The sequence below is a fragment of the Pogoniulus pusillus genome, chromosome 7 (assembly GCF_015220805.1).
Source record: "Pogoniulus pusillus isolate bPogPus1 chromosome 7, bPogPus1.pri, whole genome shotgun sequence".
Taxonomy (NCBI): Eukaryota; Metazoa; Chordata; class Aves; order Piciformes; family Lybiidae; genus Pogoniulus; species Pogoniulus pusillus.
In genome coordinates this window covers 25,529,498-25,588,351 of record NC_087270.1, presented here as the reverse complement: position 1 = coordinate 25,588,351, position 58,854 = coordinate 25,529,498, and the positions used below count along the sequence as shown (strand labels likewise).

The window sequence follows — 58,854 nt, the reverse complement described above, 5'->3', positions numbered from 1 at the left end:
CCGTGCCCCGTCCGGAGCCTTGGCGCTGCCCGCTCCGTGCCGCCTCCCCAGGGGCGCACAGTCGTCCGTGTGGCCTCTGCAGGGTTCTGCGCTTTGGCCACAACAACCCCAAGCAGTGCTACAGGCTGGGGACAGAGTGGCTGAGAGCAGCCAGGAAGAAAGGGACCTGTGGGTGCTGGTAGAGAGTAGCTGAAGATGAGCCAGCAGTGTGCCCAGGTGGCCAAGAGAGCCAATGGCATCCTGGCCTGGATCAGGAACAGTGTGGCCAGTAGGACAAGGGAGGTTATTCTGCCCCTGTACTCAGCACTGGTCAGGCCACACCTTGAGTACTGTGTCCAGTTCTGGGCTCCTCAATTCAAGAGAGATGTTGAGGTGCTGGAAGGTGTCCAGAGAAGGGCAACAAAGCTGGAGAGAGGCCTGGAGCACAGCCCTGTGAGGAGAGGCTGAGGGAGCTGGGGGTGTGCAGCCTGAAGAAGAGGAGGCTCAGGGCAGACCTCATTGCTGTCTGCAACTACCTGAAGGGAGGTTGTAGCAAGGTGGGGTTGGTCTCCTCTGCCAGGCAACCAGCAGCAGAACAAGGGGACACAGCCTCAAGTTGTGTCAGGGGAGGTCTAGGCTGGATGTTAGGAGGAAGTTCTTCACAGAGAGAGTGATTGGCATTGGAATGGGCTGCCCAGGGAGGTGGTGGAGTCCCCATCCCTGGAGGTGTTCAAGAAAAGCCTGGATGAGGCATTTAGTGCCATGGTCTAGTTGACTGGCTAGGGCTGGGTGCTAGGTTGGCCTGGATGATCTTGGAGGTCTCTTCCAACCTGCTTGGTTCTATGCTATGATTCTATGACCTCAAGGAGATCATCCAGCCCCAACCTCCCTGCCATGGGCAAGGACACCTCACACTACATCAGGCTGCCCAGAGCCTCATCCAGCCTGGCCTTAAACACCTCCAGAGATGAGGCTTCCACCACCTCCCTGGGCAACCTGTGCCAGTCTCTCACCACCCTCATGGTGATGAACTTCCTCCTAACAGTTTGAATCTACCCATTTCCAGCTTGGATCCATTCCCCCCAGTCCTGTCACTACCTGAGAGCCTAAAAAGTCCCTTCCCAGCTTTTTTGTAGCCTCCTTCAGACCCTGGCAGGGCCACAATGAGATCATCTTGGAGCTTTCTCCTCTCCAGACTGAACAGCCCCAATTCCCTCAGTCTCTCCTCACAGCAGAGCAGCTCCAGCCCTCTGCTTATCCTTGTGGCCCTTCTCTGTACACCTTCCAGCACCTCCATATCCCTCCTGTACCAGGGCCTCCAGAGTTGGATGCAGTATTCCAGGTGAGGTCCCAGCAGTGCAGAGTAGAGGCTTTCATTCCTCCCTTTGCCTTCCAGGATCCCTCCCACACTCCCAGGCACTCACACACAGTCTCACCCAGCCAGGCCTGCAATTCCATTTTCTTCTCCCCATCTTCCTCTTCCTTAGCTCCTGTCACTCTTCAGGCCCTGCCCCGGGGTGGAATCGTGCCAGCTCCCCAGGACACCTGCCAGGGCATCAGCCGCAAGCCCTGGGTTTGGCCCCGCTGCCCCCTGCACCCTCTGCGGCAGCTGCTGGGTGCAGGCACCCACCTGGCACATTGGGTGTCCAGCTTGCAGGGTGCCCTGCTGCCAGCGAGGAAGTCGCTGCCCTGCACCACCTGGCTGCTGCCGGCTTCCCGGGGCCCAGCCTGATTTCCCCCCAGGCTCCACAGCTCCCCTGGGACCTCTTCCCCTCCTCGGAGGCCACAGCACAGCCAGCGGCAGGCAGAGCTCGCTGCGGGCAGCACGGGGCCAGCGGCGCCAGCCGGGAGCAGGACGTGGCCCCTGGCCCATCAGATCTGCGATCTGCCAAAGGAGGGGATCAGGAAGCTTTCATCTTGTTATTGCAGGGTCCGCAGAGAGCTTCAGGACTGAAAGGAGCAGGGCAAAGGGAAATGAAATAATCCACAACATCTCCTTTGAAGATGCAGCCTGGTGCCTGCAGGCTACGCAAACAGCAGCTGCGGGGAAGTGCCTCCTGCACTGGGGACCTGATTGTCCTCTGCTCAGCACTGCTGGGGCCACAGCTCCAGTGCTGCCTTCAGCTCTGGGCCACTCACTCCAGGAAGTCCACAGAAGAGCAGCTAAGCTGGCGAAGGAGACTGAACACAGGTCCTGCAAGAGGCAGCTGAGGCACGTGGGGAGAAAGGGAGGCTGTGAGAAAACCTCATTGCTCTCTACAGCTCCCTGCAGCCAGGTGGGGGTTGGTCCCCCACACAACAATGACAGGAGCAGAGGAAACAGCCTCAGGTTGGCCCAAGAGAGGCTCAGGTTGGGTATCAGGAACAATCTCTTCCCAGCAAGGGTTCTCAGGCACTGGCCCAGGCTGCCCAGGGAGGTGGTGGAGTGTCCATCCCTGGAGGGGTTGCAAAGCCACATGGCTGTGGTGCTGAGGGACTTGGTCCAGTGGTGGGATTGTGAGCTCTGAGTGAGCTGCTGGACCTGGTGATCTCAAAGGTCTCTTCCAGCCTCCACAGCTCTGCGGCTCTGCTCTCAGACAAGCAGCACAGGTAGGGTGAATAAGAAGTTCTCTCCATGCTGCTCCACAGCTCCTCCCCAGCCCTCTTCTCCAGACCCTTCCCCACCTTCCTTGCCCTTCTCTGCACCCTCGCCAGACCCTCAATGTCCTTCTCACAGTGAGAGCCCAGAACTGAACCCACCACTCCAGCTGTGGCCTCCCCAGTGCTGGCTGCAGGAGGACAATCTCTGCCCTGCTCCTGCTGCCCACACCATTGCTGATCCAGGCTGCTAGTGCCTTCCTTGGCCAGCTGGGCACAGCCTGGCTCACCTTCACCCAGCTGTCCACCAGCACCCCCAGCTCTGTCTCTGCTGGGCATTTTCCAGCCACTCTGCCCCAGCGTTTCCAGAGTCCCTTTAGTGCTTCCCAGCTGCTTGCAAGCCTCTGCTTTTAAACTGCACTGCAGATGCAGCAAGGCCAAAAGATCTCTCCAGGGCCTGGCTGATGGAGTGCAAACATCCCTGGGCTGTGGGAGCCCAGCAGAAGCTGTAGCTGAAATGTATAAACTTACAAAACATTATTTATAGAAAGGAGCCCAATTGTCAAAGGCCCTGAGAGAGCTGGGACCTGGGAATGTTTGTTCTCCCTGCAAAGAAGAATTAATTATGCAAGTTTCTAAATTCCAGTTGATTTGCTTTGCTGGGCTCCCCACGTGCCTCAGGACTGCTTGCAAGGTATTTCTGGCTCCCACCTGCTGCTTCAACCTGGGCTTCTTTAACCTTCTGTTTCTGAAAGCCTTTGCCTCACAGGGTGCTGGAGCAGGGGACTGGACATGAGAGGAACCTTCTTGGCTGGAGGGGTTCTCAAAGCCTGGCAGAGGCTGCACAGGAAGGTGGTTGAATGCCCATGGCTGGAGGTGTTTGAAAGAGGCAGAGCTGTGGTGCTGAGGGCCATGGCTCAGCCCCAGCCCTGGCAGAATTAGAGTAGGGTTGGGCTGATGAGCTTGACAGGCTTTGCCAACCCAAGCCATTCTGTGACTCTCTGAGCTTTATGCGCTCTGCTCCTCAGCAGCTTTGTTCTGAGATCGTGTTGTCAGGGGGTGCCTGGAGGAAGCCAGGGCTCCCCAAGCCCCCAGATACTGAGTGGAAGCTAGCAGGGTGGCTGCCATGCTTGGGAGCCAGGGCAGAGCCCTGAGTCACTTGCTGGGACCAAAGGGATGCCAGTCCCTGCTCAAGCCTGCCATGTTCTCCTGAGGAGGCTCTTTGCTGACCTTCTTCTTGCCCTGCCAAGGAACAGAGATGCTGTGCAGCCCAAGGCTGTGCATGGCAGAGTGCTACCCAGTGCCCAGCGCTCTGCAGCCTGTAACCCCCCAGCAGTGCATTCAGCCTGCACCACCACACAGCCAGAAAGCTCAGGAGATGTGGCACAGAAACTGCCTTCCACCAAACCCAGCTGGGGCCTGCTTCTGCCTAGGCTACACTCAGACCCAGGATGGCTTTGGGTTGCTGCACTGGGCTTGATGGTTTGCCGCTAGCCAGCCCTGGAAGGCATCATCAAGATGCTCAGAGGGCTGGAGGACCTCCCCTGTTGGGACAGCTGGGAGAGTTGGGGCTGCTTAGCCTGGAAAGGAGAAGGCTTCAGGGGGACCTCAGAGCAGCTTTCCAGTACCTGAAGGGTGCTGCAGGAGAACTGGGGAGGGACTTTGGACAAGGGCTGGGAGTGACAGGAGGAGGGACAATGGCTTTGAGCTGGGAGAGGGGAGATGAGGAAGAAACTGTTGAGACTGAGGGTGGGGAGACACTGGCACAGGTTACCCAGGGAGGTTGTGGCTGCCCCTCCCTAGATGAGGCCTTGAGCAGTCTGAGCTGGTGGGAGGTGTCCCTGCCCATGGCAGGGGGTTGGAGCTGGATGGTCTTTGAGGTCCCCTCTAACCCAGCCCACTCTGTGAACCTATGAATCACTCGTGCAGAGCCAGAGCCAGCTGCCAGCATCCCGAGTGCTGTTTGTGACCCAAGTGTTTTGGGTGCTCTCCAGCTGTGCCTCATGATGAAGGCTGAGGGCTGAGTGCCAGGCTTGCAGCATGGCTGCCACTGGCTGATGGGAAATACAAGCTCCAAGCTCTGCTGTCAGAGAATGACAGAATCATTTGGCTTGGCAAAGCCTTTCAAGCTCACCCAGCCCAACCAGTCTCTACGTCTGTCAGGGCTGGGGCTAAGCCATGGCCCTCAGCACCACAGCTCTGCCTCTTTCAAACACCTCCAGCCATGGGCATTCACCCACCTCCCTGGGCAGCCTGTGCAAGGCTTTGAGAACCACTCCAGCCAAGAGGTTTCTTATGATATCCAAACTAATCCCCACCTTCTGGGGTGGGGATCCAATCACCTCCCTGAGCAGCCTGTTCCAGGTGACCTCTATATGTAGAAATGCCTTGAGTTTGCTGCACTGAGGGGAGAAAACATCACTGGCCTCCCAACAAGGCAAGGGAGGTCCAGGAGGACAGTTCTGGCCTCCATGGTGGAACAAATGGTGCCCCCCCCCAGCCCCACTTCTTTGGGACTGGGGAGCAGGAGGTGGATTTCATCAGGCCTGGCTCCAAGGTGAGGAGTCAGCATCTCCTTGTCGGGCTGCAAGCCACAGGAGAGGTCAAGCCTGAAGAAGCCCTCAGTGGCTGCTGTGCAGGACCACCCTGTTCCCCCTGCCTCCCTAGAAAGGCTCCCTGCCCCCTCAGCACTGACTGAGCTCCTCTTGATAAATGTTTGAAATGAAGGAATAAACTGTTGGAATGCCAGAAAGGGCAGGAAACAGCTCTGTGAGGGATGGGAGTCAGCAGGTGAAAACTCAGAGCAAAGAGGCCAGCAAAGAGCTGCAGCAGGAGAATCACAGGATCAGAGTGTCAGGGGCTGGAAAGGACTCATCCAAAGCTCATCCTGCCAGAGCAGGGTCACCCACAGCAGATGACACAGAAACACGTCCAGGTGGGGTTTGAGTATCTCCAGACAAAGAGACACCACAAACACCCCAGGCAGCCTGCTCCAGAGTTCTGTCACCCTCACAGGATAAAAAATTCCTCCTCATGTTTCCATGGAACTTCCTATGCCTCAGCTTGCAGCAGTGCCCCTTGTCCTGGCACTGGGCATCACCTAGCAGAGCCTGGCTCCAGCCTCCTGCCACTCACCCTTACAAGCACTGATGAGGTCACCTTTTGGTCTCCTCTCCTCGAAGCAGCAGAGCCCCAGTTCCTCAGGCTCTCTTCATACAGAGAGAAGAGTTCCTTGGAAAGAAAGGGCAAGCAGCTGGTGTTAGCCACAGGTAACAAAGAGCTGGTCCCCAGGAAAGGAGGGGGAAAGGAAAGTCCCTCAAAATATCAACCAGGTGGCAAGAACCGAAAGCAGAATGAAATGTAGAGGTCATGGACTGGGACAAAGACCCCACCCTGGGAACAGGGTGACAGCACAAAGGTTAACTCTGCTGTTTGCACTGGCAAAGAGGAACCCCGGAGAGGGAAAAGAAAGCACAGCAGCGGGAGAGAAAAGCAATGCCAGGGAGAAAGCCAGTCTGGGGGTGCTTAGCCTGGAGAGGAGGAGGCTGAGGGCAGAGCTCATTGCTCTCTACAGCTCCCTGAGGAGGCTGGAGCCAGGTGGGGGCTGGGCTCTGCTCCCTAGGGACAAGTGGCAGGAGCAAAGAGATGCATAGTTCCGTAGAATGGGTTGGGCTAGAAGCGACCTTAAAGTTCATGCAGCTCCAACCCCCTGCCATGGGCAGGGACACCTCCCACCAGCACAGCTTGCTCAAGGCCTCGTCCAGCCTGGCCTCAAACACCTTCAGGGAGGGGGCAGCCACAGCCTCCCTGGGCAACCTGTGCCAGTAGCTCCTCACTCTCAACAATTTCTTTCTCATCTCCAGTCCGAATCTGCCGTCCTCAAGCATCATTCCCTTGTCCCTCATCCTGTCACTCCCAGCCCTTGTCAAAAGTCCTTCCCCAGTTTATTGTAGGCCCCCTTCAAACGCTGGAAGGCCTCAAGTTGCCCCAGGGCAGGTTTAGGTTGGACAGCAGAAAAACCTTCTTGGCTGAAAGGGTTCTCAAAGGCTGGCAGAGGCTGCCCAAGGAGGTGGCTGAATGCCCATGGCTGGAGGTGTTTGAGAGAGGCAGAGCTGTGGTGCTGAGGGCCATGGCTTAGCCCCAGCCCTGGCAGAGTCAGAGACTGGTTGCAGTTGTTCATGTTCAGTCCTTTCCATCTGAGCCAGCTCTCCGATTCTCAGTCTGCCTCATCACCTCCTGCTGCTTCCCATGGCCCAAAGCTTTATGCAAAGCAGCTCCTGGATCTGGGAAGCCATGGCCTGGCTACACAAGGCCATTTGGTTCATTTTATTTCCAAATGCAGATATGCCCAGGATAAAAACAAAACAGCACTCAAAGGAACTGAGCAGTTCTGGGAACACCGGGGCAAGAAGGAGGAAAACTGCAGGAGGAGGAATCTTCTTGCCAGTTGTGTAAGGCGTGATGGAAGGTGACAGCACTTGCAGATATTTCAAGGAGCAGCAGATCTGAGAGGAGTGGCAGCTTGGAGGAATTCCCAGAAAAGCAGCAGCAGTTGCATGAGTAAATTGCAGGGCACCTATAGCAATGCAGGTGGTGACGTCTGAGCAGGCACCCACTGAAGCTGGCTACAGCACACAGCTGCTGCCTGGAGGCCTTTGGCAGGAAGGGCTTTAGAAGAAACCAGGGCTGGGGCTAAGCCATGGCCCTCAGCACCACAGCTCTGCCTCTTTCAGACAGCTCCAGCCATGGGCATTCAACCACCTCCCTGGGCAGCCTCTGCCAGGCTTTGAGAACCCTTTCAGACAAGAAGTTTCTTCTGATGTCCAACATAAACTTCTCTTGGAGCCACTTGAGGCCATTTCCTCTCCTCCTAGCACTTTTTCCATGTAGAGAGAACATCTCACTAGGAAGGAATGGTCCTGCTTGTGGGGCAAATCCGTTCTCAGTGCTCCCAGATAGGCTGGGGTTGGCAGAGGTCTGGGGCAGCACAGCATCCTCCTGCCTGCCCAGCCGAAGCTCCTGAAGCAGAAGTGATCCTGCTGAGCAGCCACACTCCTGCGCCTGCAGCAAGCACTGCACAGGAGTGCCCCAGGACTCTGCCTGGCTTTGGCCCTGTTTGGCACTGCACTTCACAAAGATGATCATAGAGTCACAGAACTGTCTGTGCTGTGAGGCACCTCCAAAGCTCATCCAGTCCAACCTCTGCACTCAGCAGGGACATCCTCCACTAGAGCAGCCTGCCCACAGCCCTCTCCAGCCCTACCTTGAATGTCTCCAGGGATGGTCCCCAACCACCTCCCTGGGCAACGTGTTCAGGGAGCTGGAGCAGCTCTGCTATGGGCACAGGCTGAGGGAGCTGGAGGTGTTCAGCCTGGCGAAGAGAAGGCTCCAGGCAGACCTAAGAGCAGCCTGCCAGGATCTGCAGGGGCGACAAGAAGGCTGCAGAGGGACTGCTGCCAAAGGCCTGCAGGGACAGGATGAGGGCAATGGCTGCAAACTAGAGCAGAGCAGATTGAGACTGGCTGTGAGGAACAAGTTCTGCAGCAGGAGGCTGCTGCAACACTGCAACAGGCTGCCCAGAGAGCTCGTTGGGGCCCATGGCTGGAGATACTGAAGGTGAGGATGGAGAGGGCTGTGGGCAGGCTGCTCTAGTGGAGGATGTCCCTGCTGAGTGCAGGGGGTTGGACTGGATGAGCTCCGGAGGTGCCTTCCAACCCAGACCAATCTGTGATTCTAACCCTCCCCAGGAAGGAGCTCAGACTCATTAGACATTGAGGGGAGGTGGCTTAGGAAGACGCAGAAGCAGCCACCCACCAACCTGTGCCCCTTCTTCCCTTGGCACCTCTCCCAGGACAGCCTCCAGTTGCTCCGGAGCTGCCCCCGGGCGTCCTGCCTGCAGAGCCAGCCCCGTGTTTGTTATCCTTTGAATGAAATAACAGTTCCTGACATCTGTTCCCACTTTGCTTCTCTCCTCATTTCCATTTATAGCACATTTCCCTATCCCCTGACCATGTGCCAACCAAACAATGAGCATGTTTGACACGCTGCAAGTCACTGGAGAGTGGGAGCCTGCCCTGACCTTCAGGGGGTTTAGAGATTCTTTGTTGTTGTTGTTAAATTTGCTCTAAACACAGGAGAAAAAAACAAACCAAACCAAAACCAATCCAAATTTTATGAACTTCACAGAAAAAGCAAGAGGGAAGCTCAGGAAGAAGGGGCAAGCGTGCAGCATGGCACAGCTGTCCTGGCAGCCACTTACCTGCTGTGAGGATCAGCTCCTGGGCACAGCCCAGTTCCAGTCTGGACAAGAACCAGCTGGAGGCAGCTGGGGCAGGTGAGGAGCTGTGGGCTCTGCAGTCCCTCCTCCAGGTCAGGGCATAACCAGGTGGCCATAGTAGCAATGTGCCAGAGCCAGCAATGTGCCCTTGAGGGCAAGGCCAGTGGTGTTCTGGGCTGCACTAACAAGAGTGTGGCCAGCAGGTCAAGGGAGCTTCTCTCCCTCTGCTCTGCACTGCCCAGGCCTCATCTGAAGCACTGTGTCAAATTCTGGGGTTCAAGGACAGGGAAATACTGGAGAGGGTCCAGCAGAGAGCTGCTGAGGACACTGAACATCACCTTGTGAGGAGAGGCTGAGAGCCCTGGGGCTGTTCAGCCTGGGGAAGAGCAGCCTGAGGGGCATCTCAGCAATAGCTGAAGGCTGAGGGTCAGGAGGATGCAGCCAGACTCTGATCAGTGGTGCCCAGGGACAGGACAAGAGGTAATAGGCACAAACTGGAACCCAGGAGACGCCACAAGAACAGAAGGGACAAATTCTTCCCTGTGAGGGTGGCAGAGCAGTGGGACAGGCTGCCCAGAGAGGCTGTGGAGTCTCCATCTCTGGAGGCCTTCCAGACCCACCTGGACATGTCCTTGTGGGATTGACTCTGGGTAAGCCTGCTCTGGCAAGGGGCAAGGATTAGTTCTCCAGAGGCCCCTTCCAGCCCCTGCCAGTCTGTGACTCTGTAAGAGCTGAGGTGGCAGTGGGACAGGCAGGGAAAGGAAGTGTTAATCCCTGCTGCAGTGACACAAAGGGGCCTGGGTGGTGCTTTCTCTTCTGCCCAGGCAGATGGGAAAGGTGCCCTTGCCTTGCTCTGCAGAGAGCTGGCACCTCCAGCAGCAATAAATTCACAAGGAGAGGCAACGAGGAATATTTTAGTTATGGCACAAGAACATCTGATGTTGTCATCTCTATCTTGGTATGAGCCCTGGGTGTAATTTTAGCTCAGGAGGAGGCTGCTTATGAAGCTAAAATAGCACAGAAAGAATCAATGCAGCCTCCAGCCCGACCTGTGGCCACCTTCCTGCTCAGTAACACAGCAAAGCAGGGAGCCCCTGGCACCTGCAGCTGGGCTGTCACCATCTCATGGACCAGCTGGCAGTTCTCCAGGTGGGACCTCAGGTTGTGCCAGGGGATGTTTGGGCTGGATATCAGGAACAATCTCTTCCCAGCAAGGGTTCACAGGCACTGGCCCAGGCTGCCCAGGGAGGTGGTGGAGTGCCCATCCCTGGAGGGGCTAGAGGCTGTGTGGATGTGGTGCTGAGGGACGTGGTGCAGTGGCAGTGGCTCAGCAGCAGTTGTGGGACCGTGAGATGAGCTGGGAGGCTTCTTCCACCCTCAGCAGTCCCATGGCTTTGTGATTCTGTGCCCATCATGTAGCAACTTGCTCAGAACCGTCCCTCCAGGACCTGCTGCCCTGGTAAGCTGGCGAGTGTGGCTCCACAGCCTGCTGTGACATGGGCACACCCTGAAGGGGAACAGCTGAAACCAGAGACATCTCTGCTGAGTCGGCCAGCAGGGCACCGGCTGCCCTGCACTTTGGCCTTCTGGCAGAGATGTGGGTGCCAAGGGGCACCACAGCAGCCTAGGCAGCTGAGATCATGCTGCCCTGTAGGCATCCCATCTGCCTCTGTATTCTTCATACAAGTGTTCAGCATCTGGCACGCTGCCAGGGGCACCTTCCTCCTCCCTGGGTGTACCACAGACCCTGGCTCTCACCTGGGGCTCTCCAGCCCTTGTGACAAACAGGCCCAGGAGTGTGCTGTGACAAAGCTCTGGCCTCCCACAGGCACCCTGTGGCTCCGTGCCAGGGCTGCCCCACTGCAGCCAGCAAGCTGGGAGGCTGGTGAAGGTGGGCAGTGCCTCAGGGCAGCAGGCCAGAGGTGGCCTTGCCAGCAGGTCAGCTGGATTGGGTGCTCAGCACATGCAGCATCTGCACCTTTCAGGAAGCCAGCAGCAACCACTGCCTGAGATCTGCTCCCCTGATGCTCCCCGGGCTCCCCACGGTGGCAGGTAGGGATGGCTGAAGGTGCCAGCAGGGGTGCAACCTCACAGCCCCGGGGCCCATTCCACCTCCAGCAGCACAGGGATCCCGGCTGCAGAAGCACCTTGGTGTGCCTGCTCCTTGGGCTGCCTCACTCCATCTGCTCTCTCGGGTGTGCAGCAGGCAGTGCCTGGGGGGTGGATGTGTCCCACACAGCCTGGGAAGGATCAGCTCCCCCTTGCCCTGCCTGCTGCTGCTCCATTCTGCCCTTCACTCTTCATCAAGCCTAGGACTTGTTCTGCAGAAGAGGAGGCTGAGGGCAGAGCTCATTGCTCTCTGCAGCTCCCTGCAGGGAGGTTGGAGCAAGGAGGGGGCAGCCTCTGCTCCTTGGTGCCAAGGGACAGGAGCAGAGGAAATGGTTCCAAGCTGCTCCAGGGGAGGCTCAGGATGGATGCTAGGAAATATTTCTGTCCTGGAAGGGTTCTCAGACCTTGGAATGGTCTGTTCAGGGCAGTGCTGGAGTCCCCATCCCTGGGGCTGTTCCAGCAGCCTGTGGAGCTGGTGCTGAGGGAGATGGTTTAGTGCTGAGCCTGCAGTGCTGGGTGGAGGGTTGGGCTGGAGCTTGGAGGGCTCTGCCAAGAGGATGTATTCTGTGATCCTGTGATTCACAGCATCTGGAAGACTCTGACAGTGACTGAGGGGAAAAGGAGAAAGGCTTCACCAGCCTCAAAGGTCTGGGCCTATAAAGCCTTCTGCTGATGCCCTGCAGAACAGACCTGGAAGGTGGTGAGACTCTGGAACACACTGTCTGAAGACTCTCAGGCTGGCAGAGTTGGGTCTGCCCAGCCAGGAGAGGAGAAGACTCCAGGGAGAAACTTAGAGCAGCCTTCCAGTACCTGAAGGGTCTCCAGGAGAGCTGGGGAGGGACATTTGACAAGGACTGAGAGTGACAGAATGAAGGACAACGTCTTTGAGATGGGAGAGGGGAGACTGAGAGTAAAGATGTGGAAAAAATTGTTGGGAATGAAGCTGGGGAGACACTGGCACAGGTTGCCCAGGGAAATTGTGGCTGCCCCCTCCCTGAAGGTGTTCAAGGCCAGGGTAGATGAGGCCTTGAGCAACTTGTGCTGGTGGGAGGTGTCCCTGCCCATGGCAGGGGGTCGGAACTGGATGGTCTTGAAGGTCCCTCCCAAGCCAACCCATTCCATGAGTCTGTGAAAGCTGCAGAGTGGCACAGAGCCCACCTGTGGCAGTGCTCCGGTCACCTCTGGTCGCCCTTTGTGCGGCCAAGCAGCGGGCACCCTGCTGGCACCTGGCAATCGCTTTATTGGGTGCTCTGCGTCAGCGCTGCCATGCTCTGCTCTGCCTCTGACAGCTTCTGCAGCAGCTGGCTCAGCTTGGCCTCGTCAAACTCCAGGCACAGGAGCTCCGATTCCTGCAAGACAAAACCACAGGAGCAAGAGCTGAGAGAGAGGAGGGATTGGGCAGCAGGCAAAGGGGGCAGGACGGCACCTCCGGGTTCCTGCTAATTTGTGCCCCTGCTCCTCTTCTGGAACCACTCCAATTAACCTTCCATCAGCCTCACCCACTGGCACACACAATCACTGACTCATTTAAGCCCTCAAAGCTCATCCAGCCCAACCAGCCTACAATTCTACCAAGGCTGGGGCTAAGCCATGGCCCTCAGCACCACAGCTCTGCCTCCTTCAAACACTTCCAGACATGGGCATTCAACGACCTCCCTGGGCAGCCTCTGCCAGCCTTTGAGAGCTCTTTTAGGCAAGAAGTTTCTTCTCATCTCCAACCTAAACCTCCCCTGGGGGAACTTGAGGCCATTTCCTCTCCTCCTATCACTTGTTCCCAGAGAGAAAGACCAACTCCCAACTGGCTCCTTCGAGGCAGTAGTAGAGAGCAACGAGGTTTCCTCTGCCCTCAGCCTCCTCTTCTCCAGCCCAAACGACCCCACCAAACAATTTCTGCCCTCCTTTGTCATGAGTGTGAAAGGGTCAGTCAAAAAAAACTTCTCACATCACATTTCCTAGATGGAGACAAATTTTGCTGCTTTCTAACCACTTCTGAGTTCCTGATGGAGTTCCTACTCCATGTCACTCTCCCTTCCAGGCCATTCAGTGCTCTGCAGCCAAGCAGATCTGCCTGCTGTGGCAGCCTGGGAAGGCACTCAGGATGTATGCCAGCAGAAGTGGGACACAGAGGCACTACAGTCACCACTGCCACACCACTCAGCACCTGGTGTTTGGATGGTGTCCCCATCAGGGAACACCTCCAGACCAATCCAGTCCTCCACTGTCACAGGCTGGGAGACAATCATCTACAACTGCCCACCTGCACAGCTGCCATGGCCTCCAGCAACAGAACAAGGGGACACAGTCTCAAGTTGTGCCAGGGGAGGTCTAGGCTGGATGTTAGGAGGAAGTTGTTGTCAGAGAGAGTGATTGGCATTGGAATGGGCTGCCCAGGGAGGTGGTGGAGTCACCATCCCTGGAGGTGTTCAAGAAAAGCCTGGCTGAGGCACTTAGTGCCATGGTCTGGTTGACTGGCTAGGGCTGGGTGCTAGGTTGGACTGAATGAGCTTGGAGGTCTCTTCCAACTTGCTTGATTCTATGATTCCTCTGCAGAAGAGAGGGGCCAGGAGTCACCTGGGGCAAGGGCACACAGCTGGCACAGCCCAAGGAGGGGGGTGGCAAGATGAGATGTGCATGGACTCCTATCACATCGCATCAGTCACGGCCCCACTGCAAGCTGCAGAAGCTCTTTTTAGCTTCATTAATATTCCACAAGCTAAACAGGGCAGAAGATCAGGACAGCAAGGTCTGGGCCACTTCAGGAACATGGGGTGGGTGGCAGCACGTCCATGATACCCCTCTGACAGTGCCAAACTGACTGCTTGGGGTTCAGCTCAGAGAATCACAGAATGGCTCAGGCTGCAGGGGACCTCAGAGCTCATCTACCCCAGCCCCTGCCATTCCCAGGGACACCTCTCAGCTAGGCTCAGCTGTTCAAGGCCTCATCCAGCCTAGCCTGCAACACCCCCAGGGAGGAGGTACCCACAGCCTCCCTGGGCAGCCTGTACCAAAGTCTCAGCACCCTCCCTCAGCTCCACTCTAACTCTGCTCTGCCTCAGCTTCAAACCATTTCCCCTTGGCCTGCCTCAGACACCCTCAGCAAAAGGCCCTCTGCAGCCTTCAGGTGTTAGAAGGGAGCTTTAAGGTCCCCCTGGAGTCTCCAGGTCACTCAGCCTGTGCTCACAGCAGAGCTGCTCCAGCCTTGGAGCATCTTTGTGGCCTCACTCCAGCAGCTCTGTGTCCTTCTGCTGCTGGGCACAGCAGAGCTGGAGCCAGGATTGGAGGTGAGGTCTGAGCAGAGCAGAGCCAAGGAGCACAATCCCCTCTCTTGGCCTGCTGCCCACACTCCTCTGGCTGCAGCCAGCACACAGCTGCCTGCTGGGCTGTGTGAGGGCACTGATGGCTCCTGAGGAGCTGCTCAGCAACCAACACCTCCATTCTAGCAGCAAACCTCAAATGCCAAGTGAAGTTGCAAGCCTTCAAACTGCCAAAGTGAGCTGTAACTCATTTCACCTGGCTGCACACAACAAAGCACAAATATCTGTCCCTGAAGCTGCTGCTCCTGCGCCTGTGTCACACTGGTGTTACATAAAGCAGGGCTCTCTCCTGGGCAGGATGGCATTCACAGCCAGAGAGAACCCACTGGCAGATGTTTTAATACCTTTAATGGACCCCTGAGCTTGCCATGCCACAGATTAACCAGCTAAAAGACTGCTTCAGCTGGAGCAAGTCCAGAAACAGGGGGCAGGTCTGCAGTGCTGCACAGCAAAGGTAACATCAGTGCTGGGACGGCAGCAGCCTGCTGCAAGCAGCCTGCCTGGGGCTCCGTGGCCGGGATGAGACATCCGGATGCAAGGATGCAGAGATGCATCTGCCCCCAGCCCTGCGCTCAGAACTGGGGAGGCCACACCCAGATTCAGTCCTGGGCCCTCACTCCCAGAACTCTGAGGGGCTGGAGAGGGTCCAGAGAAGGGCAAGGAAGGTGGGGAAGGGTCTGGAGAAGAGTGCTGGGGAGGAGCAGCTGAGGGAGCTGGGGGTGTTCAGTGTGGAGAAGAGGAGGCTGAGAGGGGATTTAATCAATGCTTATAGATATCTGAGGGCTGGGGGTCAGAAGGGGGACAGGCTCTGCTCACTGCTCCCTGGCATAGGACAAGAGCAATGGATGGAAGCTGCAGCACAGGAGGTTCCACCTCAACACAAGGGAAAACTGCTTTACTGTAAGGGTCCCAGAGCACTGAACAGGCTCCCCAGAGAGGCTGTGGAGCCTCCTTCTCTGGAGACTTTCAAGGGCTGTCTGGATGTGTTCCTGTGTGACCTGAGCTACATTGCATGGTCCTGCTCTGGCAGGGGGGTTGGACTCGATGAGCTCCTAGGGTCTCTTCCAACCCTGACATCCTGTGGCTCTCTACAGCTCCCTGAGAGGAGGCTGGAGCCAGGTGGGGGTTGGGCTCTGTTCCCTGGGAACAAGTGACAGGAGCAGAGGAAATGGCCTCAAGTTGCACCTGGGGAGGATTAGCTTGGAGATAATAAGAAGCTTCTTGGCTGAAAGGGTTCTCAAAGACTGGCAGAGGCTGCTCGGGGAGGTGGTTGAATGCCCATGGCTGGAGGTGATTGAAAGAGGCAGAGCTGTGGTGCCGAGGGCCATGGCTCAGCCCCAGCGGAGCACCAGACTGGATGATTTCCCCTGCCCCAGGTCTGTACCACAGGGGTCACTTCTCCATACCTGCACAAGATTCTCTGGCAGCCAGAGGGATGCTGAGGAGGCACAAGGGGGAATGCCTGCCACGGGTAATTACCCTGCGGCTGTCGGCAGTGAGCTCCTCTTACTGTTCATTGCTTGCAGCCTGCTCAGCCACAACTGCTGCCTTCCAGATGCTGCTAGGACACTGCTCATCCATTATGGATGCTGATGAGCCCAAGCCCTCAGCTCTTCTGCAGAAAACACCACCACTGCCTCTCCTACTACCCGAGCAGATAAGCTGAGTGCTGAGCAGCTTGCTGCGTGCAGGAAGCAGAGGTTCCCACAGCCACAGAATGACTCAATCCAGGACAGGAGCCCTGCCTCTGTTGGCAGAATGCAAATGCCACTCTCACTGGGAGATGACTCCTCCTGGCTCTGGGGGTGCTGGAGGACAGCTGGGTGAAGGTGAGCCAGGCTGTGCCCAGATGGCCAAGGAGGGCACCAGCAGTCTGGATCAGCAATGGTGTGGGCAGCAGGAGCAGGGCAGGGATTGTCCTGCAGCCAGCACTGGGGAGGCCACACCAGCAGTGCTGGGTTCAGTTCTGGCCCCTCACTCCCAAAAGGACATTGAGGGGCTGGAGAGGGCACAGAGAGGGGCAAGGAAGGTGGGGAAGGGTCTGGAGAAGAGGGCTGGGAAGGAGCAGCTGAGGGAGCTGGAGGTGTTTAGTGTGGAGAAGAGGAGGCTGAGGGCAGAGCTCATTGCTCTCTACAGCTTCCTGAGAGGAGGCTGGAGCCAGGTGGGGGTTGGGCTCTGCTCCCTGGGAACAAGTGACAGGAGCAGAAGGAAATGGCCTCAAGCTGCCCCAAAGGAGGTTCAGGTTGGATATCAGGGACAATGTCTTCGCAGCAAGGGTTCTCAGGCACTGTCCCAGGCTGCCCAGGGAGGTGGTAGAGTCCCCATCAATGGAGGTGTCCCAGAACCGTGTGGCCATGGCAGCTGGGGACAGGGTTTGGTGGCTATGGTGGTGTTGGGCTGGTGCATGGACTGGGTGATCTGGGAGGGCTTTTCCAACCCAAACCATTCTCTGATTCTCCAAGTTCATCCCTGCAGCTTTCCACCTGTGCTGGGCTGATGCTCTGCCCCTTGCCAAGCCTGGTGGCTGGATCCTCCAGCAGCCTTTCACCAGCTCCTGGAGCAGACTCAGGTTAGCTGATCAGCTGCTCTGCCAGCTCTGCTGTGCCCATCGCCCTCAGGGCATGCTAACAGCCCTGGCAGCCCTTCCTGGCTCTCCCTACACTCCCTACATGCTTCATGGAGACAGCACAGGTGGGGTTTTGGCCGCCTCCCTGTTACCTGTGCACTATGACTCTGTGAGGGCATTCCCAGGGATTCCTCCAGCTCCCTCAGCAACCAGCTTTACAAATGCAGAGGGACTGGAATGTGGTAGCAAGAATGACTTAAAGTCAGCCTGGTTTGTCCTCCTGAGCCTGCCAGCTCAGGGGCCCAGAGCTAACTCAGCCTTCTTTGTCAGACAGCCTGGGCTTTGTGGCAGCACTTGGTGAACAGGCAGATAAGTGCAGAGCCTGAAATCCCTTTGCTGGGAATCACAGAGCCATGGAACTGCTCGGGGTGAAAGAGACCTTTGAGATCAGCAAGTCCAACACTCACCCACAGAGCTCACAGTCCCACCACTGCTGCTGAGCCACGACTCTCAGCACCACAGCCAAGAGGCTTTGAAACCCCTCCAGGAATGGGCACTCCACCACCTCCCTGGGCAGCCTGGGACAGTGCCTGAGAACCCTTGCTGCGAAGACATTGTCCCTGATATCCAACCTGAACCCCCCCTGGGGCAACTTGAGGCCATTTCTCTGCTCCTCTCACTTGTTCCCAGGGAGCAGAGCCCAACCCCCACCTGGCTCCAGCCTCCTCTCAGGGAGCTCTAGGGAGCAATGAGCTCTGCCCTCAGCCTCCTGTTCTCCACACTAAACACCTCCAGCTCCCTCAGCTACTTCTCCCCAGTCCTCTTCTCCAGACCCTTCCCCACCTTCCTTGCCCTTCTCAGAACCTGCTCCATCCCCTTAATGTCCTTTTGGGAGTGAGGGCCCAGAACTGAACCCAGCACTCCAGGTGTGGCCTCCCCAGTGCTGAGACCAGCAAAGCTCCCACCATCACTCACTTGATCTCAGCTGTGTCAGCTCTCAGCCAGCACAGAGTGTCCCACTGGAGCCGGGAGCTGAGGCACTGTCCTCCAAGCGTGCCCTGCAGGGGACCTTGAGGGCTGGATGTCCTTCCTGCCTGGCTTGTGACTGGTGCCTGCCTGTGCTGCTCTGCACTGTGCTATTTCTGGGCTGGCTGCCCTGCTTGTTTTCTCCACCACCCTTTGCTTCGTTGATGTTTTCAAGGCTGCTCCTGGAGCTTTCTCTAGGCACCTTTCAAGCCCAGCTACCTAAGGCTGCCCTCTGCTTTTTCCAGCCCTGCAGTATCAAATCAGTCTTCCCTTCCTTAAGGATCTGCTTTTACCTTAAATTTGGCCTCCCTAGTGAGAACTTGTGGCCCTGGGTAGCCTGCTCTAGTCGGAGGTGTCCCCGCTGAGTGTGTGGGGGTTGGGCAAGAGGACTTTTGAAGGTCCCTTCCAAGCCAGTGCAACCTGTGAATCTGTGAACTGATCAGACCTGCAGCTCGCAGTCAGGACATTTTAACTTCCCTGTTACCACAGATCCCAGACTGATTGGGGCTGGAAGGCACCACCAGAACTCATCCAGTCCAACCCCTGCACTCAGCAGGGACACCCTCCACTAGAGCAGCCTGCCCACAGCCCTCTCCAGCCTCACCTTCAATATCTCCAGGCATGGGCCCCAAACACCTCCCTGGGCAGCCTGTTGCAGTGTTGCAGCAGCCTCCTGCTGCAGAACTTGTTCCTCACAGCCAATCTCAATCTGCTCTGCTCTAGTTTGCAGCCATTGCCCTCGTCCTGTCCCTGCAGGCCTTTAGCAGCAGTCCCTCTGCAGCCTTCTGGTAGCCCAACAAGTACTACTCACAGCCCTAGCAACATGCCCTGGAGTGGTGTCTAACACAGGAGGCATTCAGGTTCATAAAGAAGGCAAACCCAAGAGTACCCCAGGCCATGAGTATCCCTTCCTGCTCCTGGCACTCAGGGCAGACCTTATTGCTCTCTACAGCTCCCTGAGATGAAGTTGGAGGCAGCTGGGGGTTGGGCTCTGCTCCATAAGAACAAGTAAGGGGTGGAGAGGAAGTGGCCTCAAAGTTGTCCCAGGGGAGGTTTAGGATGGAGATGAGAAGAAACTTCTTGGCTGAAAGGGTTCTCAAAGGCTGGCAGAGGCTGCTCAGGGAGGTGGTTGAATGCCCATGGCTGGAGGTGTTTGAGGGAGGCAGAGCTGTGGTGCTGAGGGCCATGGTTTGGCCCAGTCTTGGTAGAATGAGAGAATGGTTGGACTGGAGGATGTGGAAGGGCTTTTCCAACCCAAACTATTCCATCATCCTGTGGCATCAGAGAGGTGCCAGCTATCCATTTGCTCCAGGGCATTTGACCACCTAGAGCAAGAAGAGCACAAGTCCTGGCCAGGCAGATCCTGGAAGCTACACGGACCAGCTGCAGCATCCCCATCTGCCCCCCAAAACATCCCCTTCAGCCCCTGGCACCCAGCAGCACCAGGCAAGCCCTGGCTTACACATGAAGGTGCCTCCAGCTGCAGAGCTATGGGCAGAAGGGGCCACCTAAAACAGGGCACCGAAGGCTTGGGGAGGCTCCTGCAGCCGGCTGGGCTCTTCCTCCTGCCATCTGTACCAGGATCAAGTGGTGAGGCCACGCAGGCTGGAGCTCTGGGGCTGTCCTCCTGGCACTGATCTGCTAACAGGATTTATGGGGACACAAGGGAGTGCTCAGAGATGCACTGCCACTGCCGACAGACATCTCAGGGGGCCCAAAATAACTCTGCTTCCTGTCAGCAATTCCAGCCTGTGAGTGCACACAGAAGGATGGGGGGGGGGAAGCCCACACTGGGTTTGGGTCATTTCCTCCGCCCCTAATCTCGCTGGAAATGCAAACTGCTGCCTCCCAGTCCAGCAGCAGAACCCTGTGGGTGCAGCCCCCGCGGCCGGTGCAGGGCCCAGGGCCAGGCACGCTGCTGGTTTCCCAGAGCAGCAGCAGCTCCTGCCTTGGGGCACAGCCCACTGCAGGCTGTGGCATCTCTTGGGCTGACTCCAGTGACCTTTGCATCAAATGCACTCAAGCAGCAGTGCTGCCTGCCAGCAGGGACACACTGCAGAAACACAGCTCAACAAGAACAACAAAAGGCTGGGATAAAAAACCGTGCAGAAGCTCCAGCTTTGCCTTTCCCCTCGTTCCAAACACACTCAACCCCAGCATCTGTCCTTGCTGATATTTCACAGGATCATACAATCAGTCAGGGTTGGAAGGGACCACAAGGATCATCCAGCTCCAACCCTCCTGCCATGGGCAGGGACACCCCACAGGCTGCTGGGAGCCACATCCAGCCTGGCCTTACAGGGATGAGGCTTCCACCACCTCCCTGGGCAACCTGTGCCAGTCTCTCACCACCCTCATGCTGAAGAACTTCCTCCTAACACCCAGTCTGAATCTACCCATTTCCAGCTTGGATCCATTCCCCCCAGTCCAGTCACTACCTGACAGCCTAAGAAGTCCCTCCCCAGCTTTCTTGTAGTCTCCTTCAGACACTGAAAGGCCACAAGAAGGTCTCCTCCGAGCCTTCTCCTCTCCAGACTGAATATTTGCTGCTGAGTATTTGCTGCATGATACCAAACTCCTTTTTATTTCTCCTCTTCCCCCAGCTTTTTCCTTGTGTAAGAGGCAAAGCAAAGGCTCAGGAGGAGAGCTGAGGCTGCAGGTGCCACCCTGCCAAGAGCTGAGCATAGGAGGAGGCTGATGGCTGTGCACCAGCCCACGCGAGCCGAGGGGCTGAGGCTGTGCCCACGCAGCTCCCCCTGCCTCGGCTGCTGCTGCAGCTCTGCCGTACCCAAGCTGCCGGCGCAGAGTTCAGCCCAGGAGAGAACTGAGGAGAGGGAGGAGAAGCTCAGCCCTACAGCAGTGCAGCACAGCCCGGGGGCAGGCAGCCACAGAATGGCTCAGGCTGGAAAGGGACCTCACAGCTCAGCTACCCCAGCCCCCTGCACTGACCCTGCTCAGCTAGACTCAGGTGCTCAAGGATTCATCCAACCTGGTCTTCAACACCTCCAGGGAGGGGACATCCACAGTCCTGTGCCAGGCTCAGCACCCTCATACTGAAGAACTTCCTCAGCTCCAGTCTAACCCTGCTCTGCCTCAGCTCCAAACCATTCCCCGTGGGTCTGTCTCCAGACACTCCCAACAAAAGTTCTTCTGCAGCCTTCCTGCAGGATCCCTTCAGGCACTGGCAGGCAGCTCTGAGGTCCCCCTGGACCCTTCTCCTCCTCAGGCTGCACACCCCCAGCTCCCTCAGCCTGTGCTCACAGCAGAGCTGCTCCAGCCCTTGGAGCATCTTTGTGGCCTCCTCTGGCCTCAGTCTAAGAGTCTAACCAGGGCAGAATAGGACACCAGTCCCCACCATGCCCCTAACCCCAGTTCTGGGCTCCCCAGTTCAAGAGGGGCAGGATCTGCTGAACAGAGTCCAAGGGAGGGCTGCAAGGATGCTGAAGGGCCTGGAACACTGCCTGATGAGGAGAGGCTGAGAGCCCTGGGGCTGCTTAGTCTGCAGAGGAGAAGGCTGAGAGGGGACCTGAGCAATGCCTATCAATAGCTGAGGGCTGGGGGTCAGGAAGGAAGGGACAGGGACAGCTTCTGCTCACTTGTGCCCTGGCATAGGACAAGGGATGGAAACTGCAGCACAGGAAGCTCCACCTCAACATGAGGAAGAACTTCTTGACTGTAAGGGTGCCAGAGCCCTGGCACAGGCTGCCCAGAGAGGCTGTGGAGTCTCCTTCTCTGGAGCCTTTCCAGCCCTGTCTGGATGTGTTCCTGTGTGATCTGCACTGGATTCTCTAGTCCTGCTCTGGCAGGGGTTGACCTGGAAGCTCTCCAGAGGTCCCTTCCAACCCCTAACATACTCTGATCCTGTGATGTGATCAGTCACTAACAATCTGGGCACCAGAAGACTGCTTTCTGAAGTCGTCACTGCTCATTATTGCAAGCAAACAATTAGTTACAATTAAAAACCTCTGAAGCCTTAGAGCTTCCAGGAACTGGATACTGCTCCTTGAATCATTCATGAACAGGATGAAAACAATAAAGGCCATCTGGAGCAGCCCTCACCCCTCTGGCACCACGATAATATCTGCAGAGCATTTAATCAGTGAGGGACAGACTCGCTTCAGGAGCTGGGGATGGGGAGGGTGGAGGGATGAAGAGAATGGTGGAATGGGGAAGAAGAAGGGATGGGGAGGTTGGAGGGATAGGGAGGACGGAGAGGATGGGGAGGATGGAAGGATGGGGAGGATGCAGGGTTGGAGAGGACAGAGGGACAGAGAGGATGGAGAGATGGGCAGGAAGAAGAGGATGGAGGGATGAGGAGGATGGAAGGATGTGGAGGATGCAGGGTTGGAGAGGACAGAGGGACAGAGAGGATGGAGAGGATGGAGGGATGGGGAGGATGGAGGGATGCAGAGGATGGGGAGGATAGAGGGATGGGGAGGATGGGGAGGATGGAGGGATGGGAAGTATGGAGAGGATGGAGGGAAGGGGAGGATGGAGGTATGGGGAGGATGGATGGATGGATGGATGGATGGATGGGGAGAATGGGAAGGATGGAGAGGATGGAAGGATAGGGAGGATGGGGAGGAGGGAGGGCTGGGGGTGCTAACAAACATTTTCTGCTGTGTTAAACTCCAAGCTACACATTTTATATTTTTAAACAAGGGTCTTAAGCATCTAAGAGTAACAGCCTGAGAGGAGTCACAGAATCCAACTCAGCTGCTGAGAGTTGGGCTTCTGGGATGAAACCTGCTGTGCTGGGGGTGTTGGAAATGACTGTGAGAAACCATCTCTAGTTGCTAATGGAAACCAAGAAGAGAAGGTGAAGAGGAAGAAACAGCTTCTTTTATTTCAAATGCTCAATGCTGTTCTTCTTTCTACTCTGCTGCCATCACACAGGCACCCTGGGAGGAGTAAACCTGGCACTGCCATTCAAAAGTAAAGATGCCTTGAGCATAGGGCAAAGGCTGTCCCAGGGAAGGCAGCAGGTGGTGGTCTGCTAGAGATGGAAAGAAGCAGAAAAGCTAAAAAGTAGCTTGTTCATAGAGGCACAGAGGCTGGATTAGGCCTTCAGCAACCCGTGCTGGTGGGAGGTGTCCCTGCCCATGGCAGGGGGTTGGAACTGGATGAGCCTTAAGGTCCCTTCCAACCCAACTCATTCTAAGAATTATGAATCTCCTTCATCTACTTCTTAGATGTTTCCTCTTGCTTAATCCAGTGAGATCTCAGAGTGGCTCTGCCACCTGCCTGGGATGCTTAGGAAAAGCCCAAAGAGGAAGGCAGGAACAGAGCTGCCCACTCAGGTAAGGAGAAATCAAGGCAAGTGTCTGCTGCAATCCCTGATGTGTCTGCTCAGGGACTGAGTCCATCATCAGAATTAGACATCCTGCACCACCTGTACAGCCTGCACAAGAAATTAACACCCCTGATTCACAGAATCACAGAGAGACAGGGGCTGGAAGAGACCTCCAGAGGTCAGCCAGTCCAAGCTCCCTGCCAGAGCAGGGGCACTCAGGGCAGGGCACACAGAAATGTGTCCAGAGAAGGGCAGCAAAGCTGGGGAGGGGCCTGGAGCACAGCCCTGTGAGGAGAGGCTGAGGGAGCTGGGGGTGTGCAGCCTGGAGAAGAGGAGGCTCAGGGCAGAGCTCATTGCTGTCTGCAACTACCTGAAGGGAGGCTGTAGCCAGGTGGGGTTGGTCTCCTCTGCCAGGCAACCAGCAACAGAACAAGGGGACACAGCCTCAAGTTGTGGTGGGGGAGGTCTAGGCTGGATGTTAGGAGGAAGTTGTTGGCAGAGAGAGTGATTGGCATTGGAATGGGCTGCCCAGGGAGGTGGTGGAGCTGCTGTCCCTGAAGGTGCTCAAGCAAAGCCTGGATGGGGCACTTAGTGCTCTTGGAGGTCTCTTCCAACCTGGTTGATTCTATGATTTTATTCTATGATTCTATGACCAGGCTGAATCTTGCTCAGGAAATGGGATCAGACAGGCACACCCTGAAAACAAAGAGAAAAAAGTCTTCACCATGGCCTAACTCTCCCCTTTCCTTCAGCTCCTCCTGCTCAGCAGCTCCTGCTCCACCCACCAAAGGCAAAGAAGTAGCTAACCACAGCCCTTCTAATCCACCCCAGGATGCCCTTGGCCTTCTTGGCCTCAAGGGCACCTTTCTGGCTCATGGGCATCCTTCTGCCCACCAGGTCCCCCAGGTCCCTTTCCAACAGGTCAGTTCCCAGCCTGTGCTGGTCCATGGGGCTGTTCTTCCCCAGGTGCCCTTTTTCCTGTTGGGTTCCATTCCATTTCTCCCCAACCTGCTCTCCAGCCTGGCCAGCTCTGGCTGAACAGCAGCACAGCCTGAGAGGTATCCCCACTGCTCCCAGCTTGGTGCCTGCAGCAAACCTGCTGGTGATTCCATCCTGTGCATCCCAGGCCTGAGCTGCTGCAGGTAGCTCAGACAGAGCTGGCAGCTGCCAGGGCAGGTGGCAGCCCTTAGAGCCCCAGCGTGGGAAATGCAGCAGCCCAGCAGCAGCCTCTCATCTGATCCCTAATGCCCTCCCTGTTTGGCTCCTGGATTATCCAGCTCTGCTTTCTAAACGGTGGGGATGGCAGCAGCCTCACATCACACAAAGCCAGAGCACGTTCAGGGTGAGAACAGATTGTGTAAGGCTGAAAAACCTGTTGCATAAGCTCAAAAAGGAGCCCAGATTGTAATGGATTCATTCTGATCCCAGCCTAGAATCTATCTTGCAAAAATATCCTTCAGCCTCCCACTCTGTAAGGAAAGGAACTTGGAAATGGTGGAGAGAAGCTCTGCTCTGCTCAGACCCCACCTAAAGCCCTATGCCCGGCTCTGCTATCCCCAGCAGAAGAAGAATACAGTGGAGTGAGCCCAGGAGGCCACACAGATGATCCCAGGGCTGGAGTACAGCCATGGGCTTGGACCAGATGCTCTCTGGAGGACCCTCCCAACCCCTACCACTCTGACCCAGGCAACCCCTGGATGCAGCCAAACACAGCCTGCGAGTCACAACCCACAGCTGTTCACATCTGCCGGTGAAGCAATTCCTGTTCCTGTCACAGGGAGCCCCAAAACACTGCAGTTGCCCCCCTGGGCAGGTAAAGCTCCAGAAATTTCTTGCCCTTAAGACAACTTTGACCAAAACAAATTATCCAGTGTAAGAAGCATTGTGCCCTCCTTAGCCCCTGAATGCGATGCCTGATGGAGGAAACAGAAACAAACACAGCAGCTTTGTCTTGCTCAAAAACCAAACCAGGCACAAGTCCAGGCTGGGTGCTGAGTAGGCTGAGAGCAGCCCTGAAGAAAGAGCCTTGGGGCTGTTGGTTGCTGAGTAGCTCCCCAGGAGCCAGCAGTGCCCTCATGCAGCCCAGCAGGCAGCTGTGTGCTGGCTGCAGCCAGAGGAGTGTGGGCAGCAGGCCAAGAGAGGGGATTGTGCTCCTTGGCTCTGCTCTGCTCAGACCTCACCTCCAATCCTGCCTCCAGCTCTGTTGTGCCCAGCAGCAGAAGGACACAGAGCTGCTGGAGTGAGGCCTGAGGAGGCCACAAAGATGCTCCAAGGGCTGGAGCAGCTCTGCTGTGAGCACAGGCTGAGGGAGCTGGGGGTGTGCAGCCTGGAGAGGAGAAGGCTCCAGGGGGACCTCAGAGCTGCCTGCCAGTGCCTGAAGGGATCCTGCAGGAAGGCTGCAGAGGGACTTGTGCTGAGGGCACCTGAGACAGGCCCAGGGGGAATGGTTTGGAGCTGAGGCAGAGCAGGGTGAGACTGGAGCTGAGGGAGAAGCTTTTCATTGTGAGGGTGCTGAGACTCTGGCACAGACTGCCCAGGGAGGCTGTGGCTGCCTCCTCTCTGAAGGTGTTGCAGGCCAGGCTGGATGAGGCCTTGGGCAACCTGGGCTGGTGGAGATGTTCCTGGGCAAGGCAGGGGGCTGGAGCAGATGAGCTCTGAGGTCCTTCCCTTCCAGCCTGAGCCATTCTGAGATTCTGTGAGTGACCTGTGAAGCTGTGGGATGCTGAAGTTGTGGCTACTCTGCTTTTTCTTTCACAGTAGCAGTGCAGAACTCCAAGAGGAGGCAGCAGGCAGCAGTGCAGCCTGCCTCAGCCTTGTGCTGCTCACAGAAACCAACCAAGCCTGAGACCACTGCTGCAAACAGTCTCTGGATGAGCTAAAGGGCTGTGGCTGTGCCTGGGGAACTTCAAGCAGAGGCCTAAGTGCCAATAAAAGTCCTGCTACACAACTCCTGTGTGTGCTGCAGAACACGAAGCACAAACTAACCCTGCCTGCCTGAGCAGCAGGAGCTGGATGGGAAGCTTCCACCCTCAAGGGTGATGGCTGGCAACATGCCCAGGGCTGGGCTGCTCCACACTCTGAGCATGGCTTCACGTCACTTCAGAATCACAGAGTGGTAGGGCAAGGAGAGAAAGTGTCTGCTGCTTACTTGCCTTTTACACAGACACTGCTTCACTGTCTGCATGCAGCAGAGAAGTACAGAGAGGCAGGGGGTGGAAGTGACCTCCAGAGATCATCCAGGCCAAACCCCTGCCAGAGCAGGGTCACCCAGGGCAGGGCACACAGAAACACCTCCAGGTGGGGTTGGAAAGACTCCAGAGAAGGAGACTTCACAACCTCTCTGGGCAGCCTGCCCAGAGGCCAAAGAACTTTCCCCTCATCTTGAGGTGGAACCTTCTGGGTTCCAGATTGGACCTGTTGCTCCTTGTGCTGTCACTGGGCACCACCAAACAGAGCCTGGCACCTTCTTCCTGACCCCCACCCCTCAAGTATTGATAGCCATTGATCAGGGCTCCTCTCAGACAAACCAGCTCCAGGGCTCTCAGCCTTTCCTCACAGCAGAGATGTTCAGGTCCCTCCAGTATTTCCCTGTCCCTCTTGAACTTGGCAGTCCCTGAAGGTTTTCAGGTGATCTGAACACACCCTGGCTGAGGAACCAGCTCGCATCCTGCCATGTGGAAAACAAAAAATCTCTGTGGAGTTCATTTCTGGAAGTTCTATGCCAGCACTGAAGCAGCCCTGGGCAAGTTGAAGCCCTGCTGAGTGCCAGGCTGTGGGCAGGCACAGAGAGCAGAGAGGCAGTGGCACAGGCTGCCCTGTCCTGTCCCCTCCATTCTTTCTTGTTTTGCTTTAATTTTCAGTTCCAATGGCAACTCGGAGATCAGCACAACAGACCAGGGTGGGTTTGGATTGCCCAGGCCAGACACAATGAACTTGGCCCAAAGGAATTTAACCTCCAGAAGCAGGACTGCAAACAAAGCTTTCCGCACGCTGTGAGCGACAAAGAGCAGCCCAAAGCTGTGACCTGCAGCTCTCCCTGGCACACAGTCAAAGCCTTTGCTCAGCCTTGCCAGCTGGCCAGCACCTCAACACCCATCCCTGGGCTTAGGGGCTGTTTTTTGGCCAGGAAAAGACATGCAGGGAATGGAATCAGAGAACCATTTGGGTTGGACAAGCCCTTTAAGCTCATCCAGCCCAACCAGTCTCTAACTCTGCCAGGGCTGGGGCTAAGCCATGGCCCTCAGCACCACAGCTCTGCCTCTCTCAAACACCTCCAGCCATGGGCATTCAACCACCTCCCTGGGCAGCCACTGCCAGCCTTTGAGAACCCTTTCAGCCAAGAAGGTTCCTCTCATCTCCAACCTAAACCTCCCCTGGCACAACATGAGGTCGTCTCCTTTTTTCCTATCACTTGATGCTAGGCAGAAGAACCCAACCCCACATGGCTCCAGCTTCACCTCAGGGAGCTGCAGAGAGCAGTGAGGTCTGCCCTCAGCCAGACTAAACACCCCCAGGTCCCTCAGCTGCTCCTCCCCAGCCCTGCCGTAGCCAGGACAGCATGGATGTGGGGGCAGGATACGGAGGGCAATGTTGAGCTGAAGGGCACAGCTCCTCCCTCAGCGCCTGGGCAGAGGCTCAACACCAGAGCTAGACAGCAGAGCCCTCAGCCCTGCCCATCTGGCCCTTCTGATGAGCCCCTGCCTGCTGCTGCTGCTCCTGAGCCTAGAAGAGACAGAAACCCAGAGCTTGGAGGCCACAAACTCCTCAGCCTGACTGCTGCTTCCCATTCAGAGCTGGGAAGAGCCAAGTGGGAGCATGCAGAAGGTCTCTTCAAGCTGGTATCAGCTGGGCTGTGAGGATGAGCCAGCTCCTCTCCCAGACACCCCCAGGGAAAGCCAGGCTGAGCCCTGCCCTTGCCAATGAACTGGCTGATGCCCAGTTCCAAAGAGAGATGCTTTGGAAGCACAAATCTCCCAAAAGCACACAGCACTTCTTACTTGCTTTCCTAGGAACACCAAATATTGTCCTGGGAAACCCAAACCTATCCACAAAATCTCCTCTACTGTTTCCCTCTTCCTGCTCTGGGCATGCAGCTGGGGACTTCTGCAGAGGAGATCTCTGGATTCTGAACACCCCCAGGGCTGCTCTCTGTCATCAAATCTCCTACCCAGCAAACCAGGCTGAGTCAGGCTGCAAGTTCCAAGGCACAAAGAGGTCAGCTGGGATGCACAGATCGTCTTGGGTTGGGAGGGACCATCCACGGGCATCTCGTCCCTCCCCCCTGCACTCAGCCAGGGACACCTCCAGCTGGAGCAGGCTGCACAGGGACACAGCAAGGCTGAGCTTGAAGGTCTGCAGGGACAGGGCCTCAAGCACAGCCCTGGGCAGCCTGTGCCAGTGTCTCACCACTCTGCTTCTGCACAGCTTCCTCCTCAGGTCCAACCTAACTCTGCCCTGCTCCACTTTCAAACCATTGCCCTCGGCCTATCCCCACAGGCCCTTCTGAACAGTCCCTCCCCAGCCTGCCTGGAGGTCCTCTTCAGATATTGAAATGCAGCTCTAAGGTCTCCCTGGAGCCTTCTCCTCTCCAGGCTGAACAGCCCCAACTCTCCCAGCCTGTACCCACAGCAGAGGTTCTCCAGCCCTCTGAGCATCTCTGTGGCCTCCTCTGCACCCTCTCCAGCAGCTCCAGGTCTCTCTTATGTTGGGTCCATAGCTGGCCCCAGCCCTGCAGGGGAGGTTTGAGCAGAGCAGAGGGGCAGGATCCCCTCTGTCCAGAAAAGGCTCCAGAGGGACCTCAGAGCTGCCTGCCAGTGCCTGAAGGGATCGTGCAGGAAGGCTGCAGAGGGACTTGTGCTGAGAATGTCTGAGACAGGCCAAGGGCGAATGATTTGAAGCTGAGGTAGAGCAGGGTTAGAGTGGAGCTGAGGAAGAAGTTCTTCAGTGTGAGGGTGGTGAGACTCTGGCACAGGCTGCCCAGGGAGGCTGTGGCTGCCTCCTTGCTGGGGGTGCTCAAGGCCAGGCTGGATGAGGCCTTGAGCAGCTGAGCCTAGCTGAGAGGTATCCCTGGGCATGGCAGGGGCTGGGGTAGATGAGCTCTGAGCCATTCTGGGATTCTGTGCTGCCTGGAAGCTGCTCCCCTGAAGCTGCAGGCACACAGAGAGCAAATCACTGCTGAGCACTCAGCAAACAATTACAGATTGGTTTCTTGCAAGGCAAAGAGCATTGGCACTGCGGTGGGAATTGCCTGTGCCTGCTGCTTCATCAGCTTGGAAACAAAGCAGTAAAAAGCCACAACCTTCTGCAAAGTGTCTGAGCAGGGCCTGCAGGCACTGTGACAGTGTCTCAGGTCTCCATGGTACCTGCCTGCAACGGGACAGCCACGGCCACAGCCAGCCAGCAAGCTGCAGGGCCTTTCAAGCTGCCGCTCCCACTCTGATTGCCTCAGGTGGAAAAAGAAATGAGGAGGCAAAATGCACCAAGGAAGAATGTCCTTGTCATAGAATCAGAGAATCAGCCTGGTTGGAAGACACCTCCAAGCCCATCCAGTCCAACCTAGCACCCAGCCCTGTCCAGTCAACCAGACCATGGCACTAAGTGTCTCATCCAGGCTTTGCTTCAACACTCCAGGGACGGTGACTCCACCATCTCCCTGGGCAGCCCATTCCAATGCCAATCACTCTCTCTGGCAAGAACTTCCTAACAACATCCAGCCTAGACCTCCCCTGGCACAACTTCAGACCGTGTCCCCTTGTTCTGTTGCTGGGTGCCTGGGAGAAGAGACCAACCCCACCTGGCTACAACCTCCCTTCAGGTAGTTGTAGGCAGCAATGAGGTCTGCCCTGAGCCTCCAATTCTCCAGGCTGCACACTCCCAGCTCCCTGAGCCTCTCCTCACAGGGCTGTGCTCCAGGCCCCTCCCCAACTTTACTGCCCTTCTCTGGACACCTTCCAGCATCTCAACATCTCTCTTGAATTGAGGAGCCCAGGACTGGACACTGCACTCAAGGTGGGGCTTGGTGCTCCTTACCGCAAGAGAAGGAAACCTCACAGCTTGGAGTGGGGGAAGGAAGAGTTTCACACTCAGAAAGCTGCTGGTAGTGGCCGTGTTCAGAGGCCCAGGGTATGAAGCATCTGCAAGGTGATGGGACAGGGGCTAGAAAGTTATTCAGGAGTTCAAAGCCAGCAGGGACTCCCTTCCCTTCTGCTGCAAACACCCCCTTCACCTAGGAGCTCTCCAAAATGATAGGGTAGAGAGGAAAAAGGAATTTTGGAGATAGACAAACCTAGTAGAGAGGAGCATCTTTGTAAGGTCAGGATTGGGAGGTCTCCTCTTCTCCCTAGGAAGAGGTGACAGGAACAGAGGAAAGGGCCTCAAGCTGCCCCAGGGGAGGTTTAGGGTAGTTGAATGCCCATGCCTGGAGGTGTCTGAAAGAGGCAGAGCTGTGGTGCTGAGGGCCATGGCTTAGGCCCAGCCCTGGTAGAGGTAGAGAATGGCTGGTCTCAACAAAAAACTACCCAGGGGTCACTGTCACTGGCAGCCCAGAGTCAGCTGTGTGCTGGCTGCAGCCAGAGCAGGGAGAGCAGCAGCACCGGGAGGGGATTCTGCCCCTCTGCTCTGCTCAGACTTCACCTGCAGCACTGCCTCCAGTGCTGGGGACCTCAGCAAGAGAGGGGCCTGGAGCTGCTGGAGAGGGTCTAGAGGAGGCCACCAAGATGAGGGATACAGAACTACAGGGACAGACTGAGGGAGCTGGGATTGTTCAGTCTGGAGAAGAGAAGGCTCCACGGAGACCTTAGAGCAGCTTCCAGTACCTGAGGGAGCTGTAGGAGAGCTGGAGATGGACGTATGACAAGGGCTGGGATGAGGGACAATGGATTGGAGCTGGGACAGGGCAGACGAGGAAGAAATTGTTGAGAGTGAGGGTGGGGAGACACTGGCACAGGTTGCCCAGGGAGGCTGTGGCTGTCTCCTGCCTGGAGGTGTTCAAGGCCAGGCTGGATGAGACCTAGAGCAAGCTGTGCTGGTGAGAGGGGTCCCTGCCCATGGCAGGGGGTTAGCACTGGATGACCTTTAAAGTCCTTTCCAACCTAAGCCATTCCATCAATCTATGAACTGCTGAAGGGCTTTCCCAGCTGACAGCATTCTCTGTCCTGGAGAAGCCAGGAGCAGGCACAGCCAGCCCAGCCTGTCAGACCAGATGCCTATGCAAATGGAAGGCTGCATGTGAAACCAAGCGCCTTCAGGACTCAGCGGGGCGTGGAGAGCTGCCAGCAGCTGCTGCAAGCACAGCATAGCACTCACCGCACATGAAGCAGCTTCTCTGGTGACGCTAGGAGGGCTGGGAGGATGCTGAGGGGCTGGAGCATCTCTCTCACTCTGGAGAAGAGAAGACTGAGAGGGGATTTAAAAAAGGTCTATAAGTATCTGAGGGCTGGGGGCAGGAGCAGGGACACAGGCTCTGCTCACTGCTCCCTGGGACAGCACAAGGAGCAATGGATGCAAGCTGCAGCACAGGAGGTTCCACCTCAACACAAGGGGGAACTCCTTCACTGGAAGGGTCCCAGAGCACTGGCACAGACTGCCCAGAAAGGTTGTGGAGTCTCCTTCTCTGGAGACTTTCAAGGCCTGTCTGGATGTGTTCCTGTGTGCCCCAAGCTAGATTGTATGGTCCTGCTCGGGCAGTGGGGTTGGACATTTCAGGTGCCTTCCAACCCTTAACATCCTGTGACCGTCAACACTCACAAATACCTGCAGGGTGGCTGTCAGGAGGATTGAGCCAGGCCTCAGCCCATGGATGCAGCCTGTGTAGGTCCCTCTACAGAGTCTTCCTGCCCCCAGCAGCTCCACACTCCCTCCCAGCTCAGTGCCACCTGCAAACTGACTGAGGGTGCCTGGATCCCCTCACCCAGATCATGGATAGAGACATTAAAGAGAGCTGTGCCCAGCACTCAGCCCTGGGGAGCACCACTTGTGCCTGGCTGCCAACTGGAGCTAACTCCATTCCCCAGCTTGGGGCACTGCACCTCACCCCTTGGGGCTGTCTTCAAGTCCAGTGCAGCCACCAGTCCTCACATCCCAACCCAGCACTCCAGGTGTGGCCTGCCCAGTGCTGAGTGCAGGGAGGTGACCACTGCCCTTGTGTGCACAGGGCAAGTCCATGCCAGGACTTTTTGTGTGCATAATCTTCAAAATCCCTTCTCAATCCCATTCCTGAGCAATGTATTAAAAGAACAGGAGCTCTGCAATGCAAAATTATCCAAACACACCAAACAGCAGAATTACAGTTGCCAGGCAACCCTAGATAACCTTCTGCAGATGCACTGCAGACCTCAGAGCTGCATTTCATATCTGAAGGGGACCTTCAGGCAGGCTGGGGAGGTCAGAAGGGCCTGTAGGGATAGGATGAGGGCAATGGTTTGAAAGTGGAGCAGGGCAGAGTTAGGTTAGACATCAAGAGGAAGATGTACCGAAGGAGAGTGGTGAGACACTGGCACAGGCTGCCCAGGGCTGTGCTTGAGGCCCTGTCCCTGTAGACATTCAGGCTCAGCCTTGCTGTGTCCCTGTGCAGCCTGCTCCAGCTGGAGGTGTCCCTGCTGAGTGCAGGGGGTGGACAAGAAGCCCTTGGAGGGTCCCTCCCAACCCAACACAGCCTGTGAAGCCAGGCTCTGCCAGCTGCTGCCTTTGCTCTCATATAACAACCCAGAAGTGAGGGTGGCAGAGCAGTGGGACAGGCTGCCCAGAGAGGCTGTGGAGTCTCCATCTTTGCAGGCATTCCAGGCCCACCTGGATGTGTCCCTGTGTCAATGCCTCTGGCTGAGCCTGCTCTAGCAGGGGTCTTGGATGCTCTCCAGAGGGCCACTCTGTGAAACCCTCATGCCTCTGTTCTCTGCTCTCAGGAGGTACTCCTGGGATGGGCATTAGCACCCCCTCAGCACTGCTTACTGCTCTTTGTGTCTGAGACTTGCACAGCAGTCATTAGGCTTGCAGAGAAGCCTCCAAAGTAATAAATACTACCAAAAAATAAACCCCAAACCACCCAAAAAACAAAAACAAAACCAAAACAAACCCAAAACGAAATTAATAATTTCCTATTCAGTGCCCACTGAATAAATCTGGAGACACTGAATGAAGAAGACAAATTACTTAGCAGCAGCCTTTCAACAAGCCCCTTATTATTCTGGGCAGTGAATGAAACAGAGACAGCGTGGGAGAGAAAACAAACAGAGAGCCAGAGCCAAGCCCAGGGCAGCCAAGGCAGGAGGGAGCAGCAACTTGTGCTCAGGCAGGGATTGCTGCCAAGCTCAGAGGGCGCTGAGATGCCAAAGGCAGGGCTCTGCTGACAGCTGCCACCGGGAAAAGCCCTGACCCAAGAGCAGAGGAAAGGCTGCTGAACACTGTGCCAGGTCACACCAGCACACAGCAAGCAGATGAAGTCACCTGCAAGTTCCTGGCCATGGGTGAACTTGTGTGCAGTGCTCGGCAGGCTGCTTGCTGCTCTCCTTGCTGCCCTGAGAGGGAGGGGGGAGCAGGGCAGTGACTGTCCCCTTGCACAGGGCACTGGGGAGGCCACAGCTGGAGAGCTGCCTTCACTTCTGGGTGCCATGATATGAGGAAGGCATTGAGGGGCTGAAGTGGCTCCAGAGAAGGGTGAGGAAGCTGGGGAAGGGTCTGGAGAAGTGAGCTGGGGAGGTGTAGCTGAGAGTGTTTAGTGTGGAGAAGAGGAGGCTGAGGGCAGAGCTCATTGCTCTCTACAGCTCCCCGAGAGGAGCCTGGAGCCAGGTGGGGGTTGAGCTCTGCTCCCTGGGAACAAGTGACAGGAGGAGAGGAAATGGCCTCAAGCTGCACAAGGGGAGGTTTAGATTGGAAACGAGAAGAACCTTCTTGGCTGAAAGGGTTCTCAAAGGCTGGCAGTGGCTGCCCAGGAAGGTGGCTGAATGCCCATGGCTGGAGCTGTTGAAGCAGTGTGTGGACATGGTGCTCCAGGATACAGCTCAGTGGTCAGGGCACTGGGTTACTGCTGGCCCCAGTGATCTTCTGTGAGCCACTCTATGAAGATGCTGTCAGCAACGCCTGCACCTTCAGCCAGAGCCAACCTGCAGCTCTTCTTCACACCCACCCCAAACCCCAGGCTTTGCCAGCTGCTGTCTCTGCTCTCATCAAACAGCCCAGATGTTTGCAGGCAGCACAAAGCAGCAGGTGAAAAAACTCTGCTCAGACTCCAGCCCTGTCCTGCCCATCTCAGAGCACACTGGGGTGATGTTTACTGGGAAACTCCAAGTGCTCTGCTCCCAGTCAAGCAGGCAGTTAGCTACAGCTCGCTCCAAATGCCTTGCTTGGAGCAGAAATGTCATTTTCTGGAAGGGGTAATTGGCTGTGACCATGCTGCCCTGCACTCATCATCTGTCCTGCCTCATTAGCTTCAGCCCAAATAAGGCACATCCAGCCTAAGTGGACCCGCTGGAGCCTCTCCTCAACACTAAGCTCTCTTAAGATGCTGCCTTCAAGAACAACAACACAACCCAAAAAGCCATTATTGAACTCATCTGCTCAAGTCCTGTGGCACACCCACAGATGGGATGAATTTTCCTAATAGTTCTTAAAGCAGAGCTGCACTTTTCAGAAGGATTCAGTAGAAATGGAATCGATTGCCTGAAGAGTTCACTGCCTCTAAGCAACCAGGGGCTGGAGCAGCTCTGCTGTGAGCACAGGCTGAGGGAGCTGGGGGTGTGCAGTCTGGAGAGAAGGCTCCAGGGGCACCTCAGAGCTGCCTGCCAGTGCCTGAAGGGATCCTGCAGGAAAGCTGCAGAGGAACTTTTGCTGAGGATGTCTGAGACAGGCCAAGGGGGAATGGTTTGAAGCTGAGGCAGAGCAGGGTTAGACTGGAGCTGAAGGAGAAGTTCTTCAGTAGGAGGCTGGTGAGATTTTGGCACAGGCTGCCCAGGGAGGCTGTAGCTGCCTCCTGCCTGGGGGTGCTGGATGAAGCCTTGAGCAGCAGCTGAGCGTAGCTTAGAGGTGTCCCTGGGCATGGCAGGGGGCTGGAGTAGATGAGCTCTGAGGTCCCCCTTCCAACCTGAGCAATCCTAGGATTCTGTGATGATCCTATAAAAGACCTCTGTAGAAGTATAAAGCAAGAGCTCCTAGAGTAGCTTTGCATGCTCAGCCAAGGCTGAGATGTCAGCAAACCTATTCTAATCACAGCAGTAGTTTGAGAGTATCTCATCTGGACAGGCCACTGCCAGCTGCACCTCCCTGATTTGCATCAATGGAGCCTGTCCAGATCTGAACATCAGCATAGCTTTGCTCTTCCTATCTTGGATCTGCCTTTCTAGCTCCACCTATCATGGTCTGGGAGCTCAGATTACAAGGCCATAATGCTCACTAGGTCTCCACGGCTGTAATTTACTACAATCAAATCATTAGCAGGTTGCCCAGGGAGGTGTTGGAAGCCTCATCCCTGGAGGTTATTGAGGCCAGGCTGGATGTGGCTCTGGGCAACCTGATCTAGTGTGAGGTGTCCCTACCCATGGCAGCAGGGCTGGAGCTTAATGATCCTTGAGGTCCCTTCCAGCCCTGGCAGTTCTGTGATGCTGTGAAACAGTAGCTTCAGACAGGAGGAAGTGAGAACATCTCTGCATCCTTTTGTAGGCATGCACTAAGCAGCTCCTCCCAGGAGCTGCTGGGATAACCAGTCCTGTAAGAAAGCTGGGGAGGGACTTCTTAGGGTGTCAGGGAGGGATAGGACTAGAAGTGGGTAGATTCTGATCACAGAATCATAGAATCAAGCAGGTTGGAAGAGACCTCCAAGATCATCCAGTCCAACCTAGCACCCAGCCCTATCCAGTCAACTAGACCATGGCACTAAGTGCCTCATCCAGGCTTTGCTTGAACACCTCCAGGGTGCTGATACCCTGATTGGATGTTAGGAAGAAGTTATTCAGCATGAGGGTGGTGAGAGACTGGCACAGGTTGCCCAGGGAGATGGTGGAAGCCTCATCCCTGGAGGTGTTTAAGGCCAGGCTGGATGAGGCTTTGGGCAACCTGACCTAGTGTGAGGTGTTCCTGCCCATGGCAGGGGGGCTGGAGCTAGATGATCCTTGAGGTCCTTTTTAACCCTGACAGTTCTGTGATGATGCATATAAGGAGGAATAAAATTTGGCCCTGAGGTCCCTTTGGTTGAGCAGAGTCAGGGTGGAAAGCTCTGGAAACTGAACTTTGTCCTTAAAACAAGAGGTTTTATGCCCTCCTGTGACTTAAGAGGGAAGAGCCACTGAAAAAGTGGCATCGTCTGTGTGGTTCCTTGCAGTGGGACTCTGCTGCAAGCATTTATTAACCAAATTAGGCAGATGCAATTTAAATGCTGCTTCCTTTGCCTTATTAACATGTTAATGAATATACATCCAGCAAGAGGGCCTAAAAATACAGCAGAGATTTGCATGTCTGATTATCTCTGTGGAGTTTTGCAACTGAGACAATTTGAAAAGGAGGAAAAGAGTTTGAAAAGGACAGAATATAAAACCTAAACCCTTCCTCTTGTGGCAAGGCCTATGCAAAATTACAGCCCAGAGAGGTTCCTCAATCAAAGGGCTATTCGGTGTCTCCTATAAGCTAACCTCCAAACCTCTTTCTAAATAAAGAGAGCTTGCTTCTGGAGCTACCTTCAAAGCAGCAATGCCCTCAGCTTTTAAAGCAGCAAACACAACATAGATGCCCTAACCAAAAGCATTGCCATAGAGCTCCTCCCAGTCATCTTCTTTCAGAGAAAACAGGCTTCGAGGCACTGTCTCGGTAAGTAACTGCAGAGTTAAAAAAGAAGAAAGAAGAAGAAAGGGAAAGAAGAAGGTGGAAAGAAGAAGAAAGATTTAGAAAGAAGAATAATTAGAAAGAAAAAAGACAGAAGAAGAAGGGGAAAGAAGAAAGAAATGGAAAGAAGAAGAAGAAGGGGAAAGAAGAATAAAAAAGTAGAAAGATGAAGAAAGAAGAAGCATTAGAAAGAAGAAAGAATTAGAAGGAAGACAAGAAGAAGAAGGGGAAAGAAGAAGAGAGAAGTAGAAAGAAGACAATGAAGCAAGAAAGAAGTAAGAAAGGGGAAAGGAGAAATGGGAAAGAGGGAAGGAGAGGAGGGAAGGAGAGGAGGGAAGGAGAGGAGGGAAGGAGAGGAGGGAAGGAGAGGAGGGAAGGAGAGGAGGGAAGGAGAGGAGGGAAGGAGAGGAGGGAAGGAGAGGAGGGAAGGAGAGGAGGGAAGGAGAGGAGGGAAGGAGAGGAGGGAAGGAGAGGAGGGAAGGAGAGGAGGGAAGGAGAGGAGGGAAGGAGAGGAGGGAAGGAGAGGAGGGAAGGAGAGGAGGGAAGGAGAGGAGGGAAGGAGAGGAGGGAAGGAGAGGAGGGAAGGAGAGGAGGGAAGGAGAGGAGGGAAGGAGAGGAGGGAAGGAGAGGAGGGAAGGAGAGGAGGGAAGGAGAGGAGGGAAGGAGAGGAGGGAAGGAGAGGAGGGAAGGAGAGGAGGGAAGGAGAGGAGGGAAGGAGAGGAGGGAAGGAGAGGAGGGAAGGAGAGGAGGGAAGGAGAGGAGGGAAGGAGAGGAGGGAAGGAGAGGAGGGAAGGAGAGGAGGGAAGGAGAGGAGGGAAGGAGAGGAGGGAAGGAGAGGAGGGAAGGAGAGGAGGGAAGGAGAGGAGGGAAGGAGAGGAGGGAAGGAGAGGAGGGAAGGAGAGGAGGGAAGGAGAGGAGGGAAGGAGAGGAGGGAAGGAGAGGAGGGAAGGAGAGGAGGGAAGGAGAGGAGGGAAGGAGAGGAGGGAAGGAGAGGAGGGAAGGAGAGGAGGGAAGGAGAGGAGGGAAGGAGAGGAGGGAAGGAGAGGAGGGAAGGAGAGGAGGGAAGGAGAGGAGGGAAGGAGAGGAGGGAAGGAGAGGAGGGAAGGAGAGGAGGGAAGGAGAGGAGGGAAGGAGAGGAGGGAAGGAGAGGAGGGAAGGAGAGGAGGGAAGGAGAGGAGGGAAGGAGAGGAGGGAAGGAGAGGAGGGAAGGAGAGGAGGGAAGGAGAGGAGGGAAGGAGAGGAGGGAAGGAGAGGAGGGAAGGAGAGGAGGGAAGGAGAGGAGGGAAGGAGAGGAGGGAAGGAGAGGAGGGAAGGAGAGGAGGGAAGGAGAGGAGGGAAGGAGAGGAGGGAAGGAGAAAGAAAGAGGAAGCAAGAGGCAGGGTCACCCAGGGCAGGTCACACAGGAACACATCCAGGTAGGGCTGGAAATGCTCCAGAGAAGGAGACTCCACAACCTCTCCGGGCAGCCTGCTCCAGGCCTCCAGCAGCCTCACACCAAAAAGGTTCCACCTTTGCTTTGCTCTGCTTTGCTGATTGCTTCCTCCTGGATCAGTTCTTGCAGCACAGCTCTTGCAAAGCCTGTGTGCAGATGCACAGAGAGCCGTGGGACTGCTGGGGGTGGAAGAGCCCTCTGGGGTGAGTCCAAGTGCTGCCTGGAGCTCTCATCCCCACCACTGCCACTCAGCCACCTCCCTCAGCACCACATCCACACAGCTTTGAAACCCCTCCAGGGATGAGGATTCCACCACCTCCCTGGGCAGCCTGGGCCAGTGCTTGAGAAGCCTTGCTGAGAAGAAATGGTTCCTAATATCCAAGCTGAACTTCCCCTGAGGCAACAGGAGGCTGTTTTATCTACAACGGAAGAAAGCTGAAGTAGCAAAGGAAGGTTTAAGTTCATAGATTCATAGAATGAGTTGCATTGGAAGGGACCTTGAAAATCATCCAGCTCCAACCTCCTGCCATGGGCAGAGACACCTCACACTAGGCCAGGTTGCCCAAAGCCTTATCCAGCCTGGCCTTAAACACCTCCAGGGATGAGGCTTCCACCATCTGCCTGGGCAACCTGTGCCAGTGTCTCCCCACTCTCATTCCAAACAATTTCTTCCACAGCTTCACTCTTAGACTCCCCTCTCCCAGCTCAAAGACATCCCAGTCCTTGTCAAAAGTCCCCATGAGCCCCTTTGGGTACTGAAAGGCTGCTCCAAGTTCTCCCTGGAGCCTCCTCCTCTCCAGGCTGAGCAGCCCAAACTGTCCCAGCCTGTCCCCACAGGGGAGGTTCTCTGAGCATCTTCAGGGCCTCCTCTGGACCTGCTCCAGCAATCTGATTTCCTTCTTGTGCTGGGGGACCCATAACTGGACACAGTTCTGGTGCCAGAAGCTGTGATGCTAGAAGCCTTTCATCCCAGTTCCGTGCCTGCTTTCCAACTGTTCATGTTCTGACACCTCCTCCTGCAGCATCCCTTCCTAATTACACTAAATTAGGAACCTCTTCTTTTTCACACCCCCAAACACTGCTATTTGGAGCTCTCAAGGATGAGGCAAGACCTGGAAGGCTCTCCAAAGCGCCCTTCAGCAGCGAGGTGGCATATTGTCAAGAGTGGCAATGCTGGCCAGCTGGCAAGCCAACAGCTTTCAGTGTGCTTGGCCATGCCAGGCCTGTCCAACAAGATGCTTTGCCAGCCACTGCAGTGGGCACTGCTGCTCACAACCACTTCTTGGTGCCCAGGGTTTTCCAAGAACAAACCACTTGCCACTACTAACAGTCTACAGCAGAATGCAGGTGGCCATCAATGCTGGAGCTAAGACTCCAAGAGGCCACCTGCTCTGGTTTGCTGTGCACAGCTCCTCCAGCAGAGAAATTCTCTCCTTTAAACTCTTCTGAGGTTCTTTGGCTCATGTTATTGTTGTTGTTGTTTTGACAATCACAAAAAACTTTTACCTTTTCTGAAAGAGAACCTACCTGAGATGGCAGTTTTCAGAACTTCAACAGTGCTCCCCCTCCTTGAGGGCCTCCGGGGGTGTTGGTTGCTGAGCAGCTCCCCAGCAACCAGCAGTGCCCTCATGCAGCCCAGCAGGCAGCTGTGAGCTGGCTGCAGCCAGAGCAGTGTGGACAGCAGGCCAACAGAGGGGATTGTGCCCCTGGACTCTGCTCTGCTCAGACCTCACCTCCAATCCTGCCTCCAGCTCTGCTGTGCCCAGCAGCAGAAGGACACAGAGCTGCTGGAGTGAGGCCAGAGGAGGCCACAAAGATGCTCCAAGGGCTGGAGCAGCTCTGCTGTGAGCACAGGCTGAGGGAGCTGGGGGTGTGCAGCCTGAGGAGGAGAAGGCTCCAGGGGGTCCTCAGAGCTGCCTGCCAGTGCCTGAAGGGATCCTGCAGGAAGGCTGCAGGGGGACTTGTGCTGAGGGTGTCTGGAGACAGGCCAAGGGCGAATGGTTTGGAGCTGAGGCAGAGCAGGGTTAGACTGGAACTGAGGGAGAAGCTCTTCAGTGTGAGGGTGCTGAGACTCTGGCACAGGCTGCCCGGGGAAGCTGTTGATGCCTCCTCCCTGGGGGTGTTGAAGGCCAGGCTGGATGAGGCCTTGAGCAGCAGCTGAGCCTGGCTGAGAGGTGTCCCTGGGCATGGCAGGGGCTGGGGTAGATGAGCCTTGAGGTCCCCTCCAGCCTGAAGCACTTTGTCATTCCATGAAACATATTTCACAGCAGTATCTTCATGCTGGGCTTCAGCCTGAGATCAGTGATGTCACAAACCAAGCCCCCAGGAGAACAGCCAAGGGACTGCCACCACCTCCCAAGGGCAGCAGTGCAGTCCCCTGCCTTTGGCAGAGTTCAGACTCAGCTTGACAGGCTGCTGGGACATTTTGGCTACACTGTCACCTAAAAGGGTTGGAGCAGATGATCCTTGGGGTCCCTTCCAACCTGGCACTCAGTTTCACACCTGCACTCCATGTGGTAGGTTTTACAGCAGGTGAGCAGTGGCAAACCACTATGTCCTCTGCACTTAGCCCAGGGGGCCTTAACACGAAGGAATGCTCTCTCTGGGCCCTCACCAGGTCACCAAACAGCACTGGACAGCCCCAGCCTTTGCACTGTTAAGTTCTACCACCTGATACGAGGCAGAAGAGACCAAGCCCCTCCTTACTCCGTCCTCCTTTCAGAGAGCTGCAGAGAGAATTCAAGTCTCCCCTCAGCCTTCCTCCCCCCAGTTCTCTCAGCCCTGTTCTCCAGACCCTTCCCTAGCTTCCTTGCCCTTCTCTGGACCTGTTCCAGCCCCTCAATGTCTTTCTTGGAGTGAAGGTCCCAACACTGAACCCAGTACTCAAAATGTGGCCTTCCCAGTGTGAAGTTCAAGGGGACAATCACTCCTCTGCTCTTACTGGCCACTGCTGATCCAGGGCAGGATGCTGGTGGCCTTCTTGGCCACCTGGGCACACCCTGGCTCATCGTATCAAATCTATAGAGTGGCAAAACCATAATTCAGGGAAGTGAGTGCCAGGCTGGAAGGGACCCCAAGGATCATCTCAGTTTAATGCTCTTATCTCCCTACTACATTACACTCTCAAATCCCAGCAGCCACAAAGGAATCAAATCATTCCTCTTCCCACTCCCCACACTTCACTTCGCTTGCAGGAGAAGGTGACAGCAATGGAAGTGTCACAGCAAAGAGCTGCAGAGTGGCAGGCAGAGGATGAGGGGCAGTCAGAGCTGTGCTCCTGTCCGCTCCGTGCCCAGTGCCTGCTGCCCTCTCTGCTTGCCATTGCCTTTTGCTCTGCACTGCCTTATGTAACTGTTCCCTCCAGCTCAGAAATGTCCAAGGTGAACAAAAAGCTCGAGTGATTGCACTCAGCCTGACCACAAAGGTGGTTTTTTTCCTACTAACTTAGTGGATTTGATATTTTTAATCACGTGAAAGCACTAAGCCTGCTGCAGTGGAGCTGAGGGATTCAGACCCTGACCGCCTGGTGCCTTCCCAGTCCTGACACAAACAACCCCCCTGACAACTGCAGAGATTGAAAGGGATTAAGGGTGGCAAGAGAAAGACAGTTTGGTGCTTGGGTTTCTCCCCTTTACAGGGCAGGCTGCCCCTTCTTTGATCCAGGCACCTAGAATGGCTTTTGGTCTCCCTAAGCGTGGCTTGGCCCATGGAGATTTCCTGCCCAGGCTCTGCTCTGTCTTTTCAGCACAGCTCACACACCACAGCTTCACACAAGTGCCAGGGCTGGAAGGGACTTCAAGGACCATCCAGCTCCAACCCCCTCCCTGGGCAGGAACACCTCATTCTAGATCAGGTTGTCCAGAGCCACATCTGGCCTGGCCTTAAACACCTCCAGGGATGAGGCTTCCACCACCTCCCTGGGCAGTCTGTGCCAGTCTCTCACCACCCTTACGGTGAAGAAGGGCTGCGAGTCCATGAGAGAGTCATGGAATGGTTTGGACTGGAAGGAACCTTAAAGATCACCTATTTTCAATCCCTGCCATGGCAGAGTCACCTTATGCTTGACCAGGTTGCAAGCAGGAGGCATCCACAGCCTCCCTGGGCAGCCTGTGCCAGACTCTCACCACCCTCACAATGAAGAACTTCTTCTTCAGCTCCAGTCTAACCCTGCTCTGCCTCAGCTCCAAACCATTCCCCCTGGGCCTGTCTCAGCACAGGTCACTCTGCAGCTTTCCTGCAGGATGCCTTCAGGCACTGGCAGGCAGCACTGAGGTCCCCCTGGAGCCTTCTCCTCTCCAGGCTGCACACCCCCAGCTCCCTCAGCCTGTGCTCACAGCAGAACTGCTCCAGCCCTTGGAGCGTCTTTGTGACCTCTTCTGGCCTCACTCCAGCAGCTCTGTGTCCTTCTGCTGCTGGGCACAGCAGAGCTGAAGGCAGGATTGGAGGTGAGGTCTGAGCAGAGCAGAGCCAAGGGGCACAATCCCCTCTCTTGGCCTGCTGCCCACACTGCTCTGGCTGCAGCCAGCACACAGCTGCCTGCTGGGCTGCATACAGCTGTAACATTTTGGAAAACAAATCCTCCTATCCTGATTCTATTTCCTCAGGCTTTTCTGGGAAGGATCCTGCAGTGGTATCCCAGACTTCTTGTTAAAATATTCAGAAACTACTCTTTGCTGATCAAAACATGCTTCAGATCCACCAAACAGCCATAGAAGTGCTTCTGCATGGATGAGTGGGGAAAAGGAAATGCATGTGAGAGCATCTGCTCTGGAAGGGAGCTCAAGCCTAAAAGCCAAGAGCAAACACACAGAACATTTGATCATCCTCAGATGTGAACCCTCCACCAGAAAGTAAAACTTCTTGGCAAACCAGGCCAAAACAGCAGTGGGAACCACACAGCCCAAAGGGAGAACCACAGCTCATGATCTGTGATGATGTAACTACAGCAGCAGGCAAGGGAAGGCCAACAGATAGCATCTGCCCGGACTTTAGCAAAGCCTTGCTCACACTCCTCCACAGCATCCTTCTTTAAGCTGTAGAGATGTGGATTTGAGGGGTGGATTGACCAGGGAATAAGGAATTGCTGGGATGGTTGCATCCAAAGGGTTGTGGTCAGTGGTTCCATGTCCAGATGGAGATGGATGACAAGTGGTGTCCATCAGGGTCTGTGCTAGCAGTAGAGCTGTTCAGTACCTTCCCCAGTGACACAGGCAGGGACACTGAGGCATTCTCAGCAAGACTGCAGATGGCACCAAGCTGAGTGGAGTGGGTGATAAGGCTGAAGGATGGGATGGGAACATCCAGAGGGGCCTGGACAGACTGCAGAGCTGGGCTGAGAAGAACCTCATGAGGGCGAATAAGGCCAAGGGCAAGGTCCTGCACCTGGATCAGGGCAACCCTTGACAGCAATGCAGTCTGGGGGTGATGAGATTGAGAGCAGCCCTGCAGAGAAGGACCTGGGGGAGCTGGTGGGTGATAAGCTGGGCAGGAGCCAGCAATGGGCACTGGCAGCCCAGAAGGCCAAGGGCAGCCTGGGCTGCATCCAAAGCAGCATGGCCAGAGATGGAGAGAGGGGATCCTGCCCCTCTGCTCTGCTGAGACCTTACCTGCGGGCACAAGAGAGACCTGGCGCTGCTAGAGAGGGTCCAGAGGAGGCCACAAAGATGGTCAGAGGGCTGAAGAACCTCTGCTGTCAGGACAGGCTGGGAAAGTTGGGGTTGTTCAGCCTGGCAAGAGAAAGCTCTCTCTGGAGACAGCTTAAAGTTGCATTTCAATATCGGAAGGGGATCTCCAGGCAGGCTGTGGAGGGACTGCTCAGAAGGGCTTGGAGTGATAGGATGAGAGCAGTGGTTTGAAAGCGGGGCAGGGCAGAGTTAGGTTGGACCTCAGGAGGGAGTTGTGCAGAGTGGTGAGACACTGGCACAGGCTGCCCAGGGCTGTGCTTGAGGCCCTGTCCCTGCAGACCTTCAAGCTCAGCCTTGCTGTGTCCCTGTGCAGCCTGCTCCAGCTGGAGGTGTCCCTGCTGAGTGCAGGGGGGTGGACGACATGCCCTGGGAGGGTCCCTCCCAAGCCAATGCAGCCTGTGAAGCCATAAGGAGAAGCAGAGAGCAGAGGCTGTGCAGTCAGTGCAGAGCTCTCTGGGGACTGAAGGGTGGTGCCAATCAGGGCTCTCAGTGTCCATCCACGCAAGGTCAGGCTGCAATCTGTGCCTGCAGGCTGCAGGTAAGCTCACCCTGGGCAGCAGTGACCCTGCACCATATGGAGCAGTGTTGATGCAGCAGGGCAGGAAGGGCACCAGAAGGGCAACTTCCCAGCTCGCTCCAGGAGGAGCTGTGCCTGGTTGAAATTTCATGCCAGGAGAGCTTTGCGGATGCTCAGTGAGGAAGAACAAGAGGAAAAAGGACACAAAGAAAGGGGGCAGGAAGCTAGAGAGAGTTTAAGATAAAAGCCAGAGAGGTACAGACAAAGAGAGGAGGCTAAAAGCTTGGTGCCAGGGAAAGGATGTTGGGAAGGGAAGGAGGAATGGGCAGTGGAGAGCACTGAGTACCACAAACGGCTGAAGGCAAAAGGAGGCTGAAGGGCAGCTGCTTTAGGGGGTTATTTTTAGCCTCCTTGTCAAAGGGGATTCAAAGCAAGGTGCTGCATGGTTAGGCTGCCTCTCACCAGCACAAAGCACACCTCAGAAGTGCCTGTAAAATCTTCACTGAAGAGGAGGAAGAGGTCCAACTACAGGTAACAGACTGAAGCAAACTTCCCTGTGCTCCTGACCGCTTCCACTAGCACTTGGATTAATTGCTGTGTCTGGGAGCACCTAGAGAAAGGCTTTGTTCTGGGTTTTTCTGTGGTCACTAAGGACAAGGACAGTAGGGATGAATCCACTGTCATGGATTCTGCAAGCCACAAAAAGCTCTCTTCCATCACAAGACATTTGTGACACTGCACATATGTCAGGGCAGTTTGGGCTGCTGGAGAGCAGGAATCAGGCACTTCCATTTCCCTGTTTCTAGTCACATTTGCTCTCATCCATACATCCATTGGGAAAGAATTCAGAGATTGACAGAATGGAATGGAAGAGACTTTCAAGATCACCCAGCTCCAACCCCCTGCCATGGGCAGGGACACCTCCCACCAGCACAGCTTGCTCAAGGCCTCATCCAAGCTGGCCTTGAACACCTCCAGGGAGGGGGCAGCCACAGCCTCCCTGGGCAACCTGTGCCAGTGTCTCCCCACCCTCACTCCCAGCGATTTGTTCCTCATCTCCAGTCTCAGTCTCCCTACTCCCAGCTCAAAACCATTGTCCCTCATCCTGGTATTCCCAGTCCTTGTCAAAAGTCCCTTCCCAGCTCTCCTGTAGCCCCTTCAGGTACTGGAAGCTGCTCTAAGGTCTTCCTCGAGCCTTCTGTTCTGCAGGCTGAACAGCCCCAACTCTCCCAGCCTGTCCCCATAGGGGAGGTTCTCCACCCTCTGATCACAGAATCAAGCAGGTTGGAAGAGACCTCCAAGCTCATCCAGCCCAACCTAGCACCCAACTCTATCCAACCAACCAGAGCATGGCACTAAGTGCCTCATCCAGCCTTGTTTTAGCACTTCCAGGGATGGTGACTCCAAGCACCTCCCTGGGCAGCCCCCTCCAGCAGCTTCATGTCCCTCTCCTGCTGGGTTCCCAGCACTGGAGGCAGTGCTGCAGGTGAGATCTGAGCAGAGCAGAAGAGAGCAGGTCACAATCCCCTCTCTTGGCCTGCTGCCCACACTGCTCTGGCTGTTGCCAGCACACAGCTGCCTGCTGGGCTGCATGAAGGCACTGCTGGCTCCTGGGGAGCTGCTTAGCAACAAACACCCCCAAAGCTCTTTCTTCAGGGCTGCTCTCAACCCACTCAGAACTGCTGCAGATGAGGTCTGAGCAGAGCAGAGCCCAGCAGAGGGGCAGAATCCCCTCCCTGTGCTGCTGCTCTCCCTGCTCTGGATGCATCCAGCACACAGCTGGCTCTGGGCTGCCAGCAGGCAGTGCTGGCTCCTGGGCAGTTTGGCACCAATTGACACCCCCAAGACCTTCTCCTCCAGGCTGCTCTCCAGCCACTGCTCACCCAGCCTGCATTAGTGCTTGGCATTGCCCTGACCCAGCTGCAGGACCTTGCACTTGGCCTTGTTGAACTTCAGGAGTTTGGCTTGGGCCCAGCTCTGCAGCCTGTCCATGTATGGATCCTTCCCTCCATCTGTCAGCCACACACACTGCTTGGTGTCACTCCCCAAACTTGCTGAGGCTGCCTCCATCCCCTGCCCACGTCACTGACAGAGCTGTTAACCAGCACTGGTCCCAGTACCACCCCTGAGGGGCACCACCTGTCACTGGTCTGCATTTGGGCACTGAACCATTGCCCACAGCTCTCCAAGTGCAGCCCTCAGGCACAACTGAGTGCTTACCACGCAGGTATGGCAAGCACAAAGCAAGCTAATCCATGGAAGCAGAAAGAGCAGACAGTGCAGCAAGGTGCTTGGCCTTCTGCTGCAGAGATCTAAGCCCAATGCAGAGACAGAGTCAGAATAGTTCCTTAACTTCTGGAGAGGTTTCCTCCAGAGCACCTCTTTGCTCCTCTTGGCAGAGGTGAAGTATTCATGGCAATTGGTTGCATGTCAGTGCATCTGTAGACTCCCCTCTCATCAAGTGTACAAATGAAAACAGTGTCTGCTGAATAATTTCCTCCTGAAGCATCAGCCAGCTTACTTCTTACAAACTCAGGAGGGGTTCCCCATTGGCCAAATCACAGCTCTGACTGACAACCTCCAGAAGTATCCTTTGAATCATAGAATCAAGCAGGTTGGAAGAGACCTCCAAGCTCATCCAGTCCAACCTAGCACCCAGCCCTAGCCAGTCAACCAGACCATGGCACTAAGTGCCTCATCCAGTCTTGTCTTGAACACCTCCAGGGATGGTGACTCCACCACCTCCCTGGGCAGCCCATTCCAATGCCAATCACTCACTCTGGCAACAACTTCCTCCTAACATCCAGCCTATACTCCCTCTGGCACAACTTGAGACTGTGTCCCCTTGTTCTGTTGCTGGTTGCCTGGGAGAAGAGGCCAACCCCACCTGGCTGCAGCCTCCCACCAGCACACACAGACCTGACTGATCTTCAGAGCAGAGCCAGGCACACTCACACCCACCCAAACGTGCACCTAAAGCCTCAGATCACCACGGATTCACCTGGGTGGGCTGCAGCCAGGAGGCAAGAACAAGTCCTGCAAGAGCTGACAGGAAATTCCCTGTCACCATCTTTGCCCAAGGTCCCCAAAACCAGTGGGAAAGGCTAAGAGCTAGATTCATAAACTGACAGAACGGCTCAAGTTGGAAGGGACCTCAGAACTCATCTACCCCAGCCCCCTGCCATGCCCAAGGACACCTCCACCAGCCCAGGATGCCCAAGGCCTCATCCAGCCTGGCCTTCAACACCTCCAGAGAGGAGGCAGCCACAGCCTCCCTGGGCAGCCTGTGCCACTCTCACCACCCTCACACTGAAGAAATTCTTCCTCAGCTCCACTCTCACCCTGCTCTGCCTCAGCTCCAAACCATTCCAACTTGGCTTGTCTCTAGACACCCTCAGCACAAGTCCCTCTGCAGCCTTCCTGCAGGATCCCTTCAGGCACTGGCAGGCAGCTCTGAGGTCCCCCTGGAGCCTTCTCCTCTCCAGGCTGCACACCCCCAGCTCCCTCAGCCTGTGCTCACAACAGAACTGCTCCAGCAGCTCTGTGTCCTTCTGCTGCTAGGCACAGCAGAGCTGGAGGCAGGATTGGAGGTGAGGTCTGAGCAGAGCAGAGCCAAGGAGCACAATCCCCTCTCTTGGCCTGCTGCCCACACTGCTCTGGCTGCAGCCAGCACACAGCTGCCTGCTGGGCTGCATGAGGGCACTGCTGGCTCCTGGGGAGCTGCTTAGCAACCAACACCCCCAAGGCTGTCTCTTCAGGGCTGTTCTGAATGTACTCTGCACCCAACAATAGTCACTACCATTAATTGATTCCCCTAAGAAATGCTGCAGCTAAGGATTGGTTTAGTTCCCGAGCACCCCTCTGATGTGCTTGCTGGAACCTTCTCCCTTTGTTCCACCAACACTGCACCCAGCACTGCACAGAAGAAGAGTGGAAGGTGCAGGGTCAGCACCTGGTAAGGGTAAACTTCCTGAAAGGAAAATTGGACCAGCAATGACTTCCAGAACTGCAGGACCCCAGTTTGCTTGCACAGTCCTGCTGGCCTTGGGACAGCCACATGGGCTCCAGGAAAGAACTCTGCCTGCAGAGCTCTAGTGCAGGGCTGGCTCTGTTTATACACAGCCACAGAATGGCTTGGGTTGGAAGGGACCTTCAGAATCATCCAGTTCCAATCCCTTGCCATGGGCAGGGACACCTCCCACCAGCCCAGGTTGCCAAGCTACTGCAATGATGGATCACAAGTTCAGGGATCTCCAAGGCCTGGTGCTGAAAACAGACTGACTTGACTTGATGTAGTGGGGTTGGACAAGAGGAGCCTTGGAGGTCTCTTCCAACCCAGACCATTCTGTGGTCCTGTGACTCTGGGAATTCAGCAGCAGGAAGATGCCTCAGCACTAACAAAGCTTCACCAGCCTTAGGTATTGTACAAGACAGTCCTTACCTGCCCATTCTTGCCCAGCTCCATTTCAACTATTGCCACGGGGGTGGTGTTGATCTGCTGGAGGTGCCTGTGCTGTGCCTTCAGATCCACCCTCCAGCTGAGGCTCCTCAGGACGTTATCCCAGCGGCTCCTGCTGACCAGGCTCTCATGGACCTTTGCTCGGTGGTTCTTCCAGAACTTGGCAATGACTGCAGCTTGCTCTGCTGTGATGCCACCTGGCTTTTTGGTCTGGGCAGTGAGGAAAGCCTCCAGCTGGTTCAGATCCATGTCTGCTGAAGCAATGGACTGCAGAGAGAAGAAGGGGAGAGCTTGCAGAGGCTCTCTGCAGCAGGCGCAGTTCAGTGCTGCATGGAAAGGGCACAGCCAGACAGGTTCACAGACCTCAGGTGTCACAAGGATGGGGCAAACCAAGCTGGGTTATGGACATGACCTGACAACTGCACAGAAACAGGTTAGGGCTTGAAGGGACCTCCAGAGATCACCCAGGCCATCCCCCCTGCAGGTCACCCAGGGCAGGGCACACAGGAACACATCCAGGTGGGGTTGGAAAGGCTCCAGAGAAGGAGACTCCACAGCCGCTCTGGGCAGCCTCCAGCACCCTCACACCAAAGAATTTTCTCCCTATCTTGAGATGGAACCTCCTGGGTTCCAGCTTGGATCTGTTGTTCCACTCAGCTTGGTGCCACCTGCAGCCTTGCTGAGGGTGCCTCAGCGTCCCTGCCTGTGTCAATGGTGAAGATACTTGAACAACTCTGGTACCAGCACAGATGCTGAGGGACACCACTTGTCACCCATCTCCATCTGGACATGGAGCTATTGACCACTAATGGTCAACCCTCATGCCTGTAATCAGCAGAGCTTCAAATGAGCACTGACCATCACCAGCACAAAAACCTCTTCTCCACACTAAACAACCCCAGCTCCTTCAGCTGCTCCCCCCCAGCCCTCTTCTCCAGACCCTTCCCCACCTTCCTTGCCCCTCTCTGTGCCCTCTCCAGCTCCTCAATGTCCTTCTCAAAGTGAGGGCCCAGAACTGAACCCACCACTCCAGCTGTGGCCTCCCCAGTGCTGGCTGCAGGAGGACAATCTCTGCCCTGCTCCTGCTGCCCACACCATTGCTGATCCAGGCCAGGCTGCTGCTGCCCTCCTTGGCCAGCTGGGCACAGCCTGGCTCACCTTCACCCAGTTGTCCACCAGCACCCCCAGCTCTGTCTCTGCTGGGCACTTTCCTGCCACTCTGCCCCCAGCCTGCAGCCTTCCTGGGGTTGTTGTGCCCCAAGTGCAGGAGCCAGCCCTTGGCCTTGTTGAATCTCATCCCATTGGCCTCAGCCCATGAATGCAGCCTGTGCAGGTCCCTCTGCAGAGCCTTCCTCCCCCCAGCAGCTCCACACTCCCTCCCAGCTCAGAGTCATCTTCCCATCCCTATCACTGGTAAAGGTATCCCAGAGAAGTGGCCCCAGGAATGAGCCCTGGTGCACACCAGACACTTCTAAACAGCCAAGAACCACTTTGGTCATGCTCAGTTCTCCTTGTGTTTACATTCAACAACCCCCAACACTGTGTATCCAAATACAACTCAGTGAATAAAAATCTGCCTTCAAATACTATTTCCTTAGTGGAACAACATGTGATAATCTGGAGAGGTTTGGATCAGCTTAATTAGATTCACCAGAGCAGGAAAAGAGCCTGAAGTTCATTATCTCTGCTAAGAAACAAAGTCTGGCCAGCAGGCAGCACCAGGGACACACAACTGCTGCAACTCACTGCTCAGAAAGGACACACCAGTCCCAGCAATCCAACATCCTCTGTCAGCCCCAGCAGAAGAGCTCCAAGAGGTGGCCACACCAGCCTGGGCAAGGATTTTCTCCAGCTGACTGTCACAGCTGCAGCCTGCAGCAGAAGGATGTCACAGGCTGATAGCAACAAACCTTACAGTGCCACCATCGATGCCATGGTCAATGAGCAGGGGCTCACTGAGGACACTCCAAAGTCTGGAGCAGAGGGATGGGGAGAAGCAGCTGAGGGAGATGGAAGTGTTTAGTGTGGAGAAGAGGAGGCTGAGGCCAGGGCTCATTGCTCTCTACAGCTCCCTGAGAGCAGACAGAAGCCAGGTGGGGGTTGGGCTCTGCTCCTTGGGAACAAGTGACAGGAGCAAAGGAAATGGCCTCAAGTTGCCCCAGGGGAGGTTCAGGTTGGAGATGCGAAGAATCTTCTTGGCTGAAAGGGTTCTCACAGCCTGGCAGAGGCTGCCCAGGGAGGTGGCTGAATGCCCATGGCTGGAGGTGTTTGAAAGAGACAGAGCTGTAGTGCTGAGGGCCATGGCTTAGCCCCAGCCCTGGGGCTGGACCAGATGACCTGAAAGGGCTTTCCCAACCCAAGCCATTCTGTGGTCTCTTTGTAACTCAAACGTTTTTAGACAGGCATCCCTGCAAGCCATTCTCTCAGCCCTGCAGCACCTGCATGGAGAGCGAGGCTCAGCAGCAGACAGAAGGAACAAGCCACAGTCCCCCACAGGGGCACAACACTTCTGAAGACACAAGGCTGAATGTTCTTCGTGCCAGGGCACTGCAGCACTTCTGTCACTTAGCACAGAACCAGACAACTGCTTTGGTTGGCAAGGACCCTCCAGACCAAGTCCAACCAGTCTTTACCTCTACCATGGCTGAATCTAAGCCATGGTCCTCAGCACCACAGCTCTGCCTCTTTCAAACACCTCCAGCCATGGGCATTCAACCTCCTTGGGCAGCCTCTGCCAGACTCTCACCACCCTCACACTGAAGAACTTCCTCAGCTCCACTCTAACCCTGCTCTGCCTCACATTCAAACCATTCCCCCTGGGCCTGTCTCAGCACAAGTCCATCTGCAGCTTTCCTGCAGGATCCCTTCAGGCACTGGCAGGCAGCTCTGAGGTCCCCCTAGAGCCTCCTCCTCTCCAGGCTGCACCTCCCCAGCTCCCTCAGCCTGTGCTCACAGCAGAGCTGCTCCAGCCCTTGGAGCATCTTTGTGGCCTCTTCTGGCCTCACTCCAGCAGCTCTGTGTCCTTCTGCTGGGCACAGCAGAGCTGGAGGCAGGATTGGAGGTGAGGTGCGGGCAGTGCCAAGGGGCACAACACCCTCTCTGGCCCTGCTGCCCTTGAGCAGGAGCTGGTGCAGTTGTGTCCCTGCTGCCCTTGAACACAGGAGGTGGTGCAGTTGTGTCCTGCTGTCCTTGAACACAGGAGCTGGTGCAGTTGTGTTCCTGCTGTCCTTGAACACAGGAGCTGCTGCAGTTGTGTCCTGCTGCCCTTGAACACAGGAGCTGCTGCAGTTGTGTCCTGCTGTCCTTGAACACAGGAGGTGGTGCAGTTGTGTCCTGCTGCCCTTGAACACAGGAGCTGCTGCAGTTGTGTTTGTGACTCCTGCCAGTGCAGGGAGAGGGCAGCTGCAGCAGTGCTGGGTGGCAGTGAGGCCTTGTCCCAGCTGGCTGCAGACACTGACAAAGGCAGCAGAGGAGCAGGGCAGGACATGCTGCCCACCTGCTCTCCCAGGGAACAGCAGGGCAGGCCAGCATGGGGCTGGCACTGAGGCTGGCACTCTCTCTGTCCTTGCTCAGCCCTCTGCTCCCTCCCTTCAGCTGCATTATTTCTTCACTTATTACATTTCCCAGCTGCAATTTCTTCTGCTCCCTCCCTCTTGCACCACTCCTGCCTTTCTCCCATGCAATGCTGCCTGAAATGGCTTCCACCTGCTGAGATTCTGCCTCTAGCTCCCTCAGGGGGACCCAAGAAGTCTGTAAAATGTAACCTGCCAAGATTCCTGTGCTCCCCAAGCTAACAACTTCAGCTCCTGCTGCAGCAGAGTGGAGGGAGCAGGTGTGTGTGTGCTCCTCTGCTGTGGGACAGGCTGCACCTGCCAGACCTGTCTGGAGCAGCGCTGCAGGGCTGGGAAGTGCAGGCAGGGAGACCTTACTGTGCCTCCAGCCCCAGGGCACAAAGCACAGGATGAATTTAACTCAATCGGGGAATGTGGGCAGCAGGGTAGGAAAGGGGATTGTGCCCCTTGGCTCTGCTCTGCTCAGACCTCACCTCCAATCCTGCCTCCAGCTCTGCTGTGCCCAGCAGCAGGACACAGAGCTGCTGGGGTGAGTCCAGAGGCCACAAAGATGCTCCAAGGGCTGGAGCAGCTCTGCTGTGAGCACAGGCTGAGGGAGCTGGAGAGGAGGAGGCTCCAGGGGGACCTCAGAGCTGCCTGCCAGTGCCTGAAGGGATCCTGCAGGAAGGCTGCAGAGGAACTTGTGCTGAGGGTGTCTAGAGACAGGCCAAGGGGGAATGGTTTGAAGCTGAGGCAGAGCACCTTCAGCAATAGTCACTCTGAAGCCTTCTTGCAGGATCCTTCCAGGCATTGGCAAGCAGCTGAGGACCACAGTTGATTATCTCCATCCCTAGCAATGTCCAAAATCCCTGGCACTGAGAAGCATGAGTAGAACCCTCACTTCTGTCCTCTCTTGTTTCTGCAGGTGTATTTTGGAGCACAGCAACATCTGAGTATCTACTGCAGCAGCACTCTATGTGCTGCTACTTCTGCAGAAAAAGGAACTGCACAGCAACTTCTCCTCCACCAGAAGAGGCAAGAACAGGAGACAGCAAAGAACGGCACATCTGAGGTGCCAGTCGAGGAGAAAACAAAGCCATGTGTGAATGCAGGCAAGGAGTGAAAGTGTCTGCCACTTGCCTTTTACACAGACACTGCTTCACTGTCTACACGTAGCAGAGAATCACAGAGGGGTAGGAGTTGGAAGGGACCTCCAGAGCTCATCCAGGCCAACCTCCCTGTCAGAGCAGGGGTGCCCAGGGCAGGGCACACAGGAACACACCCAGGTGGGGTTGGAAAGGCTCCAGAGAAGGAGACTCCACAGCCTCTCTGGGCAGCCTGCTCCAGGCCTCCAGCACCCTCACACCAAACAGCTTTCTCCTCATCTTGAGGTGGAACCTCCTGGGTTCCAGCTTGGACCTGTTGTGCCTTGTCCTGTCACTGGGCACCACCAAACAGAGCCTGCCCACCTGTAAGGGACAGCAGCCATCCTGCCGCAGATTAAAGCCCTTTCTCCTCCACCACCACCTGAACCCTCTGCCTTTGTCTGCTCTGATTTCTCCCCTCTGGGCAGAGTCCTTTGGATTGAAGATCAAACAGCCTCTGCTTCCCTCCGCAGGGAGATCTCCGCTAGATGGTCTTTAAGGCCTCTTCTAACCAAGACTCTTCTCTGCTTCTGCCTCCTCTCTGAGCAGTAGCTTCACAGCAACAGGCCTGCAGCTCCTGACAGGACAGTGCCCAATCTTTAGGGACAGGCAGCAGGTGACAAGGGCACTAAGCAGCCTCCAAAGCAGCTGTGGTTGGTGTGGCTCCAGAGCATTTTTACACACCTAAGAATTTCATCCGCTGGGTTGGGTTCCTCCCCACAAGCCTTTGCATCAGATTTGGATCCAAAGGTTTCTTATTCAACAGATTTTCTCTGGAAGCAAGAACCAATCCCTACAAACAGCACCTGACACAGGAACAGCCTCAGTCCTGGACCCAGATACACTGAGCACACAAATGACCATGGCACTGCCAACCTAGGGGCTGAGAAATGGGGAACTACACATCAGAGCCATCAGATAAACCTGGCAGAGATAGCAGCAAGATTCCTAAAGAATCCCATCCCAAGGAGAGGGCATCAAGTGAATGCAGAGACCTTGGGAGAGCCACAAAGATGCTCCAAGGGCTGGAGCAGCTCTGCTGTGAGTACAGGCTGAGGGAGCTGGGGGTGTGCAGCCTGGAGAGGAGAAGGCTCCAGGGGGACCTCAGAGCTGCCTGCCTGTGCCTGAAGGAATCCTGCAGGAAGGCTGCAGAGGGACTTTTTTCTGGGAGTGTCTGGAGCCAGGCCAAGGGGGAATGGTTTGAATGTGAGGCAGAGCAGGGTTAGAATGGAGCTGAGGGAGAAGCTCTTCAGTATGAGTCTGGTGAGACTCTGGAGCTGTTTGCCCAGAGTGGCATTGGATGCTCCCTCCCTGAGGGTGTTGAAGGCCAGGCTGCACGAGGCCTTGAGCAGCAGCTGAGCCTAGCTGAGAGGTGTCCCTGGGCATGGCAGGGGGCTGGGGTAGATGAGCTCTGAGGTCCCTTCCAACCTGAGCCATCCTGTGATGTTGGATGCCAAGATCTTGCGTCTCTCATATTAGAGCCTGATTAATCTTTCACCAAGGACATCCCAGGGTACTTACTGCAGATGGTCACATCCTCGGTGCTTGTGGAAGGAAACACTTACAAACCAAAGGGTGAAACACTTCGACTCCTCAGGCTGACATTTTCATTGCCATTTAGCCCAGGCACAGCTCGTTCTGCAGCGCAAGAGGAAGCACAGCACCTCCACCAGGGCAGCAAAGTGCTCCCTGTTGATAAATCTGATGGGCTGCTGCCACCAAAAGGGAGAACGCCCAAACGACTGCATAGGGAAGGGCTCTTGCCAGCAGTAAATGACACCTACGCAAGGAGGAGGCACACTCCGGGTTTTAATCCGGAGGGGGAAGTCACTGAAAAGCAAAAAACAAGCCGGGGTGGGCAACCTGCTCTAGGGGAGGATGTCCCTGCTGACTGCAGGGGGGGGTGGACTGGATGAGCTTTGGAAGTCCCTTCCAACCCAGGCCATTCTGTGACTCTAAGCAACAGTCAGCAGCTGTAAGCCCCTGTGGACAGCAACCCCAGGGCAGAGAAAATGCAGTTTCTTGGGCTGGCAGAGGTTTTGTGGAGCTCACCACAGCTGCCTGAGCCTTGCAAGGTGTTTAATGCGCTGAGGCTCAAGAGAGCCAAGGGCAGGGGCCTGCAGCCAGGCTGGGGCAATGCCAGGCACCAATACAGGCTGGGCAGTGGCTAGCCTGAGAGCAGCCCTGAAGAAAAGGACCTGGGGGTGCCGGTGGATGAGAAGCTGAGGGTAAAAGAAAACTGACAAAAGAACATTGAAACGCAGCAGTTCTCCAGGGTGAGCCTTCCTGTGGCTCTGTTCTGCTTCCCAGGAGATCCCACACACAAAAAGAACTCAGGTTTTCTTTCTTTTTTGTAATCAAGGTCACAAGGTGAGATGGTCTCTGGACAAAAGCAAGGCAACCTCCAGAAGCACAGGCAGGAGACAGCGGTAAGCAGCAGACACAGCACAGAGAGCAGGGGGAAAGAAACACAGAAATGCTCCTGGCTGCAGCAAGTGAGCCACTCCTGTGACCTTTATTCACCCACAGCCTCTACCCAGGAGCCAGGATTGGCACAGAGAGAATGCAGGAGGGTACAGGACAGTCCTTTCCCTTCTCTATACTCAGCTCTGGGCAGCCTGCTCCAGGCCTCCAGCAACCTCACAGGAACAAAATTTCTCCTCCTGTTCCCCTGGCACCTCCTCTGCTCCAGCTTGCCCCCAGTGCCCCTTGTGCTGCCATTGGCCACCCCTGAGCAGAGCCTGGCTGCATCCTCCTGACACTGCCCTGCACATCTTTAGCACAGCACTGAGGGCAGCCCTCAGGCTCCTCTGCTGCCAGCTCCCAGCCCCACCTCCCTCAGCCTGGCCTCACAGGAGACGTTCACTGCCTGCAGCAGCTTGGTGCTCTGGGCTGGGCTCTCTCAAGCAATTCCCTGAAGTCCTTCTTGAGCTGAAGGGCCCAGAACTGGGCACAATATCCCAGATGTGGCCTCGGCAGGGCAAAGCACAGCAGGAGGAGAACTTTCCTCAATCTCCTGGCCAGTAAAAAGGTAGCCAAGTGCAGTGCTATGCTCCACACATGCAGCCCCTGCCCTGATTTACAAAGACAGAGGCCACTGAGGGCATAGCAGAGTGATGAGAGACTAAGCTGCATCCTTTGCTGCAGCCAGGGACAGCACACCCAGTGACCTGGTCCCTCAGAGCAGCAGTCAACTGCCCATCTGCTGGGCGAAGCTGCACACTTGCCAGAAGAGCCTGGCTACAGAAGCAGCAGCAGAGAGAAAAAAAGGACAATCTGCAGACAGATTTCTCTGCTGACAAACAAGAATAGGGACAAAGGCAATTTCTGTCACATTTTCTAGCTGCTGTTTCATCACACAGGCTAACAGAAGGACTCCCTAGAGCACAGCCATTAAAAAGATGTTATTTTGCAGAACAGATTGATGATTGTCAGCAACACAAGCAGCAGGCAATGGACACACCATGTAGTGACCTGCTGGAGAGCAGCTTTGGGGAAAGGAGCTGGGAGTGCTGGTACACAGCAGGCTGGCCACGAGCCAGCAACGTGTCTCATGGGCAAGAAGGCCAAAGGCAGCCTGGGGGGCACGGAGTGTGGCCAGCAGGTCAAGGGAGCTTCTCCTCTCTCTCTGCTCTGCCCAGGCCTCATCTGGAGCATTGTGTCCAGTTCTGAGCTACCCAGCTGCAGAAGAGCAGGGAGCTACTGCTGGGAGTCCAGACACATGATGAGGGGCCTGGAGCACTGCCTGATGAGGAGAGGCTGAGGCACCTGGGGCTGCTTAGTCTGGAGAAGACTGAGAGGAGATTTAATCAATGTCTATAAAGACCTGAGGGCTGGGGTCAGGAGTTGGGGACAGGCTCTGCTCACTGCTCCCTGGCATAGGACAAGGAGCAATGGATGTGAGCTGCAGCACAGGAGGTTCCAGCTCAACACAAGGGGCAACTTCAGCGTAAGGGTCCCAGAGCACTGAACAGGCTGCCCAGAGAGGCTGTGGAGTCTCCTGCTCTGGAGACCTTCAAGGCCTGTCTGGATGTGTTGCTGTGTGCTCTGGGCTAGATGGCATGGTCCTGCTCTGGCAGGGTGCTGGACTCGATGAGCTCTTCGGGTCCTTCCCTGCCGTGCTGTGAGCCTGTGATCCAGTCCGACCCAGCGCTAAACCGTGTCCCTCAGCACCGGCTCCACAGGCTGCCGGGACACCCCCGGGGGTGGCGGCTCCAGCCGAGCCCTGGGCAGCACATTCCAAGGTTTGGGAGGCCTTGCAGGGCAGAAACCTCTCCTAGCACCCAGCCCGCGGCTCCCTGCGGCAGCTCAGGAGCGTTCCCTCCGCTCTGCCGCTTGACACTGAGAACAGAAGAGCTCAGCCCCGCGCCGCGGAGCCGCCGCTGACATCCCCCAGCAGGCTTACGGCCCCGGAGGCCCTTTCTCACGGAGGAAGCCGCCCGCCCCAGCCAGCCCGAGGCAGGGAGAGCGATGAGTTCACCTCCCCGCGGCAGCCGCGCCCCGGCCGGTACCTGCAGCAGCCCACCCATCTTGGCGCGCAGGGCGCGGAACTCCTCCGGCGCCGCCTCGGGGTAGAGCTGCCCGTGCAGCAGCTCCTCCGTGATGTCCGCGTTGCCGTAGTAGGCAGCCTGGGCGATGCCGTTAAGGAGAGCGCTCAAGGGCTTGGAGCCGTCCGGCGGCGGCTGCTCCGGCGCCGCCATTTCACCAGGGCGGAACCACCACCGAGCCCGCCCTGACGGCAGCTGCGACTACGGCGGCCGCGCAGGGTCAGCCCAGGCCGCCCAGCGGCCGCCCCGGACCCAGCGTTGTGACGAGGCGAGAGGCGCTGTGCCCGCAGCAAGCTAACGGCAAGCACGGCACAGGCAGCAGCTCTGGCGTCCGGACGGCTGGTTCTGCCCCTGTACTCTGCGCTGGTTAGACCACACCTTGAGTACTGTGCTCAGTTCTGGGCCCCCCAGTTTAGGAGGGACATTGAGATGCTTGAGCGTGTCCAGAGAAGGGCGACGAGGCTGGTGAGAGGCCTTGAGCACAGCCCTACGAGGAGAGGCTGAGGGAGCTGGGATTGTTTAGCCTGGAGAAGAGGAGGCTCAGGGGTGACCTTATTGCTGTCTACAACTACCTG

General features: G+C 56.0%; 1 protein-coding gene across 1 annotated transcript; it reads right to left on the bottom strand.

Moving 5' to 3' along the window:
- Window positions 1-12,162: 12,162 nt before the first annotated feature.
- Window positions 12,163-58,480, bottom strand: COMMD1 (copper metabolism domain containing 1). Its single transcript, XM_064146287.1, has 3 exons — window positions 58,244-58,480; window positions 49,019-49,303; window positions 12,163-12,291 (listed from the first exon to the last, which is right to left on the bottom strand). The coding sequence occupies exons 1-3, from the start codon at window positions 58,430-58,432 to the stop codon at window positions 12,181-12,183; spliced, it is 585 nt and encodes a 194-aa protein (XP_064002357.1). The 5' UTR covers window positions 58,433-58,480; the 3' UTR covers window positions 12,163-12,180.
- Between the last annotated feature and the right edge of the window lie 374 nt (window positions 58,481-58,854).

Coding starts and splice junctions, on each gene's coding strand:
- COMMD1 (XM_064146287.1), bottom strand. CDS start 58,432: ATGGCGGCGCCGGAGCAGCCGCCGCCGGACGGCTCCAAGCCCTTGAGC. Junction 49,304..58,243: donor AGATGGGTGGGCTGCTGCAG/GTACCGGCCGGG, acceptor TTCTCTCTGCAG/TCCATTGCTTCAGCAGACAT. Junction 12,292..49,018: donor AGCTGGGCAAGAATGGGCAG/GTAAGGACTGTC, acceptor TTTGTCTTGCAG/GAATCGGAGCTCCTGTGCCT.